This window comes from Callorhinus ursinus, unplaced genomic scaffold (genome assembly GCF_003265705.2).
Source record: "Callorhinus ursinus isolate GAN/ISIS: 27379988/994484 unplaced genomic scaffold, GSC_fseal_2.0 scaffold9, whole genome shotgun sequence".
NCBI classification, from domain to species: Eukaryota; Metazoa; Chordata; class Mammalia; order Carnivora; family Otariidae; genus Callorhinus; species Callorhinus ursinus.
Genome location: NW_027397071.1, coordinates 35,493,087 through 35,565,175, shown reverse-complemented (window position 1 = coordinate 35,565,175; position 72,089 = coordinate 35,493,087). Strand labels below are relative to the sequence as shown.

At 35.7% G+C, this 72,089-nt stretch overlaps 1 long non-coding RNA gene across 1 annotated transcript; it reads right to left on the bottom strand.

The window, feature by feature from the left end:
- Window positions 1-46,019: 46,019 nt before the first annotated feature.
- LOC112824161 (uncharacterized) lies at window positions 46,020-51,610 on the bottom strand. The gene is made up of 3 exons (XR_012379270.1): window positions 51,533-51,610; window positions 46,316-46,438; window positions 46,020-46,177 (listed from the first exon to the last, which is right to left on the bottom strand). It is a non-coding gene; the product is annotated as an uncharacterized lncRNA (long non-coding RNA).
- Between the last annotated feature and the right edge of the window lie 20,479 nt (window positions 51,611-72,089).

Here is a 72,089-nt window from a genome sequence, read left to right as displayed (position 1 = left end):
ATATGATGTCTTGGTGAGAGAGCTTAAAGGTACCGAGCATTCCATCTGGGCTTACAAACTGGCTGTGGCTCATACATTATCATGGGATTCCAATTCCATATTTGAACATGGCTAATGCCATCCCTCACAGTGTGTTTGTCACCCTCCTGGGAGAGACCTCTGTTTAGCTGTTTCCGCTGTGAGCCACTTGACACACAGACTCTCACTGTTGGTATTGCCTTCACCTTTCCAATCCGTCACTGGAGACAGGACTTAGCTCTGCCTGCTGATCCCCACAGCCCACATGTGGTGCGAGGAAAATAAGGACCATCGAAATATTCCACCATGAATCAGAGTTTTAGTTTTGCCGGTCATAGTTCTTTAATGTCTCTCTTGCTTTACTCTTGACCACTCTAGCCTTTTTGGGCTTGAACCAGGCACCAGGTCACAGAGCCCCTCAACCACAGGAAAGGTGTGTGGTTTGGCACTTGTTCCATCTGAGATCTCTTCATTGCTTAAGATAAAGACACTTCCCACTCTCCCTGGTGGCAGGAAAGTGAAGGAGCTCAGAGAATACTTTCTATAACTAGCTACATAAAAATGCACCATTAATGATAGACTGGTGACTTAGTTAAAACTTCAGTTGTTTTAACACTTGCTTTCATATGCATATTACGATTGTTCAGTATCATCAGAGGATGTAATTATTAAAGTCACACTGAAGAGCTGGTTTATGGGCTTGTGGCCTGTGCAACCCACCAAGGCCTCATGCTCAGATGGGGTCTATGCTTAGCTCAGTGCCCTGCTACTTCCTTCTCAAATCCTTAGCAACTTTATCTTTGAACTTGTGTTTTGTTAGTGAAGGCTGATGGGGCAAGAGACTTATGCAAATGGGAGTTGACCATTCCTAGCTTCCCCATTGCTTACAGTATTCGCAGTGCCGCCCAAAACCTAGAATGCTGGTGAACCCGTAGTCCATGGGAGAACAGACAGACTCAAAGCCAGTATAAGATAAGGTTACATAGATGACTTAGAAAGCAGAGACACTGACAACCTTGAGAGGTCACACTTTCCATTCAAACTAAAATACGCTTAGAACACAACAAGGCAATTGTAGCCTAAAAAAAATACAAATGCCAAGACACCCTATCATACCGTTTCTGGCTCACACCATCTCATCTGTTAGCCAACCACTCACACTGAAAATGATGACAAGGAAAGAAAGGGGATAATAGGAAAACTCATAGTTCCTCTTCTTTTCAGCCCCTCCTTACTCAGTCCACAGCAGGTAGAAAGTACTGGTAGGATGTGCCCATAGCTGGAAGTGGGATAAGGTTGGGTTAATGTTATGCAGTGTTTCCACTGTTCTGGTAGTAAAGAGATATACGGGTGTGCACAAACTCTGAAATAGGAATTATGAAATTTTGGCGATCTAATGAAAATCAGCTGCTTTTTTTTTTTTAAGATTTTACTTATTATTTGAGAGAGAGAGAGAAAGAGCAGGGCAAGGAGCAGAGGCAGAGGGAGAAGCAGACTCTCCATTGAGTAGGGAGCCCGATGTGGGACTCGATCCCAGGATTCCAGATCATGACCTGAGCCAAAGGCAGACGCTTAACTCACTGAGCCACCCAGGCGCCCCCAAAATCAACTGCTCTTATACTTTCATTTAAAACTGAAATTGTGTGGTATAATGAAGAATGGTACAGTGTAGGCTAATAATTTAAAATTTTTACTTTCTTTACTTAGAATGACATTAAATAACAAAAAAAATACCCTAGCAAATTGAGAGAAGGAATGTTCAAGAAAAGAGACAGCTTTGTATTTCTGAACTACTAACAACACATTTCCAGCTTTTTGAACAAGGGTTTGACATTTTCATCTAGCAATAGACTCCACATATTATGTAGCTGACACCGCAAGATAAACAAAAACAAAATAAGAAAAAAAATCGTATGGATTCTGAAAAATGATCCTTGTTCACTTTCTCATATATATCCTTTTGGGATTTTTCCTTACACACCTACAGTTTCTCTTCTATTTCTCACTCTCCTTCTTCTTTTAATAGAATTACATATTGCAAAAATAGTATTATTCTCTCCACCTAGAAGATTCTTGTCCCACTGCCTGAGTGGTTTCCTCCCTCACTTCCTCCAGGTATTTATATAAATATCACCTTCAGAAAGACCTTGCCCAACAGCCCTATTTCACCAGCCCCCTGACACCACCAGCAACCATAGCATTTATACAACTTGAATAACCATCTGACACACTACCTCACTTTTCTTAATTATTACTTTACTCTTTGTCACCCTGTCTTTGTCTGTCCAGACTGCCATAGCAGAATACTGTGGACTAAGCAGCTTATAACAGCAGAGTTGACTTCTCACAGTTTTGGAGGCTGGAGTCCAAGATCAAGGCAGATTAGGGGTCTGGTGAGAACCAGCTTATTGCTTTATAGAGAGTTGTCTTCTCTGTGTGTCCTCACAAAGAGAGCTCTTTGGGGTCTTTTTTCCAAGTACAAGAATCCCATTCATGAGGTCTTTGCCCTAAATGACCTAATCACCTCCTAAAGTTTCTATCCCAGACACCATCATCCTGGGGATTAGGTTCCTCAGAGAATTTGGATGTGGGAGGGGACACAAACATTGTCTGCTGCACATCCCTGATTAAAATGGTAGCTCCATGTAAGCTCCATGATGGCAGGATTACCATAATTTGATCCGTTCATTGCTGTAACTGTTTGGCCTAGAACAGAGTACTCAATAAAATTTATTGAACGTATGCATTAATACTCTACATTCATTTTAGTTAATGACAGTGCTTGTCATACAACAGCAAACATAAGAGCCCCAGATAGATTCTTTCGCTTAATCCTTATACCGACCCTCTGATTATTAGTATTTTATAGATGAGTATAATGATGGTAAGTGCTAGATCTCAAAGTGTGCTCTCAGATTACAGTTATTGGTATCCCTTGGAAAATTCAAATTTTTGAGCCAAATCTCAGACATCCTGAATTAGAAACTTTGGGGTTGGAAAGCAGCAACCTGTGTTTTCAGTAGGTCTCTAGGTGATTCTGATGCATAGCGAAGCTTTGAGAACCACCGGGATAGGTTATTGGCCAAGGGATACGGTTAATTATATGTAGAGCTGGGATGTGAATGCTTACGGTCTAACAAGAAGTGCTCTGAACCACAGTGGCACAGCCCTCTGATGAGCTTGTGCTTTTTCACATCACCCACTCCACATCTGAGCACCACTCTGCATTTAATGCAGCAGCCTATGTACTTCTGCACTGTCGTGGGGATGACGCTGAAGACAGCAATGCCCCACTGTCCTCTCTTATGGTCACATCACATCCTTATTAACAAGGGAATCTCCTTTGACCTGGAGTCCATCACTGATCCTTCCTCAGTGCACCTTTCCTTGAATCTTGTTTCTACAGTGGTGAGAAGCATCCTTCAATGTCAATATAATGTATTGATATCTTTATTTAAAAGCAAACTTGTTAGATGTAGCATGGAAGAGAATGTCAGACCTGGGGGTACACTATTAAACACTGCTTTGGAGGATCCTAGCTCTTCTTGCTTTCTTAACATTGTATAAGATGCTCCACATTACACTCAGGAACATTGTTTCATTCCCATTAGTTGCCTCTAAAACCTATGTGATCTTAAAACAAAGTTCATGTGATTATAATATGTAGACATGTCAATTTTGCAAAACAGAGAGAGATTTATCCTTCTAAGATTAGTTGCAACTCTTCACAGGACCAAAAGAAAAACTAAATAAAAGCTAAAATTGTCAAAGTAAGAGTAGCTCAAATTGATTTGTCTTTTGGGATAAATTTGATGTTTCAGTCACTTGACCTCTATTGTGTAATTATACCAGGTATTGAGGATATCCGAATTTAGTGAATTAAAAGCATTCATTCATACTTTAATATGTATTTGGCTATCATTAGTTCAATGTAACCAATACATATAAGGTACTCATATATTGTTTTTTGAATTATTAATTAAATATTTGATAATACAAAATTTAACAATATTGCATAGTATTTGGAAAATATAAAATTTTGAATTTTGGAGTATTTCATTCTTAACTTTTTTGCATACACATGTTAAATATAATAATATAATTATACTATTTCCGTTATTGTATTACAAAATAGAATGCATCCAAATTATTAAATAGTCTTCTTACTAATTATTTTTAATGATAACAAAACATTTCTTTGAATTGGTAATGACTGAGCCACCCATGCGCCCCATGTGTGGAGTATTTTTAGGAGAAAAGTAATCATCTCATTATATTCAATCTCTTTCTACAGCTGTTATAACATTGAATTTTAACACTGGATTTGTGCACTTCAAAAGTCTTGAAATGTAGTAGCACACCCCTTAACTTATTTAGGAAGGAGCTTCTTTATATAATAATAATGTATAATAGTTACTAATGCAATGTTAGTTACATATATCTCTTATTGGTGCTTTTCATAGCAATGTGTAAGTAGCCCTTACCAGTTCCTTTACCAGTGAAGGTAAACATATCTGTGTGTATACTATTTATATTTTCTTTTTCAAATTGCTTGTTCATATAGTTTGCCCATTTCTAGAACCTAAAATATTTATATTTTCATATGACTGTCTAAGAGCCCTCAAAGCGCTTAAAGACAATCTTTGTCAGTTTTATAGCATATAAATACAAATTTCTAACTTGTCTTTTGGTTTTAAATGTTTATTTAACTTATATTTTTAAGGAACTTTTTAAAATCTTATATATTCAAATTTTCCTTTTCTAAAAAAAGATTAAAATTTTCTATAGTAACAAATCACTAACTCATGGAGCCTCTTTTATATATAATAGTTAATAATGGTGATCTCAGTAGTTATTAATATATGTATATCTCTTATTTGTGCTTTTGACAGCAATGTGTAATATACACTCACACACATATATGTGTGTATGTAAATGTGTGTATGCATATAAAATCATATAGAAAGACATCATTGAGAAATATATATATACAAAACCTCATAGATCAGGGGCACCTGGGTGGCTCAGTTTTTAAGCGTCTGCCTTCTGCTCAGGTCATAATCCCAGGGTCCTGGGATCGAGCCCCACATCAGGCTCCCTGCTCAGCAGGAAGCCTGCTTTGCCCTCTCCCACTCCCCCCTGCTTGTGTTCCCTCTCTCACTGTCTCTCTCTGTCACATAAATAAATAAAATCTTTAAAAAAATAAAAAAAACTCATAGATCAAGAATGGCAAAGCTCCTTTAAGAAAAGTTTGAGGGGCACCTGGGTGGCTCAGTGGCTTGAGTGGCTGACTCTTGATTTCAGCTTGGGTCATTATCTCAGGGTCTTGAGATCAAGTCCCACATGGGGCTCCATGTTCAGTGGGGAGTCTGCTTGAGGATTCTCTCTCCCTCTCTCTCTCTCTGTCCCTTCCCCCTCACATGCTCTCTCTTTCTCTCTCTCTCTCTCTAATAAATAAATAAATAAATAAATCCTAAAACAAAGAGAAGAGTTTGAAAAACAACAATTTATATAATCTTTCAGGATGAAAATAAGTTTGCTATATTACAGATAAAATCAGTTCATATACAATAAGTCAGTAAAAACTTAACATTTACCTCTCTTAAACTTACCTCTCTTAAAAACTTAACGTATTACCTCTCTTACCATATAGAAATAATTTGCCTTCTAAGGGACAAAAAGCTACAAATTTACATCAACTTCTCAGACTTCAGGCCTTAACAAATACTAAATTTCAAATCAGACAAAAACATATTCTAGAGCAAATTAGTAGACTTTTTTGTGAAAGGCCTAATAGTAAACATTTAAGTTTTACAAGCTGCATATTCACTTTACTTTGACTTTTATAACACTTTAAAAATGTAAAGATTCTCTTCAACTTGTTGGTCTTAAAAAAAAAAAGTGGTGGGCTGAATTTGACCAATGTACTATAATTTGCCAACCCCTGTTTTGTAGAATTAATGATCCTTGAGTAGGCTAATTAGACAATGCCCAAGGTGACATGGTAAGGGCACTTAACCATCCTATTGCCTTATTTTTATATTTTGGATTTTTTTTCTTAACAATTTTTATTATAAATAATCTCCAAATATTTTTACAAAAAATCTTATTATCATTTTTTGTTGTTGTTGGCCTAAATAATTTACATAGGTATAGAAAAAATCTAATGAGCCATACAAGCTTCCTTGTAGTATGATTAACTAATCTAGACCTATACAACATTGAGCAATTATTAAAGCAGATAATTAATTTTCATTTGGAAATTGTATAAACTAGGATTGTATTTTCAATATTCTCTATTTTTCCGAGCAGTTTCTTTTTACTCACTCTGTTTTTTTTTTTTTTATTTTCCAAAATCGATTGCCAAAATTCATCTCCAAAGATTTATTTGTGGTACCTATAATTAAAGGTAAATTCCCCACTTCTCAAATCCTTGCTCCTAGCCTGCTAGGAAGTAACCTTCTTTATTACCTGTAAGGCCTGGAAACTATGTAAACCATAGAACAATAATTACCAGACCTGTTTCCTGGGAGGGCTTTGTAGGCACTAATTCCATATATGAAGTATAATATTTGTCCTTAATAGTGGCATTATCATAGGTGATCAAATAAAATTTGACACTCCATTTATGCCTCTGGTTACACAATCAGTCTCTGCAATTATATTCTTGTAAACAGCATGACAATTCTTATTAAACCTATGAAAATAATAACATTGACACTGGAAGTAAAGAACTAGTGTCAAATGACAAAAGAGAAGAAAAACAAGAAAATAAAGAACTAGTAAAAGTGTTGCTTCTGAATTATGAGGGGTCAGGAAAAATGTATTATTAAAGAATATTTTATTTCAGTTTACAAAAGCATAGTCTCTTGAATTTAGGGTTAGAAATGGATCAGGAGTAAAAAGTTTTTTTCTCTACAAAATAGAATATGAGCTTGTAGCAGCAACACCATCATACATTCAATAAAGAGTAACCACAATTAGATTTCCTACAGCATCTCATTCACTTCTTCATTAATTCTTCTTCCACTGGATTTTGAGCAGGCAGCCTGCCCTCCTGAGTCATGTGTTTCTTAACTAAAAAGAGAAAGAAAATCCTGATTCAGTTCTCAGTATAGTCTGACAGTTTTCTAAGCAATGACAACTCAGAAACCCACATATATGAATCTTTTTCTTGATGTAACAGTAGTTAATAATACCTAGTACAGTTATCGCTGTTTTCCCAGAAAGGCCTTGAGACTGTCCTTCATTGTTGAAAACTCAACAAAATCTGTAGTTTGTGGCAGAGCCTTCAGGCCAGCATGAGGGGGAAGGTAGAAATGCCCCGTTGATGATAGACTGAATAGAGCTGGTTATGTCATTACCGCAACCAACAGTGCAAGAATGGACAAGATTGTTTTGGAGTGAAATAAATAACGCTTTTTCTAAGAAACTGATCAGTGTTTCCCTTGAGGGTAAGAACATAGCATGGAGGATGAAGGCATTGATACATTTCCAGGGAGACTGATACATCTTGTAAAGGATATCATCTTTAAAACATATTGTATCATGGGACACCTGGGTGGCTCAGTTGTTAAGCATCTGCCTTCGACTCAGGTCATGATCCCAGGGTCCTGGGATCGAGCCCCGCATCGGGCTCCCTGCTCCGTGGGAAGTCTGCTTCTCCCTCTCCCACTCCCCCTGCTTGTGTTCCTTCTCTGACTGTGTCTCTCTCTGTCAAATAAATAAATAAAATCTTTAAAAAAATATTATATCTGTAATCTTTTCTTGTACAGAATTAACCCAAGAAAGGCTAAGCCTCACCTTTTATCAGACACCTCTTACCTTGTAGATCATACACTAGTGTTGAGCTAATTAATGAGAAAGAAGCACCGAAATAAATCTAATTACTTCTAGTATCCTCCTTTTTTGAGATGAAAGAAAAAAAAAATGATTATGATTATTGCAAACAGCCATTTGGGAAATATCAAAGATAATTTTGGATATAAAAGACATCTTGAAAATTATATATTTTTTAAATTTAGGATATGATCTTGAGATGGCAAAATCAAATGAATTATCAAAGACACAAATTTAAAGAAACATAGCTCTTTCTGAAGCAGATAATACTCACTGTTTGCTTTTTTTTTTAAAGATTTTATTTATTTATTTATTTTAGAGAGAGCAAGAGAGTGGGCATGCAGAGAGGGACAGAGAGTGAGAATCTGAAGCAGACTGAGGTGCTGAGCATGGGGCCCAATGCAGGGCTTGATCCCATGACCATGAAATCATGACCTGAGCCAAAACCAGGAATTGGGTGCTTAACTGACTGAGCCACCCAGGCACTTCTCATTGTTTGCTTTTAGAAATAATCAAAGATAAAACCAAGTCGGTATAAGCCACAGGAAATTATCATGGCAAAATACTATCCCTATTATATGGAAGTTTATCCAAAAGGTAAAAATTACTATTTATTATTATTTGTTAAGAACAGACTAAATACTCTTAAGATCAGTTAGTCATTTTATCCATGAGAGAACCAAAATTGTAGTGTTTTTTTTAAAGATTTATTTATTTATCTGAGAGAGAGAGAGAGAGCATAAGCTGGAGGGGCAGAGGGAGAGGGAGAGAAAATGTTAAGCAGACTCTGCACTGAGCGTAGAACCCCACATTGGGCTCAATCTCACAACCCTGAGATCACGACCAGACCTGAAATCAAGAGTTGGGTGCTTAACCAACTGTGCCACCCAAGTGCCCCAGTTTTGCTTTAATATAACTTTTAGCAATAGAGAGTCCACAATGTTTTCCTTTTTAATGAACAAACCCTTAAAAGAGTCAACTTTGATGTTTTGATACACATCACTATTTCTTTCCAGATTCAATATATACACATATTGTATATTAGTTTTCCAGAGCTGACATAACAAATTATTGCATTTGGGTAGCTTAAAATAACAGAAATTTTCTCTCACAATTCTGGAAGCTAGAAGTCTGTAAGCAGGGCCAAGCTCCCTCTGAAGCCTCTAAGGGAGGATTCTTTCTTGCCTTTTCCAACTATTGGTGGCCCCAGTCATTCCTTGGCCTGTGGCAACTTGGCTCCAATGCCTGTCTCCATCTTCACAGGGACTTCTTCCTCCCTTTGGGTCTCTACTTCCTCATGTGGTATTCTCCCCTCTGTATCAATCTCCTTTTCTTCTAAGGGCACCAGTTATACTAAATTAGGGCCCACCCTAAGGATCTCATCTTAACTTGATTATATCTGTTAAGACTATTTCTAAATAAGGTCACATTTACAAGTGACCTAGAGATTAGGACTCTAATATATCTTCTGGGGGATCACAACTCAACTCAAAATAAACTGTAAACCAAGGCAAATAAAATTAACTTCCCTTAAATATTCTACAAATTGTAGTACTACTTAAGTTTTATCTTACACTGTATCTTTTTCCTATTCTGGAACAAGCTGACATTTTGTTTTAGGTTAGGACAAAACTATTTTCCCTTGCAGCGGGGGAAAGAGAGGGATAGAGGAAGGAGAGGGAGACATCCCATTACCTTCACTTGTATTTCTTTGACATTATTGTTCCTAGACTCTTAAGCAAATGAATTAATTTCTATATCGCAGAGAAAATTGGGAGGTAGGCCACTAAGAACTAATATTTTAGCACATGAGCAAAGCCCACAAAATATATAGTAAGAACTATTACAGCTTGAACTATTTCTTTAACATTTTCTGGAATGGAAAAAATAAACATATTTATAAACAAAACCAAAAGGTACAGTTATTCTATGACATTTTTAATTATAAAATTAGATATATATTAATTGAGCAAGAATTCTGAATTTTTTCTTACTTAGAAATTATTCAGGTATCCAAAAATTACCATTAACTCAATCTAATTTTGTCCCAGGATTTTAAATTAACTAATAATCTGAGTTATTATGTTTAAGCTGACATCCCAGAGAGTATAATCACTGCTGAATTTTTTAAAAGTTCACTAAAAGTATAATTTAATGTATTTTAACAATACACATATTCTATAATCTTAAACATTAATGTAGGAGTACTGTTAGTTTATGTGATCTGTAGCAATATAAGAAGTTTAGAAAGTTCATATTAACTAATACTTTTATGAGATGCAAGCCCAAGGCATATTTAAAAATGATGCATATTTGTATCATAATTCAAATAATTAAGACAGAGAAAAGCTAATGTTTTTAACCAAAATATAAAACTAGTCTTTACCAAGGATTCACCCTGATTATATAAACTTGAATTCTTATATAATATGGTTCGGAGTTAGTCGATTTGAGAGAAGTTTGTTTTAGTTTAAGACCAACACATTTAAATTTGGGAGGTCATTTCCTTCCGTCCCCATCCCTAGAAATCTTACGTTACTTTTTATTGTTTGCTTTATTTTCTTTTCTATAAAATGTAAATATAGAAATTATTTTATGTAAAAGAAATTATAATCAAATTTGTGTACACTTAATGAGGAACAAAAATATTTCAAACTCTTACACAAGGGGTAAAGGCTTTCCTCAATTAATGATACTGAGACACAAGAGAACTTGCAGCTTCTGGTCTGCACCTTAACCAAGGTCAGATCTAAACAGAACATAAAAGCTCACTTATCCAGATCTCAAAAGTGTTTATCTTTTCCAGTGAGCATGAAATGTTTTAATGGATTAAAAAGTCATTGTGGATAAAAAGCAAAACAAAGAAAAAGACTAACAAATAAATGTTCTTTCATTTCTAACCTGAGAGAAGTTCCCACTGGAGATCACCAAATGGTTAGACCACAAAATTCTATTCTCAACCATTCCTGTTCCCTATGGGGAATGATTTTTTCTTTCTTTCTTTTTTTAGCATGAACTAACCATCAGAAGAACCAGAACTTTGCCAAGAACCAGAAACAAAAATAAAGCCAGAGAGAGAGAGGGAAATTCAGTAACGGTAAAATAGGGCACCTTGGGAGTTAATCCAAAATCCAATGGGAAATAAAATTGCACTGGATAGTCTTTTTAGAAATTAAGCTTAATCTGTTTCAACATTTTGATGGAAGCTTGAAAATTGTCAAGGTGTCACTTTCCTTGTCAAAATCATGTTTCAAACAAATATATAGAGTGAGCACATATCAAAGATGTATTTGACTCATTAATGGAGGACCCAGGAGGATGGTAAGGTTGATTGAGAACATCTGAGACATATGAATTTTTATAGTTAGTTGGGAAGGGCATAATGAAATAAATTTGCTAAGCTAGAAACAAAATTGTGTAATGTCCTATAGGTCATTAAAACTGTAAATTTTGTGGTTATCTTTTATATTGAACAGAAATCACTTGCTTCTCTACTAGACAACAATATACAAGTTAATACTAACCTTAATAAATTCTGGGCATAAATCAGTAGTAAATGGCAAGTCAAACAAAAAGGTGCATTCCCCTAGAGAATTAATACTGGGTGAGCCTAATATACAGTACTCCAGTATGATATTAAAGACACATAGCCATTTTCTGCCTTGTTTCCATGTTTGGATTATTTTTCTTAATAGATCTTTGGGATTTATTGTACAAACAGATTTGGCAGCTTTTCCTTAATTGAGATGAGATAAATAAATCAAATTTGGGCTCTTTCTGTAAGAATAAGAGAATAAATAAGTCTTAGAGCCTTGGATATTGATAAAGGGATTATGTTGCAGTGTAACCGTTTATTATTTATGATTTTTAGTGTTTTATACTTTTATTTGAGCCCTTCATTTTTCTTTCAGTGTTTTACATATTGCTTCACGGTTGATTATGGATTTAGGTGTTACTCCATGGTGATGAAAATGATATTTAAAATGACAGTCATATTAAGAAAATCTTAATTTAATATATGTCTTCAATTTAGTTTTTGAAAATAAATATGACAACACAGAAGAGAGTATGTTATCAATATTATAACCTAGTTTTTGTATAATATCCACATACGTTCTTGCTCTTTGTGTCTTAATTGTGAATATACAACTTTTCAAGAATAACTTTATCAATATAAGGTGAACAACAATAATAAAATCTTTTAGTTTGTGTTTTCTCTGAACGGAACAGATGCTAGAATTCTGACAAGGTTTAGGCAGAAGGACTCCTCACCTTATGCATTCATTTCTAAAAGCAGGTTTATGAAGAGCACTGAATCTAGAAGAGGAGCTGAAATCAGAACAGAGCATGTGCTCTTGATATGACCAGTTTCTGAGTCTCTCGGAGGTATTTTGTTTCATCTGCAGGTGGTTTTCAGGCATATGTCCAAATTTTAAGTGCTCTGAATCATATATTCCAAGAGGGAATAAATGTCGTATCTGTTATTTATATCTAGTGGGTGTCCTACCATGTGTTTCTAATAATGTACATATATCTTTACATCTGGAGAATTAGTCCATGCAAAAACCATCAGATTTAAGGTTTTCTTAACCTGAAAACATTTGACCATGATCTAATCATCCAATCATCCAAGACTTGAAGTTAAGAAATTTATTAATCCCATTTTTTTGATAAACAAACCAAAGCTTGTAGTGATTAAGAACTTGGCCAATATCACCAAGCTTGTGAGTTAAATAAGGATTTGACTGGGATCTTGCCCCTCTCTCACTATTCCCAATGTTATTACACTGCCTTAACCTAATATTTGCACCACTGTAAAAACTTCTTGGAGGCTCTCTCTGTTTCTACTATTCTTCACTGTATTCCTTTTACCAATATCCTATGTAACAGCTTAAGAGTTGTGGGGTTTTTTGTTTGTTTGCTTGTTTGTTCTCTTTTGTTTTTGTTTTTTAGTTTTAACAGTATCTAATTGTATTCAAAATATAATTCAAATACTTTATGGCCTACAAGGCAATACCTAATTTGGCTGCTGCTTACCTAATGGTTCCATCTTCTCTCCTTTCCCCACCCCCACCAACCACTCCCCTCCTTACAGCCCTTCTCTTACTTCATACCTGCGTTTGGCTTCTGAACTTGCTGTTTCCTTATGACATTGCCTCTCCCCACATCTTTACAGGGCAGACTCTTTCTCATTTCTCATCATCTACTTAAATGGTTCTCTGGACCACACAATCTAACGTAAACTTCAACCCCAAACAATTTCCATCCAATTGGTTTAGTTTTGTTTCTTCAAAACATAACATTACTCATTAAGTCTACAAAATTTATTAAGTACCTGTAGTTCCTAAGACTCTTCTAAACAGTGGGGATATAGCAGTAGATAAACAGACAAAACCCCGTGGCTGCATAAAATGTATATTCTAGTTGGCAGACATAGGTAATAAACAAATAGATAGGTAAACTCAATGACATGTTAGTGGTGAGAAGTATTATATAGAAAAAAAAATAAAGCAAGAAACCAGAGAGTGTTAGGCAACTGTAACAGTGTTGCAATTTTATTTATTTTTATTTTTCTATTTTTATTTTTTGCAATGCTTATCATACTTTAATATGCATAAATTTTACTTGAGGACATTGTCAATATGCATATTTCGAGGCAGTGTGTCTGGGTTGCAACTGAGATTCTGCATTTCTAGTAATCTGTAGGTCTTCCAAACTCCTTACTCTCAAACTCTCATGGATAAAAATTTTTAAAATGATCTGCAATAGTTGCAAGTCAGAATTCTTGGACAAAATGTCATATTTGGGAGAATTATTTTGTGTTTTTTTTGGCATTTTTCCAGTTTTGTTATTTATATGTTGTATCACATTTTCTTTATCCATTCATCTGTCGATGGACACTTACGTTCTTTCCATATCTTGGCTATTGTGAATAATAGCCAAGTTCACTGCAGTGAACATGGGGGTGCAGATATTCCTCCAGGATGATTATTTCATTTCCTTTGGATATGCACCCTGAAGTGAAATTGCTGGATCAGAGGGTAGTTCTATTTTTAAATTTTTTGAGGAACCTCCTTACTATTTTCCATAGTGGTTGAATTAGTTTACATTCTTGCTAACAGAGCACAAGGGTTACCTTTTCTCCACATTCTTGATAGCATTTGTTATCTCTTGTCTTTTTGATGATAGCCATTCTACTAGGAGTGAGGTGATATTGTAGTTCTGACTTGCATGTCCCTAATAAAATTAATGATTTTGAGCACCTTTACATGTACGTAGGCATTTGAATATCTTCTTTGGAAAATTGTCTCTTGGGGTCCTTTGCCCACTTTTAACTGGATTATTTGTAGTTTTGTTAATCAGTTGTATGAATTTCTTAATATTTTGGATATTAATCCCTTATGAGATGTATGGTTTGCAAATATTTTCTTCCATTCCATAGGTTGCCTTTCTATTTTGTTGATTGTTTCCTTTGCTGCACAGAAGCTTTTTAGTTTGATGTAGTCTTGCTTGTTTTTTTATTTTGTTGCCTTTGCTTTTGGTGTCATATCTAAAAGCTTGTTGCTAAGACTCATGTGGAAGAGTTTTAAACATAGGGAACAGTGTTGTAATTTTAAATAGATGTTCAGGAAGAGCCTCCTTCAGAAGATAGGATTTGAGCCCAAACCTGAAGAAGCAGAAGAAGTGAGCTCTGCTTACATCTGCAGGAAGAAAATTCCAGGTGCGTGCTTTGACATTCCTGAAATATACTTACTAGTATTAGTCTTTGCTCTACATTGGACTCTAGTTCCATGAAATTGGACCTTATCTGGTGTTTTACCCTTAGAGCCCAGAGTAGTACTTGCCACGTTAGATACACTGTAATACCTAGCCATTGTCTTCTGTTGGCTTCCAGTGCCTTTTTCAGTGATGATGTATTTTTGGATTGTGTTTTTAACACATAGCATATTGGATTACTGTCATCAGAGACATGATGCCTAACTCCTTTTCCTGGTCTAACTGACATCTTACACATGCATTCTTATTATACTTCAGGATTCATATTATCTTACACTTGAATGTGTTCAAATTTCTTTGCCACTTTTTCAACCACCTGCACAGCCTCATAAAATCTTCTTCGTTTGTAGCCATTAACTTGATATTTTGCTGTCTTCCCAGAAGTTTGGTGTTATTTTCAAAGTTATGAATCTTATTATGTATTTTTTTGCCATTTATTTAAATATTAAATGTGACTAGTCATGATGAAATGTATCCATCCTGAGGCACATACATCCTCACCCATATATTACTGCTCTTTATCTCTAGTTTCCACACTTCAACTGTGAAAAACTAGTACCTCTAGACTCTTGGTTTCTTTTTCTTTTTCTAATATTATTCTTCGTATGAAACTTTGACAAAAGCTCTTTTTGTGACTTCGTCTATTTCTTTTCCTTTCACTCTCTGGCCCTTACTATCCTTATTATTAATATTAAATATTCTTAAAATCAATGGTGTCTCCCATACGCACTTATTTATTCCCCCCCAGTCTTCTCTCTTGCCTCTTAGCCTTCATTTTTATTATCCTTATACCATTAAGTATTATGGATCCAACTATACTGAAATTCCAATTACATAAAAATGAAGAATGTTTCAGTGCAGAAGTATCTCTGCATTTATATGGTAAAACCTTTAATCCTGAATTTGATTATAGAGAAACCTGAACATCGTGAAGAATGCAACGAGTTCTAAATAACTTTGTTTGGATTTTTTCTTCCTCCTCTTTTTTAATCTTTGTAAGGGCATCCAATAATTTCCTTTTTTTGCTTCATAAAGATAGCAATAGCCTAAATTAAGAAGCTATTTGCATTTGCTGGATCTAAATATGTCTTAATTACAAAAAAAAAGTCAGACAATTCAATTCATAATATTTACCTAAACCTGGCAAGAAGACAGATTTCTCATTTTTGCGCCGGGTGAAGGACTCTGCCTTGCCTCCAGAGATCTGGTGGAGATCCAGCAAGGAGCTGGCAGCAAGTGTGTTATGCTGGGTGTCTCTAAGTTACCTGAGGGGCAGGCGTTCTGGATCATTCTCCCAGCCTCGTGCACACATTTTACAGATGCTGCCTCACATGCTTTCTGGAGTCCTCAGGAGCGTTTGAAATTCAGGCTCTTGGCAAAGCATGCTCATCTGATGCTTTCTTATTTAATCTTGCCGAAAGGGGCGATTCTTTGAAAGTGTGAAAATACCTTACCAAGCTACATCAACAGATGTATAGTAACCAAAACTCATTTTAAATACCTAAGGGGATTCATTCTCATGACATACACTTAACTCCCAGTATGATTAATGGAAGCATTACTTGATTTACAACATGCTCTTGCCTTTACACGGCTAATGTCTGCAGAGGGAAGAACCATCAGCAAAATTATGGACTCTATTCATAGTTCTGTTATTATGGAAAATAATTTCTTGTCTTAAGTTAGACCCCATGACTTGATTATAAGAATCACTGTATCCACCCATATTGACAGAATCTCAGGTTTTGCAACAAATTAAAAAAAAATTAAAAAAATTAAAAAAAAATCATAACCTAATTAGGAATTTTCAACACAAGATTATTCACTGTCAAGTGCTAATGACCGTAATAAAGGCAGAAAATTCTAGCTAAAACAAACAAATGATTAGACTCAGCAACACAATTAATGGTTTTACTAATTTGTCTTTCCTTCCTTCTATGTTAACTTTTGTATGAACTCTAGCAGACATATAGCTATCTAATTCCTCATGAATAACATGCACTGTCATCTAGCATGTATTGAAATATATCATATATAAATTATTCAGGCACAAGAAACTGACTTGGTAAATATTAATTTTCACAATGAAAATGTCATGAAACCAATACACTGATGTCTTACAAAGTACATGATTTTAAGTAGTATACATCCATATTTCCATACTTTATAATTTCTATTTCCTCTACAAGTTAGACAATCCAATAAGAACAAGTTTAATTAAAACCTCAAAGTGAGCTTTAGGTTTTATTTAATTTTCAAGCTTTTAATTGAATTATTATTTACCACTGTGTAGACCAGACAAAATACTCTGTGAATCCTCTATCTTATCTTTTTTTGTCATGCAAGCTTTTCCTCTAAGTATTATTGGCCAAAATTTATGAGAGAACATCTATTTGAGAGTTGGATTCAGAGTATAGGATTGGAGTTTTCCCTGTGTACATCCTGAATTTAGTATGCCCATTTAGTCTTGTGACTAGATGTGAATCAACAATGATGGTTCTAACATATTATGTTTCTAATAGTCAATTTTTATGCCCAGTGCTTGATGTGGTTATATAGTAAATCTAGAGTGAAGTCAGAATTCTCTTTTTCCTTAGATAAATAATACAAATGATTTCAGTACTTTTGGTTTTATCATTATCCATGCAATAACATATTATCATATCCTAGACACCAGTCTTGGTGCTGGGGATACACAGTGAACTAAAAGGACAAAAAATCCTGCTTTTGGAACTTATATGTTAGAAACACAAATTTAAAACATCTAATTGTTCTGATAGATGTGGCATAATTGCCAAAAATGGTTGTGCGAATTTTACATTGCACAGCTAGGAAAGAAAATGAACATTCGTGTCGTGGTCTATATAAATAGTACTTTGTGAAGTTGTGCTATACACAGTATACATGGTTGTATTCAGTGAAACTGACTTAGTTTTAGTTTTACATTATGTAAATAGCAGACAAAAAACTCCTGAGTTCTCATCACCTTCTGCTGCTAAATAGATATACCACAGTGACTCCAAAAATGGAAATTAATTTCTATAGGTAAATACATAAATAATTTCTGGTAACTTAACCATAGTTAACTTCTAGATATCTCAGAAGCACTCAAAAGACTTGTTTACCTAGTCTCCCTTTATTTTTTTAAGATTTTATTTATTTATTTATTTATTTATTTGAGAGATTGAGAGAGAGAGAGAACATGAGCAGAGAGAAGGAGAGGCAGACTCTCCACGGAGCAGGGACCCCAATGCAGGGCGTGATACCAGGACCTTGAGATAATGACCTGAGCCCAATGCAAACACTTAACTGACTGAGCCACGCTGGCAACCCCCCTAGTCTCCTTTCTTAATAACTTTATAGTCCAAATGAAACATAAAAAAGCATACAGAATGTAAATACAAACCCTAGATTCTGTGCTAAATACTTAAAAGTGGGTGTTAGTGTTATTTAAAAAAATTTATATCAGTTGATAATCAATAAGCTTTTCTGGCAGGTGTTGATTTACATGCTTATTCAAAATCTGATTCGTGGGGCGCCAATCCCTCTGCCCCTCCCCCCACTCGTACCCTCCCTTACTCTCTCTCTCTCTCAAATAAATAAATAAAATCTTAAAAAAATCAACAAAAACAAAAACAAAATCTGATTGGTAGTCTAGAGAGGGTTTATAGGAATAAATCCCTGGCTAAACTCACGCTTTAAAAACTGTAACTGGGCATTATTCAAGGATACAGCAATTGAGTCAAAACACCATATAATTTAGTAAAGTGTATTCACTTGGAAAATATATTATTTTCAATGTGTATTTTTCTCTGTCTTTTGGAGAAACATACAAACTCCTGTTTGAACATTTACTTTTGGGGGGAGGATTTTTCTTTTTTTTTTTTTTTAATAAATCATTTGTTACCTTTCTTGGAATTATCTTAATCATGCATCATTTGGAAGGAAGAAAAGCCATGCAACTTTCTGAAATTAAAAAGCGTATTTTTTAAAAATAGAAATTCTACAGGAACTAGAACTGAGCTCATTCAGAAGTGGGAAGTTATCAGTTAGCTACTCTATCTGGAGGCTAATGGATTCTGAACTCATTTTTCCTGGGCATTTCTGTTCCCGTCTCCTCTAGCTGAGAGGATGCCTTTACTTAAGACAGCTTGTTCAGACTTCATCTCACCATGTCTCTGGCTCCTGCCCATATTCTACAAGATCTCACTGGTGCAGCGTATAAGTGTCTGGCTCTCTGTGCCCCAAATGCAAATTTCCTGGAAACAGAATATGATCAATTCTTTTTAGACAATGATTATGTTCCAACCCTAACTAGCTGTGGTCATGAGAACAGGAATATATGTTACAACTACAGCTATTTAAATCCATCTTTTCTGCCAGCACTATGAGTTTGGAGCAGTTCCAAAGAAATGGGTATGATATTGGCAAGAATACTTGGGTTGGAAATTTTCATTTGTGCTAGGAGGCCAACTGCATCAACAGATTTGTGTCCTCTGTTTTCTACTGGGTTCAGACAATAGAGTGATTCAACAGGCAAGTGAGGGAAGAAGAAAAGTGAGGATTTTTTTTTTTTTTAATTTGATTGTTTTTTCCTTGTGAAGTCAATGTGGTTTGAGAGTTTGGAGGCAGAAACTAGACTGCAAGAAGGTGAAGAATAATATAAATGAAGTTTGGGCAAGGAAGAATGTGAGGAGGTTAGCTTGAGTGTGTCATAAAGTTGAGGTCAACTCTTTCCCCTTCATCATTAGAAAATAAGCATTATGCATACGTTTATATTTGTAAGAGAATGATCTGGTAAAGAAGAGACAGGATGAAACTGATGAAACAAAATCAATGAAAAAGGAATTGGCAATGTATTTTGCACATGGTTGAAGGGATTAGACTTGGATAGGGAAAGAAGTGATTCTCAAATGAATCTTCAGAGTGGCAGTCAAATTAGGATGTTATTAATTTATCTCTGAATTGAATTGAAATGTTTATTGCATTGAGTGAGGTTTTCAGTTTTTAGCTGAAGATAATTCCAATACATTTGAAAATGTTCACGAATTTACAAACCTACTTTTTATGAGTGAATCAGTTACTGCTACTCAAGTAGACCATAGATGAAAATAGCAGAAATGTGAACTAGCTTAATTTGAGCTACAATTCTAAATTGTACACTGTTAAGTTATAAGTAATTTTGAGCACAGGTGAAGACCTAAAGTGATAGACCAAACAGAATTCCATTTTGTAGAAATCTGAAGATTCACATGGGAAGTCACTTGTTTTAAGACACTGAGCTAAAGAAAATGAATGTGACCTAATAAGAAAGTGTAGGGTGTTAGCTCTTAGTAAAACTAAGAGTACCTTGCAGTAATTGAAACACGCCTAGGAGGGAGGAGCAAGATGGCAGAGGAGTAGGAGACCTAAATTTTTTCTGGTCACAGGAATTCAGCTGAATAGGTATCAAACCATTCTGAACACCTATGAACTCAACAGATTGAAGAAAAGAATAGTAGCAATCCTATGAACAGAAAAGCGACCACTTTCTAGAAGGTAAGACATGCAGAGGAGTGAACCCAAGGCGATATTCGGGAAGATAGATGGCGGGGGAGGGGGCCTCCGTCAGCTGCTACCGGCAAGTGATAGAGCCATGGAGCACAAAATCAGAACTTTGAGAAGTCAAGTCCACTGAGGGACATTGCTCCAGTGGCTAAGCGGGGGGGTGGAACCCTCGCTGGGACAGTGTGGTCTCAGGACCCTCAGGGTTACAGAAAGACTGGGTGTGCCTGACTGCAGCAGAGCTCCCAGGTATTGGAGCAGGGAAGCCAGCTGCAGAGACGGGGCCAAGGAGTGGGCTCTCAGCTCGGGGTTTCCATAAACGGTGATCCACAGCACAGTCGGGCCACTGCTCCTCCAGCAGGGACACAACAAGCGACAGATCTGGGGAGACTCCCCTTCCTCCCCAGGGAGGAGTGGCATGGGAGTGCACCACAGGACTCTGCTGGGTTGGGAGACTCCAGAAAGGGTTGGGTGCCAGAGATAGAAATGCTTGGTCACAGGCCGGGTGAGCACGGAGTGCGGCCAGAGACCAGGGAGACAGGAGTGACTGACTGCTTTTCTCTGGGGGCGCACTGAGGAGTGGAGCCCCGAGTTCTCGGCTCCTCCAGGGTGGCGATTGGCGCAGAGATTGGGAGGCCGCCATTTTCACTCTCGTCCTCCAAAGCCGTATGGAAAGCTTGCAGGGAACAAAAGCTCCTGAGAGCATACCCAAGTGGATTACTTAGCCCGGACCCAGCAAGGGTGGGGCAATTCCACCTCCGGCAAAGACATTTGAGAACGACTGCAAGAGGCCCCTCCCCCAGAAGATCAGCAAGAACAGCCAGCCAAGACCAAGTTACCGATCAATGTGAACGACAGAACTCCAGTGCTAGGGGAATACTGCACATAGAATTCATGGCTTTTTTCCTCTGATTCTTTGGTCTTCCAAAGTTATTTTTTTAATGTTCTTTATTTTTTCTTTTTTCTTTAATTTCTTGCTTTTTTCAACCAACTTCTTATCAATTCCACTTTAAAATGTTTTTTAATTTTTATCTTTACAGTCATATTCCATCCCTTCATTGTATTTAACCTTATTTTTTGTATATATATATAAGATTTTCTTTCTTTAAAATTTTGGGATACAGTTTCTTCTAACAGGCCAAAATATACCTTAAGTCCAGTGTATGGCTTTGTTCTAGTCTCCCACCTGATCACATTCTCTCCTTTTTTTCTTTAATTTTCTTGCTTTTTTCAAACAACTTCTTACCAATTCTTTATTTAAAATCTTTTTAAAATTTTCATCTTTACATTCGTATTCCATCCCTTCATCATATTTACCCTTACTTTTGTATATATGTAAGTTTTTCTTTCTTCAAAATTTTGGGAGGCAGTTTCTTCTAACAGACCAAAATACACCCAAAATCTAGTGTGTGGCTCTGACCTATTCACCAGCCTGATCATATTCTTTTTTTAATCTTTTTTCTCTTTCTATCCCCTCGCAGTTACAGGTCTTTCCTGATTTGTTTAGTGTATGTTTTTCTGGGGTCATTGTTACCCTTTTAGCATTTGTTCTCTCATTCATGTATTCTTCTCTGGACAAAATAACAAGACAGAAAAACTCACCTCAAAAAAAAAGAACCAGAAGCAGTACTGACGGCCAGAGACATAATCAATAAAGACATTAGTAAGATATTGGAACTAGAGTTCAGAATGATGATTATAAAGATACTAGCTGGGCTTGAAAAAAGCATAGAAGATACTAGAGCATCCCTTTCTAGAGAAATAAAAGAACTAAAATCTAAACAAGTCAAAATCAAAAAGCTGCTAATGAGGTGCAATAAAAAATGGAGGCTCTAACTGCTAGGATAAATGACGCAGAAGAGAGAATTAGTGATATAGAAGACCAAATGATGGAGAATAAAGAAGATGAGAGAAAGAGAGATAAACTACTGGATCATGAGGGGAAAATTCAAGAGATAAGTGATACCATAAGACGAAACTAGAATAATTGGGATCCCAGAAGAAGAAGAAAGAGAGAGAGGGGCAGAAGGTATATTGGAGCAAATTATAGTGAAGAACTTACCTAATTTGGGGAAAGAAACAGGCATCAAAATCCAGGAGGCACAGAGAACGGCCCTCAAAATCAATAAAAATAGGTCAACACCCTGACACCTAATAGTAAAACTTACAAGTGTCAGGGACAAAAAGAAAATCCTGAAAGCAGCTTTGGACAAAAGGTCTGTAACTTACAATGGTAGAAATATAAGATTGGCAGCAAACCCATCCACAGAGATCTGGCAAGCCAGAAAGGACTGGCATGGCAGGGTACTAAATGAGAAAAATATGCAGCCAAGAATACTATATCCAGCTAGGCTGTCATTGAAAATAGAAGGAGAGATAAAAAGCTTCCAGGACAAACAAAAACCAAAAGAATTTGGGAACACCAAACCGGCCCTACAAGAAATATTGAAAGGGGTCCTCTAGGCAAAGACAGAGCCTAAAAGTAACATAGACCAGAAAGGAACAGAGACAATATACAGTAACAGTCACCTTACAGGCAATACAATGGCACTAAATTCCTATCTTTCAATAGTTACCCTGAATGTAAATGGGCTAAATGCCACCAATCAAAAAACATGGGTTATCACATTAGATAAAAAAACAAGACCCATCAATATGCTGTCAGCAAGAGACTCATTTTAGACCCAAAGACACCTCCAGATTTAAAGTGAGGGTGTGGAAAACCATTTCCCATGCTAATGGACATCAAAAGAAAGCTGGGGTGGCAATCCCCATATAAGACAAATTATATTTTGAATCAAAGACTGTAATAAGAGACGAGGAAGGATACTATATCCTACTTAAAGGGTCTATCCAACAAGAAGATCTAATAATTGTAAATATCTATGCCCTTAACATGGAAGCCGCCAATTATGTAAGACAATTAATAACAAAATCAAAGAAACACATTGACAGTAATACAATAATAGTAGGGGATTTTAACATCCACCTCCCTGAAATGGACAGATCATTCAAGCAAAAGGTCAACAAGGAAATAAAATGACTTTAAATCATGACTTTAAATCAAATTAAAAAAATGGCTTTAAATGACACATTGGACCAGATGGACTACACGGACATATTCAGAACATTCCATCCCACAGCAATGGAATACACATTCTTCTCTAGTGCCCATGGAACATTCTCCAGAATAGATCACATCCTGGGTGACAAATCAGGTTTCAACTGGTACCAAAAGACTGGGATCATTCCCTACATATTTTCGGATCACAATGCTTTGAAACTAGAACTTAATCACAAGAGGAAAGTCGGAAAGAACTCAAATTCATGGAGGCTAAAGAGCATCCTACTAAAGAATGAATGGGTCAACCAGGAAATTAAAGAATAATTTAAAAAATTCATGGAAACCAATGAAAATGAAAACACAACTGTTTAAATCTTTGGGATGCAGCGAAAACAGTCATAAGAGGAAAGTATATAGCAATACAAGCCTTCCTTAAGAAACAAGAAAGGTCTCAAATACACAACCTAACCCTACACCTAAAGGAGCTGGAGAAAGAACAGCAAATAAAGCCTAAACCCAGCAGGAGAAGAAAAATAATAAAGATCAGAGCAGAAATCAATGAAATAGAAACCAAAAGAACAGTAGAACAGATCAACGAATTTAGGAACTGGTTCTTTGGAAGAATAAGATTGATAAACCCCCGGCCAGACTTATCAAAAAGAAAAGAGAAATGACCCAAATAAATAAAGTCACGAATGAAAGAGGAGAGATCACAACCAACACCAAAGAAATACAAACAATTATAAGAATATATTATGAGCAAATATATGCCAGCAAATTAGACAATCTAGAAGAAATGGATGCATTCTAGAGAGGTACAAACTACCAAAACTGAACCAGGAAGAAATAGAAAACCTGAACAGACCCATAATTAGTAAGGAAATTGAAGCAGTAATGAAAAATCTCCCGACAAACAAGAGCCTAGGGCCAGATGGCTTCCCAGTGGAATTCTACCAAACATTTAAAGAAAAATTAATACCTCTTCTCCTGAAACTGTTCCAAAAAATAGAAATGGAAGGAAAACTTCCAAACTCATTTTATGAGGCCACCTTGATCTCAAAACCAAACACCTCATCAAAAAGAACTACAGACCAATATCCATGATGAACATGGATGCAAAAATTCTTACCAAAATACTAGCCAGTAGGAAGCAACAGTACATCATAAGGATTATTCACCACAACCAAGTGTAATTTATTCCTGGGCTGCAAGGTTGGTTCAACATCCACAAATCAATCAATGAGATACACTACATTAATAAAAGGAAGAACAAGAACCATATGATACTCTCAATAGATGCAGAAAAATCATTTGACAATGTACTGCATCCTTTCTTGATAAAACCCACCGCAAGTATCATTCTCAATAGGGAAAAACTGAAAGCTTTTCCCCCTAAGGTCAGGAACATGGCAGGGATGTCCACCATCACCACTGCTATTCAACATAGTATTAGAAGTCCTAGCCTCAGCAATCAGACAACAAAAAGAAATAAAAGGCATCCAAATTGGCAAAGAAGAAGTCAAACTCTCACTGTTTGCAGATGATATGATACTTTATGTGGAAAACCCAAAAGACTCCACCCCAAAACTGCTAGAACTCATACAGGAATTCAGTAAAGTGGCAGGATATAAAATCAATCCACAGAAATCAGTGGCATTTCTATACACCAACAGCAAGACAGAAGAAAGAGAAAGTAAGGAGTCGACCCTATTTACAATTGCACCCAAAACCATTAGATACCTAGGAATAAATCTAACCAAAGAGGCAAAGAATTTGTACTCAGAAAACTATAGAATATTCACTCATGAGAGAAATTGAGGAAGACACAAAGAAATGGAAGAATGTTCCATGCTCATGGATTGGAAGAACAAATATTTTGAAAATGTCTATGCTACCTAGAGCAATCTACACATTTAATGCAATCCGTATCAAAATACCATCCACTTTTTTCAAAGAAATGGAACAAATAATCCTAAAATTTGTATGGAACCAGAAAAGACCCCGAATAGCCAGAGGAATGTTGAAAAAGAAAAGCAAAGCTGGTGGCATCACAATTCCGGACTTCCAGCTCTATTACAAAGCTGTCATCATCAAGACAGTTTGGTACTGGCACAAAAACAGACACATAGATCAATGGAACAGAATAGAGAGCCCAGAAATGGACCCTCAACTCTATGATCAACTAATTTTCGACAAAGCAGGAAAGAATGTCCAATGGAAAAAAGACAGTCTCTTCAACAAACGGTGTTGGGAAAATTGGACAGCCACATGCAGAAGAATGAAACTAGACCATTTCCTTACAACACATGCAAAAATAGACTCCAAATGGTTGAAAGACCTAAACGTGAGACAGGAGTCCATCAAAATCCTAAAGGAGAACACAGGCAGCAACCTCTTTGACCTCAGCCGCAGCAACTTCTTCCTAGAAACATCACCAAAGGCAAGGGAAGCAAGGGCAAAAGTGAACTATTGGGACTTGATCAAGATTAAAGGTTTGTAGAGCAAAGGAAACAGTCAACAAAACCAAAAGACAACTGACAGAATGGGAGAAGATATTTGCAAATGATATATCAGATAAAGGGCTAGTATCCAAAATCTATAAAGAACTTATCGAACTCAACACCCAAAGAACAAATAATCCAATCAAGAAATGGGCAGAAGACATGAACAGACATTTCTGCAAAGAAGACATCTAAATGGGCAACAGACACATGAAAAAATGCTCCACATCACTTGGCATCAGGGAAATCCAAATCAAAACCACAATGAGATACCACCTCACACCAGTCAGAATGGCTAAAATTAACAAGTCAGAAAGGGACAGATGTTCCCAAGGATGTGGAGAGAGGGGAATCCTCTTACACTGTTGGTGGGAATGCAAGCTGGTGCAACCACTCTGGAAAACTGTATGGAGGTTCCTCAAAAAGTTGAAAACAGAGCTATCCTATGACCCAGCAATTGCACTACTGGGTACTTACCCCAAAGATACAAATGTTGTGATCTGAAGGGGCACGTGCACCCCAATGTTTAGAGCAGCAATGTCCACAATAGCCAAACTATGGAAAGAGTCTAGATGTCCATCAACAGATGAATGGATAAAGAAGATGTGGTGTATACATATACAATGGAGTATTATGCAGCCATCAGAAAATGAAATCTTGCCATTTGCAATTATGTGGATGGAACTAGAGGGTATTATGGTAAGTGAAATAAGTCAATCAGAGAAAGATAAGTATCATATGATCTCACTGATATGAGGAATTTGAGAAACAAAACAGTGGATCATAGGGGAAGGCAGGGAAAAATGAAACAAGATGAAACCAGAGAGGGAGACAAACTGTAAGAGACTCTTAATCTCAGGAAATAAACTGAGGGTTACTGGAGTGGTGGGTGGTGGGAGGGATGGGGTGGCTGGGTGATAGACATTGGGGAGGGTGTGTGCTATGGTGAACACTGTGAATTGTGTAAGACTAATGAACCACAGACCTGTACCCCTGAAACAAATAATGCATTATATGTTAATAAAAAAAAAAAACTAAGGGTACCTTGCATGTATCTTTGTCTACAGTCCTCTAGGTCTATGCCTACATCTTAAGAGAGAAAAAGGACTAGACGTATCATTTCAATGGACCCTGTGACACCTTGACACCCAAGCACCCCTGTGGTGTGTTCTCTAATATCATGTGACTATAATCAGAGATATATGTTCTTTGTGATTTCCTGAAAATAGTGCAAAATTTGCAGTGGTATCTCATTGTGGTTTTGATGTATTTCCCTGCTGCCGAGTGATGTTGAGCACTTTTTCATGTGTCTGTTGGCTATTGGGATGTCTTCTTTGCAGAAATGTCTGTTCATGTCTTCTGCCCATTCTTGATTGGATTATTTGTTCTTTGGGTGTTGAGTGTGATAAATTCTTACAGCTTTGAGTCATCAGGAGAAAATTTTTGAGTACTACAGGGCCTGACATTGAGGTGGAGGGATGACAAAGGAGGTGGAGGCTAGTAAAGCTACAACATCTGCATTCCTGACAGAGATGCCCCGGAATACCAGCTGTTTAGGTGAAGGAGGAGGATGCTCTCAGAGATCTCTGATACCCTGTAGAGCAGAGGCAGAGTCTATGGCCACACAGAGTGAGAGGAGAACATGATAGAGTAGCACAAACACCAGGTTCATTGAGCACATATAAGACATCACCTTAGAATTCTCAGAAATAAATCACAGGGGCTCAATAGTGGACTGAAGGATCAAAAGGTAAAAGTAAAGAGTCAGAAAACAACAACAAAAATGAGATATTCCAGGTAATGCAACTTTTAGGTCTCCAGCATATTACTTAGTCATATTAAAATACTTCATGTGCAGAATGTGATCATCTATTTCACTAAGTGGTTTATTTAATGCAGAGGAGTGAATCAAGCACTGGGGAGTTCTAATTATGACTTACCAAAAGTTCTCAAAGGCATCAAGTATAAGTAGACAAGCTTATGATTTTCATTATACACACGTGGACATTGTCATTTACAACCACACATCTTAGTATTAACAAAGCCATCACCAGCAATGCAAAACTGTGCTTTTTCTTTGTCACCCTTTGAAATACACATTTCATGTGCATATACGTAAATACATGTAGATGTCATCAATTTCCACCTAAATCCTTTCATACCCAATGACACAGAAAATATATAATTAGTATTGAAAAGGCTTTAAATCAATATTGAGAAACTAGAGTTTTAAAGGGGATAATAAAAGCCCTGTTCATTCTGAATTTCCTTCTGTGGGGTTGTTGGGAAAAATTCTTAATTTTCATAATCAATGTAGCTTACTAAAACCCTAACTAAATCCATTGCTATCTCTACACCTCTATGCTTTTTGCTATTTTTAAAATAATACTGTTTCCTGCTTACTCAGGAACTGAGGCATCTTTGTCCTAATATAGTCCTACTCAGTGCACAGACAGAATGAAATAGGGTAAAAGCTGATCAGACCTCCCGGGATTGTTTGAAGCTAATAATAATGGCTTTAATGAGCCATTTCGGGGTTGCTTACACTGCAGTCACAGACTCTACAGAGTGGTGAAAGAAAATGCTGAAAGTGTGGGCTCCCAGAGGGATAAGCTAAGATTAGGTGGTTAGTGTGGAGAGCGAAGGAAAATTCTTTCTAGTGAGGCACCAGATTAAGTTGCTGAGGCTGCTCCTGCAGCATCTGGCTAAGTATGCACATGTGACGAGTGACCATAACAGGGACGAAAGGTTCATATGTGATCAGAAGCCCAAAATATCCAAGCTCTTTGACCTCCTTCATCTCCTTAAAGGTAGTGAAATTGCCAAGCTATAGCATTTCCTAACTCCTCAATGAATAATGCAGCCCCTGATTCTTCAAGGAATAAGACTTTTAAGATCCACAGGAAAATTCCAATATTCTCCATGCTAAGCTCACATGGGAAAAGTCTAGCTAAAAGCAAGGAGCTAAAAATAATGAAAGTGAGGACAAGAAAAGATCATTATCTGACTTCGGAATTTTTAGAATTTGCATAACATCAAACTTTTAAGTAAGTTTTGTGCTTTGAGTTACTTGTGTGTATGTGTGTGTGTATTTGCCTTTCTCTCTCTCTCTTTTCTTTTCTTTTCTTTTCTTCTTCTTTTTTTGGACTAATTGTGGGATTAAATAGGTCTTAGTCCATTTACTCACTTTCCTTTTTTTTACGGGGATGCTTTTTTGCAAATAAAAAAATCCATTTTGATTTAATAAAATATGTTTATTGGCATGGGTAATTGAGTCAATCCTGAAATACTGCAAACTTCAGTATGGTTCAGTCAGGTCATTCTCATTGTCACTGAGATTCTAGGTCTGTTTCTCTATGTTTTACTGTGCCCTGCTTAATGTATCAGACTTACTCATAAACTGGGTTTATTGTCATCTGAAAATAATTACAGCATTTCACTTTTCAAATCAACACATTTGCAAGAAAAAAGCCTTTTTTTGTCCAGGCAAACCATGTGAAAGTTCCAAGGTGACCTCTCTCTGGATCTTAGTAGGCCCCTTACCCACACCTTGAACAAACTAATTCATTTTGTCTGCTTCCTGAGCCTCACTTTTGGTCTTGGGTGAACTCTGACTCCTCGTCATGGTTCCTCAAAGTGGAAGGTGGATGCCAAGGAGCAAACCGAAAATGCCTATTTGTTTTATTTGCTCTTCTTCTAAACTATACATCATTTTTAAAAATCGCTCTGTGAACTTCACCTCCAACATGAAACATTTAAATTAACTGGCCAAATCAGGGATCAATTTCATTGCTCAGGCCTCTTTTTCTCTATGCACTAGGCAATATCACAACCCTTCCATCAATATATTTCATAAATATTTTGCTCTTGAAAAAAATGATCTAAACTATTTAGTCTTTGCAAAGTGACTTCACTATCCAGCTCTCAAATCTGAAATAATATATGCTGACCAGAATCACTATCTTCCATCATTGGAGATTCATTTGCCTTCTAATCTTCTTACATCAATTTGCTATAGTGTTTCTTAAGATATTCCTCAAAATAAAAATTTATACAACAATTAAAAAATAAAATTAGGCAAACGGGAAACAGGAAGTTAATTTGTTTAAACTGTTTTTTTTTGCTTCCTAATTTTTAGTCTTACCAGATATTTTCTTTCACTCTCCATAATTAAAGTTATTTTCTTATTTCTACCCACTTTTTTTTTGTATTTGAAAGTACTTGATGGCAGGATTTCATTCCACTTATTTCAGTGAAATTTTCCACTCTCATGTCCTATACTTTCTACTAGCATTAAGTCTGCTGTTGTGAAGATACTGACCAAATTTTATCACTGACCCAAAACCTGGTAGGTTAAAATTTAAGTAGTGATGATGTGGTGTTAATGGAGCTTGTGAATATTTATTATTGAAAGATCCAAGGTGGCTTGGCCACATGGAACATATTGTTCCTCTGCTCCTCTGCACCATATGGAGGGTTCACATTTGCATTTTAACCTAATCAAATATCAAATATTAATACAATCAGGAGGGGTCTAAATATTTTGAAAGCACTATGACTTTTTAAATTATAAATATGAATAATGGACTTGGCTAAGTTACAAAACTTAAATATAATCATAGCTTTGGGCCTTTTCTGGTTTCTATAAAAACCCTTCCCTTGTGCCTGTCCTGAATATAATTAAAATATGTTTCTTATCACAAATGTGCATAAAATAATGAAAAACAGCCCTAGACTACTAGATTTTATTAACATCATTGTCCCTTTATATTGAAAAGTAGAATAACTGAATTTGATTGAAAATGTTCTTATTAAGTAATATTTTTGAATAAAATATCTAGCAGTTTATAAACAAATAAGACATGGACAGCTATTCTTGATTTGTATCCAATGTATTAATGTGGTTGATATAGATGAGATCTTATTGCTTATCATTTAAAATGTTGATATCAGCTTATATAGGAACATTTATTTCTGACACTGTAAAGGATTTATATTGCATGCAAAGTACCTTACATTCAATCATACTGTTACAGTTTTTGACAGAAAATATATTAAAGAAATTGAACAGTGTATTCTTTTAAGGAGTCCTGAAGTTCTATTGTTGTAAGCTATTCCTTGAAGACTGATATTGATCACCACTTGACAAGGTTTAAAGTTCATCTTTTACTCACCAAGGAGACTTCGAGGAAGCAATGATACATAATACAAAGATCAGGGCCATGATGCATACAGTAAAGAAATAAAGTAAAAGTGTCAGCATATTCTAATGTAGGATATAGAAAATATGTTAGGTTTTTAAATTTCATAGTTTTGCTTTAAGTAAACAAGGTGAACCTATCAAGGAAGAATAGCTCAGAGTATCTAGCTGATATCATTTGAATGGGATATGATGCACTGATTAGATCTTAGGGAATATTTTCATTATGTTTGACATAACAAAATAAGCTTATTCAGAAAACCAAAAACTCACTCTGAATATAATAGTAAAACTCTACTATATACACACTTATTTAACTCTGAATTGGAAACTCTTTCAGGTGACAATTAACTTTCTACCTGATAAATAAGGTTAGAATAATACAATTAAATATAAGGCATTTAATTCCCATTTTGGCCAATGCAGTAAGAAAGCTTTTGGTTCCTGGGATTAACAACAACAAGTGTCAAATAATGCTAATTGAACAAAAAGCAACAAACATTGAAACAGATTTACATGAGTTTAGTAAATATGAGCATGGATTCTGGACTAGATAAACTAGATGACTAAATTCACTTGTCAACATGGGCACCTGGGTGGCTCAGTCGGTTAAACATCTGCCTTGGGGCTCAGGTCATGATCCCAGAGTCCTGGGATCGAGCCCCACATCAGGCTCTCTGCTTAGTGGGAAGTCTGCTTTTCCCTCTCCGTCTATCACCCAGCCACTACCACTACCCCCTGAGCTCATGCTCTCTCTCTAATAAACAAATAAAATCTTTAAAAACACAACAAAAAAACAAAGATAAATAAATTCACTTCTCAACTGAATGAGTATGAGCATTTTACTTAACTTCATAGGACTTCAGTCTCCCCATCCATAAAATGAACTTTATAGCTACTAAGTTGATAGGGCTGTGCTCAATATACAGAACACACTCAACAAGTATTCATTAGTATTTTTGGTCAAAGGAGTAAGAAAGAAATTACCGTTTTTGGTAGTGTGTTCATGGAATAACAATTACACTAGAACTCAATTTTTTATCTTCACATATATTTGGAATTTGAAGAAATCATAGCTCTTATTTTGCTGTGATCTGACAAATCTCATTGATTATAGTGGTAAGGTGCCTTTCTCAATTTTAAAAATACGTAAATAGTTAAATAATGTAATTGAATAAAAACCTAATTTTTCTATATTGGAGGAGGCAACTGACTTAAGCTGGTTATCAGTTCATGTCTCAAATATTATTAAAGGTATATGATGTACACGTGAAATCAAATTACAAAAGAACTAGTTATTTTTTGTACAATTTTCTCCCCATGGGCAATTTTCAACTTCCCTGCTATTATGAAATGTTATCGATAATGACAGAATAACTGCTTGATAGCTTTATTGAACGTTACTTTTGAAATGCCAAGTAATTCCCAAGATGCTTCAGTAAGTCCCAGAATTGTGAAGATAGTAGCCACCTTATTTTGTCAAGATTACCATACATATGGATTGCATGAGGATTTGGAAAACAGGCTCAAAATAAATTTGACACTAAACAAATTCCCGTTTAAGAAATTTAACAGCCGATCCAATTAATTCTTATTTTTTATAAGGATTTCTTACAACGGCTTCCAAATTTAAAATTCTCCAAAACAAAATTTGTTTCAAAACTTCTACCCTTATCCTCTTTTGCTGTTATTAAAGCCAGGCTCTATATGGCTCATTTGAAAGAGTTCAAAGAATGTTGAGAAAGAATGTATAATTTCATATAGAATAAATAACATCAATATTAATTTAATTCATGCATCTATACTAAAAGGATGTACAATAAAAATTGGCTTTATAAATATCTGTGACAAAAAAGGGTAAAGATTCTTATGGAAAAATTCTCACTGGAAGTCATATCATTGTGCATTTTCAAAATCAGAGATGAGGTATATTTTACATTTGATATGTGAGAGTAAGAAAAATCTTTCCAGAGTATGTCATGCTTTACATATTTTTTACTGCATTCTAGGAAATGTATGAATTTTAAGTAAGAAATTGTTTATAGATACAACTTGATTCATTCAAAATTGTAATTTAAAAGTTTACAGTCAGATACAAAATTTATTTTTATTATTGCATTATAATGCCATGAATTTTCTTCCTCCAAATTGGTTTGATTCCGAAATTGCTTTTTATGTACTTGAGTTTGATATTATTCAAAATTAATTTTAAGAAGGACATGAAGAGGACTGAATCAAAATAAAATGTTTCTGTACAATGAAGGAAACAGTCAACAAAACCAAAGACAACCTACAGAATGAGAGAAGATATTTGTAGATGACATATCTGATAAAGAGTTACTGTGGAAAAATATATGAAGAACTCATATAACCCAACACCTAAAAACCAAATAATCCAAATTAAAAATGGGCAGAAGACATGAACAGACCTTTCTTCAAAGGAGACATACAGATGGCCAGCAGACACATGCAAAGATGTGCAACATCACTCATCATCAGAGCAATGCAAATTAAGACTGCAGAGCTATCACCTCACACATGTAAGAGTGGCTAAAATCAAAAACACAAGAAACAAGTGTTGGCCAGGATGTGGAGAAAAAGAAACCTTCTTGCACTGTTTGTGGGAATGCAAACTGGTGCAGCCACTCTGGAACACAGTATGGAGGTTCCTCAAAACATTAGAAATAGAACTAACCTACAATCCAGGCATCTCACTACAGGGTTTTTATCCCCCAAAATACAAAAATCCTAAATAAAAGGGGTACATGCATCACTATGTTTATTGCGGCATTATGTACAACAGCCAAACTACAGAAGCAGCCCAAGTGTCCGTTGAAAGATGAATGGATAAAGAAGATGTGGTATATATGTACAATGGAACATTATTCAGCCATAAAAAGAATGAAACCTTGCCATTTGCAACAACATGGATAGAGCTAGAGAGTATAATCCTAAGCGAAATAGGTCAGTCAGAGAAAGACAAATACTATATGATCTCACTCATATGTGGAATTTAAGAAACAAAACAAATGAGAAAGAAAGAAAAAGAGAGAGGCAAACCAAGAAACAGACTGTTAACTATAGAGAACAAACTGATGATTACCAGAAGGGAAGTGGGTGGAGTATGAGTGAAACAGGTGATGGGGATTAAAAAGTACATTTATCATGAAAAAAAATACACGAAGAAAATAGCAGTGTGTTGCTTCTTTTGCTCTTTTAGCAGATTAGTAGTGTTTATAATGAACTTGAGTGGATATAAATGGATCATTAGGTGTTGGCAAAATATTATAGTCTGATGAAAATAGATTGGGACTCGGAGTAAAGGTGAATGAAGCTACTTTACTCGTAAAACCTTGAACAACTCACATAACTGAAAGGTACACATTTCTTACTTGGAGAATATGGGTAGTTTCTCTGACTTGACTATTTCACAGTGTTGTTAGGAATTGAAGTAGACCAAATACGTGTTTGAATGAGTTGTTTGAAATTACAGATAAGTGACTATATTAAAATGTATTTGGCTGTGACCAACCACAGTCTGCAGAGTGGCACGAAATACAAATTTTGATTGTTGTGACCATGATCATTGGCATCATGAATCTCACTTGTTGAATTTAGGGTTGACCTAATGTGGTTACCACTTCCGAAAATCTGTTATTTGCCCTCTCTACCACTTATGGAACATTCAGCCTGAATCTATTTCAGTTCATGTTAAAATGTGTCCTCAATTCCTTTCAGATGCAAGGCCTCTGAATCTTATCTAGAAGAAAACCTAAGGGCAGTTCAGTACTGTTGCATTCTTGGTAAGTTGCAGGCATATCGAATTTCAAATTTTAGGCATGTATAAGAAAAAAGGGTGTCAGAGGGAGATTCACAGTACTACTCAATTTATCAAAGAGAACAGAGTATGATCATAGCATTTTGATACTTCATTTACTAAACAAGCTGTTTCTTATTGATATATTTGGGAAGTCACTTCAGCTATGATCTCTGAATTTTAAGGCATAAATATAAGTTCAAAATGTGCAATGTGCTATACAATAAAGTTAGAATTACAATGGACTTAGCCCAGAACATCTGCTCTCCCTGCCAATATCCCTATAGGCATACCCTTTGGTCTTTTTGTTTTTAGATGGCAACAGACCATGGATGATAATGACATTTCTGAAATAAACAAAACCACTCTCTTTGGAAATTTGACTCCACTCATTCCTTTAAATAATTCATTTAAATCAATTAAGTTGAATACATTTATCAAGGGTATATTATGAGTTTAGTAGTTCTCTTCTTCAATATATCCAAGGAATTCTTACATCTGCATTCTAAAAATGATGCCTTGATCACATCTTACCAATTTAGAATTCTGAAAGTTTAAACATGGCTAACTTCAAACATTTGGCAAGAGATAATATTTTGTATTTTATAATTTGCATGGTTGTGAAAAATGCCCAACAAAACCCAAACTGACCAGGTTATGACCTCTTTTTTATGTTAATTAAATATAGTTTGTGGTTATAATTTCAATATTTTAAAAACATGTCAGTAAAAAGAAAAAATTAAGCTATCAAGATCAAGATTCATTAATTACCAAATGAGCAATATTCCTATGGCATTCATTTAGGCAAAGCAAGCTGCTTTATACTTTTTCATATGGATGTTTTGGCTGTGTGTAGGCATAGCCTACACCTTTAGTATGCTTTGATCACAGTTTACCATAACATGTCTCAGAATAACAATAATATGTTATATGTTGAATAATATTGAGCCTAGCCCCACGGAGACTTAATTGTAGCTTGAGAGAAAGGAAGGAATTTCTCTAGCACCTGAGGCAAATTAGAACCATAGGCAAATTTAATTTATTCATTAAGTGTACAAGCAAAATACAGTAAAAAACAGATTCATTTACTTGGATAATTGAGGCCTTAAGCTCAAGTATTTCACTAACTATTCAGATAATTTAGGCAAGTATTTTTTTCCTATTCTATCCTTGAATTATCTTGATAATTGCTTCTTTTTCCCTTGATTTCATAAGGAGAGTAGAAAAATCCTTCACATTTTGCTCAAAAAGTTTTTTCCTTTTAAGTGAGAGATTTAATAAATGCTATTTAGAAGCATGATGTTGTAAGAGATTTGTATATCTTATGCACATATGTGTACATGTGTTTTACATATATAGTATTACATATATTTATACACAAGTATATGTGAAAACTTACACATATACATATATGTTTTTGCCATTGGAGCTTATTTTATCTCTATTGGATTTGACAATCCCACTGGTGTCCCTATCCAGGATATTATTAGAAAGTCCTATAACCAGCACTACATGTATTACACTTTACTCTTTATATACCCATTTGGTTGGTGGGGGGAGCTGTTATTTACACAAGCAAATTGTTGAGAAGATGAGGACACCGCTGAAGCAACAGAGAATTAAATATTAGGAGACTATCTAGTCTCCTAGCAAGCCTCCCAGGGAAGCTATTGGTGGACTTAACTGTGTTAACGAACCTGAAATGGTTGTGTGAGTGTGTTAGGCACTCCACTTCTCATTTTTCCAGCCATGTGAAGCTATTCCCATTTTTTTCTCTAAAGGATCCTGCTTTCTCATGGCCTCCATGAGCCTGTATATGGCATCTCCTCTTCCTGGAAGCCTCAGTCTCCCTTCCCTTTCCCCTTGGATTGCTCATCTATACTTACTTAGTGTTTAAAGCTTTTACATCTTTTCACATTTTTGCCATCCCTATGAGAGCTCTCCTTACACGTTCTTGTTGCTGTCACCCACACTAAAGTTTTAGCCCCACAGTGTTCTCTCTTTCCTTCTGTCACCATTTTTTGGAGCTTTGTACCCTTGTAAAGACTCAATGGACATCATAGATCCTTATTTTTCTGTCCTCCTCACTTACACTGATACTCCTTATCTTCATTCTCTACTACCCATTCCAAAGATGGCGATCTGGACTGGCACTGTGTGATAGAACCTTGACAGACTTGTTATAGCTCTGCAGCGTCCAATACCATAATCATTAGCTACATGTGGTTATCGGGCACTTGAGCCATGACTAGTTGAACTGAAGAACTGTATTTATAACTTCGTTTACTTTTAATTAATTAGCACTCAAATTAAAACAGCCACAGTGGCTAATGGCTATTATACTGGCAAGTGCTGCAATGGGGAACTTGCGTTCACCGTCCAATGCACAAGATGCAAAATCACAAGGTAAAGCATTCTACTCTTAGCCCATCATAGCCAGGTCCCGTAATAATACTTAAACATTGTTCACACTCACCAGATGCGCTGGCTCTTTACCCTCATCTGATGCATACTTAATCCCTCTTTCCCCACCTTGCTTTTTATCATACATGACTAGAATGACTCTCTTGGCCCATTTTCTTTCTGTCATACTCCACTGGCAAAATGACGATTGTTAACACAATTTATTGCAAATTTCACATGAGAAGAGGGCTGATTACATGGGCTGGGAAAGAGAAAACACAGATCTGTTGACCGGTCTCACTTTATATTTAGCATCATATGTTCCTTTGCACTGTTGAATAGACAAACAAACCTGACAATGCCTTTCATGCTCCCACTCTTCAAAATGACCAGTTTACACCCTATATTTCCTCAAATATCAACATTTTCTCTTCCACTCTCAATGGCACAATGATATTGCCTAATAGTTCAAGAGTCATCAGAAAATTGGGGCGCCTGAGTTGTTCAGTCGGTTAAACATCTGCCTTCAGCTCAAGTCACGATCCCAGACTCCTGGGATCGAGCCCTGCATCAGGCTCCCCCGCTCAGTGGAGAGCCTGCTTCTCCCTCTCTCTCTGCCTGCCCCTCTGCCTCTTTGTGCTCTCTCTCTCTCTGTCAAATAAATAAATAAAATCTTAAAAAAAAGACAGAAAATATCACTTCATTATCTTACTACAAAATTTTATTTCCTACCTACATCTTGTTAAATATCCCTCCTCTTCTTCAAACCCACCAAATGAATTCCAAATTTAGAGATTTTGCTCTCATTGTTCTCTCTTTTCTACAAAGTGTCCTGTGTTGGCTCTTTCCTGTTGTCCTAGGTTTACGTTCAAAGAGCATCTCCTTGGTGAAGCCCGCCTTGACCAGATTACATATCATGTTCTCACTGACCTTTTCCTCTTTCTTGCCGTGTTCGAGCCCTCTCCTCCAAAACATATTACTACATTGTTCACTTCCAACTATCCTGCCATTCCTCTTGACCAGTTATCATTTCTGCCCTGGACTTTTGAAATAACCAAATAACTAGTCCCTCCGGTTTATAATTGTCCTCCTCCAATCTATTCTCCACATTATTTTTGAATGATCTTTTAAAAATGGACACCTGATTATTTATATTACTCTACTTCTTTAAATATTTCTTATGATTCCTTGAGTAGAAACCTATATTTGACAGTTAACATGAGCTGAAACTTACATACCTCTTCAGAATTGACTCAAGTCATCACTCCCCTGAACCATTATGTATTTTTTAATTCCAGCCTTGGAATTAATTTCCAAATTAAATTCCCTTGTGTTGCCATATTTTCCATATGCTTGTTTATCTACTTGGAGGCCATCTCTATTCCTGATCTTTTACATGGTCACTTCTTATTCATCTTTCAGATCTCAAGATCACATGTCACTTCAAGAAGAAGTGATCCTGATCCTGATCCCAACTTACCTGTGTCCTCACACACCTATATGCCTTTTTTTTTTATTGAAGTAAAATTGCCATATAACATATTAGTTTCAGGTATATAACATAATGATTCAATATTTGTATGCACTAAGGGATGTTCACCACAACAGACCTAGTTGCCATCTGTGACCATACAAAGTTACAAAAACTTTTTTCTTATGATGAGAGCTTTTAAGATTTACTATCTTAGCAACTTTCAAATATACAATATAATATTATTGACATTTTTTCAATGTGGTGTATCACGTTGATTGGTTTGTGGTTGTTGAAGCATCCTTGTATCCCTGAAATAAATCCTATTTGATCATGGTGTATGATCTTTTTTAAAAAAAATTCAGTTTGCTAAAATTTGTTGAGGATTTTTGCATCTATGTTTACCAGGGATATCACCCTGTAATTTTCTTTTTCTGAGACATTCTTGTGGTTTTGGTATCAGAGTAGTGCTGGCCTTGTAAAATGAGTTTGGAAATGATCCCTGATGTTCATTTTTTTGAAAATGTTTGAAAAGGATGGGTATGGAATCTGTGAATGTTTGGTAGACTTCACCCAGTGAAGCAATCTGGTCCTAGACTTATTTTTTTTTTTTTAAAGATTTTATTTATTTATTTGAGAGAGAGAGAGAGAATGAGAGAGAGCACGAGAGGGAAGAGGGTCAGAGGGAGAAGCAGACTCCCCGCTGAGCAGGGAGCCCGATGTGGGACTCGATCCCGGGACCCCAGGATCATGACCTGAGCCGAAGGCGGTCGCTTAACCAACTGAGCCACCCAGGCGCCCTGGTCCTAGACTTATTTGTTGAGAGGTTTTTGATTACTGATTCAATGTCCTTAACTGTAAATTGGTCTATTCAAATTTTCTGTTAACTTCATGATTCAATCTTGGAAGACTGTATGTTTCTAGGAAATTACCCATTTCTTCTATGTTGTCCAATTTGTTGGCCTACAGCAGTTCACAGTAGTCTTTTTTGATTCTTTGTATTTCTTTGGTATCAGTTGTAACTTTTGTTTCATTTCTGATTTTATTTGAGCCTTCTTTCTTTTTTTCTTATTGAGTCTAGCTAGTAGTTTGTCAATTTTGTTTGTCTTTTCAAAGGACCAGCTCTTTCATTGAATTTTTATATTGTCTTTTTAGTCTTTACTTCATTTATCTCTCCTCTGATCTTCATTATTTCCTTCCTTCTATTAACTTTGGACTTCATTTGTTCTTTTATTTCTGGTTCCTTTAGGTGCAAATTAGGTGGTTTTTCTGAGCTTTTTCTTGTTTCCTGAGATAGACCTGTATTGCTATGAACTTCCCTCTCAAAACTGCTTTTGCTGCATTCCATAGATTTTGGTATGTTTGTTGTATTTCCATTTTCATTTGTCTCAAGATTTTGGGTTGCTTTTTTTTTTAATTTTTCCTTTGATTTCGTTGTTAACCCATTGGTTGTTCAGTGGCAGGTTGTTTAATCTCCACATATTTGTGAATTTTTTTTGTCTTCTTCCTGTAGTTGGTTCTAGTTCTATAACCTTGTGGTCACAAAAGGTGCTTGATAGGATTTCAATCTTCCTAAATTTATTGAGACTTGTTTTATGACATAAAATATGATTTATCCTGAAGATTTTCTCATGTGCACTTGAGAAGAATCTGTATTCTGCTGCTTTTGAATGCAACGTTCTATATATATTTATTAAGTCTATCTGGTCTAAGGTGTCATGTAGGGCTGACGTTTCTTATAGATTTTTCTGCCTGGATGATCTATTCATTGATGTAAGTGGGGTTCCTAGATACTCATAACTACATGACTTTATAACTAGTAGACTATTTGGAATGATTATGGTAAACTAAATGTGACAGATTACAATGATAAATTTTTCTGTGCACTAGATTTTTATTTATTTTTTATTAAATATATCCTTATAATTCTAAGAAAATATGCAACCTTTTATTATACCCTCAAAATTACTACATGTGTTAGGCAATCTAACCATCATTATTTTCAATTCATAGGCAAGAAAATACAATTCAAAATGCTAAGCACTGAGCGATAGAAATGGTACTTAAAACTATGTGTTCTGACACTAACCTCATGGTATTTCTTAGGCTAGGACAGCCATGTCTGTTAGTGCAATAATAGTTGATATCTAAGATTTTTTTTTTTTACCAGACCTCAAAGTAACAGATAAAAGTAGCATGTTTGAAATTTATGGTATTATATTGTTTATAGATTTTTTCTGTTTTAGTTAAATGGCCCGATTTTCACTTATTTTGACCCTATATTGTTATGTTCTGATGGTTGTTCACACCTTTTTAGTAGAGAAGGAGGAAATACTTTTTTTTAGGATTCTGGCTTCAAGCTGTTGCAAGAACAAATTAATTCTACGCTTACAAAGTGTAGTAGGATGATAAACATTTTTTAAAAGTAAAAACATACATTTTATATTCAATGAGGTATTGTTTTCTTAGAAAATTATGAGGAACAAGGATTTTAAAACAATTTTGCTGCATATAACTCATGAATAAATTCTCTCTTCATTGTAGAAGACACCATCTTTGCCCCATTATTAGATGAAATAAACCCAAGGACAAAGGAAATCAAGAGGTAATCTTTTTGGCAATCTTGTCATGCAGTTTCTGCAAAACATTCCCTGCAGTGCAGGATTGTTCAAAGCTTCACATGCTGATTCTTGCTTGCTGTGAGAAAAAACTAGCTGCCTCTTGCTAAGAAAGATTTTCTGAAAAGGAAAAGGAACTGAGTGACTTGCTGTATCTGTTTGGCCCAAGGTCTTGACAAGCCACAGTCCATGTCTCAGTGATCAGCTGTATTCATTTTGCATCATGTGCCCCGATTGGTTGAAAGTACTTAGACTTGAGAAAGAAACATCTTATTTAATGTTGCCCTCTTATTTCCAAAGAGCATCCTTTCCTACATCAACTTCTTACATTGCACATTCTTTTCCCCTCTATCTCTATGTTTCCTTAATCCTATTGGTCTTGCTATCAAAAAAAAAAAAAAAAGAAAAGAAAACGTACAGCATTATAAATAATATAAATACATAACTCGCATGATATTTAGAAAACAAATACTGAAGATTGTGCTGAAAGTTTCATCCTACAAGATTTCCAAACTCACTGAGATTGTATCAAAAATCAAAACTTCACATGTTTTTTGAGGAAATACCTGGGATTTGAGAGTGACTCTTTTCCACTGTTGCTCCCTTTAAAAACTATAGGTGTAGACTGACATAGAAAGTTCTTTAGAAGATATTGCCAGAACGAAGACAGAAATTTTGCTGTGTATGAAATTGTGTCTAGTGTATTATAGTAGGTTATCTCTTGGTCAATTGTCATGCGTCCATACACTTGAAATTGTATTAATGTATTAATTACCTGATTAGGCATAGCGATGTAAATAGTCCAAAGCAGATATGCATAAAAAGGTCATAGTTGTTATGATTGCTTGAGTATATGGCTGTGATTTTAATAGCATGTTATCTAGCCAAAAACATTTCACAAAAATATGGTTGAAAATGATTAATTTTTTTTAAAGATTTTATTTACTTATTTGACAGAGAGAGACACAGCGAGAGAGGGAACACAAGCAGGGGGAGGGGGAGAGGGAGAGGCAGGCTTCCCGCCGAGCAGGGAGCCCGATGTGGGACTCGATCCCAGGACCCTGGGATCATGACCTGAGCTGAAGGCAGATGCTTAATGAGTGAGCCACCCAGGCGCCCAATGATTAAAATTATTTTAAGCTATTATTTGCAAAGGATTTCTACCCTCATCGTATTATTAAGATTTATAAAATTTAGAGTTCTAAAGATCACCTCTTTCTTTGTTTTTCAGATAACGAGACAGACCTCAGAGTGGCCAGACTTTCCCAAAAACTGTTAGTGTGAATGGAACATTAACTTATTCCTGGCTAGCAGCCTCTATTGGATGGCATGCTATATCATATTTTATTTGGTTTCCATATTTAGTATGTGAAAATCTCAAAATATTATAAAATCAAGTATAAGGCATGAAAGATAATGCAATAAAGAAAAAGAAAACAGCCCTTAAACAACTTTTTTTTTTTTTTTTTTTTTGGGGGGTTAAAATTATTATCACAAAGATAGGTACTATGCACTATTTTTTTTCCATGGAGTAAAGTGTTACTTGGCTAGTAAGCAATTATCATCTTGACCTTTTCATTTCTTCAAGTTGAGGCTCAAAACATTTATCAATATTATAAATTAATACAAATGTGAAGAGAATTATAGTGAATATACGGTAGATGTAGCTCTATTTAACAACGTTTTAAGAATAGCAGGTGCTTAATAAATTTTGTGGAATTTCAAATATACTCTAGCTTCTAGAAACTTTCCTCTAATATTAACATTTTACATAACCATGGTGCATTACTCAAAACAAAGAAATTAATGGTGAATTACTATTAACTGCAAGGTTTAAGAATTTTTCCATGAACATCATTTTTCTGTTCTAGAATCAAGTCCAGGGTATCATATTGCATTTAGTAATCACATCTCCTTAATCTCCTCTGGTCTGGAACAGATCCTCTGTCTTTATTTTTAGTGACCTTGTCAGTTTTGAAGGGCAGTAGTCCAGTGTGATGTAGAGTGTCCTTCAATTTTGATTTTTCTGATGGGTTTCTTATACCCAAACTGAGGTTAAGAGTTTTGAGGAAGAATGCCACAGAGGTGAAATGGCCTTCTCATTACAACATTTTGCAGGTTATATGATATCAACAACATATCCCTGGTGATGTTAACTTTGATGAAGTTAACGACTGCCAAGTATCTCTACTGTAATGTAGTTTTTCTCTTTTCATACTTAATTATTTGGAAGTGAGTTATCCTCTTAGCCCACCTTCAAGTAGAAGAGAATCAAGCTCTACCTTCTGGAGAGAAGAATGTCTACATAGATTATTTGGAACTCTTCTATAAGGATCATTTGTCCCCATTTTATTTTGTATATTGAGATGCTAGCAATTGCATTATTATATACAATTTAAATGTCTTTTCATAATTCCAATTCTCTAGTTTTAAACCTAGCTGATTCACCCACAATTCTTTCTTTTAGAACCTGAAGTGCACGTTTGAGAGTAAAAGGAAGAGTTTATATTGTTTTTAGAATTTGTTTTTCTATGTGGTCTATTAGCATCCACTTGCCAGAACAACCTATTTATTTCTTCCGTAGGAAATCATGTAGGAGGAAGTTCGATGTCCCTTGGAGCTAGAAAATTATCAATTTTAAGCTTAATAAACTGGATAAAGCATATCAGTAGATTTTATTAAAGATATACATACACTAAGATATGACAGCCAAAAATAATAATCTTAAGCATTTTGAGATGTAACCAAACACAACTGTTTCTTTTTGCATGCAGACAGATGGAATAAAACGAATTGAAATTACAACTACATTCCACAATCATGGAACATATTTTCTAAAAGCTTCAGCTTCAAGGGATTTGAGTTTATGCTTTGGGAAGGACTAAATAGCCTGTTCATTGTGACCTCAATGGGCAACAAGGGATATATAGAAACAATAGATCTAGCACACATATTGGTCTATGGCCATTAAGTGCCTTATAAGTGAGTAAAAAAACTTTAAAATCAATACAGATTTTTTTATGGGAAGCCAATGAAGAGATTTTCAAATAAAGGGTAATATGTTCAAACAGATGAATTCCTGTAAGGATGTGGCTGGCTGCATTCAACAGATAATATGTTTTGGAAAGACCATGGCTCTGCTAACTCATACATAGAAAGTCTGAGTGATCTCAACTTTACGAAATATATTGCTAATATCACATAGAATACAATATATCAGAAAAGTATCTCATGATGAGATAATGGATTGGAAAATATTTTGCAAGTGGTAAAATCCTCACAAATGTTAGTAATAATTATTAGAGTTCTTACATAATAATTCTCAATTTATTGCTTAGAAAAGGTGTCAGTTTAATGACAATTTGGACTTAACGACACTGACAGCACTGAACTATGATTTCATCTGTGAGTGCAATATTTAGTTTTGAGATATTTCACATTTTTTCTCCCACTTCATTAAGTTTTGTGTGGATGAGGCTAACATTTTCCAACAATAAAATCATTCTTGCCTCAACTGATTTTTACCCGCACCATGTAGAGTTAGGCAAGGATATAGCAGTTCACCTGGTGACCTGCGTTTGCGTTTTCAATCACAAGTGACATACGGGTAGCAAAGCCGGGAGTTCTTGCCCTGAAAGCTCCTCCTAACTCCCTGATATGCGCAAGACTGAAACCTGAAATGGAAAAGCAAATGTGACCCAAAACTGACATGAGGAGATCGACTCCAACTTGTATCATTTCCATGTACAAAATTGTTGAACCGTCTACTGTCTGCCATCCTCACCATCACTCTGATTTAGATGCTGTAGATCCCCCTGGTTCCCCGTGTCCACCCACTCCCACTTGAGTCCTTTCCTCTGAGCATGGCTTCTACACTCCCTTCTCTGGTCCTCTGTCAGATTCTTTCTAAAATCTAATCCGGTCACACCATCACCCCTCATTTTAAAACCTTCTAATAGTTTCCTATATCTCTCATGATAAAATCAAAATTGATTAGCATAGCCCATGAAGTCCTTTAGGATTTGGGTTTTGCTCACCTCTCCATGCCCGCCGTGGTCAGCCTGTATGCACTTGTCATAATGAGTTACTCCCACCTTTTGGTTTCCAGACTCCATTCCCCTAATCCTCTGCCTTACTGTCTTTTGTTCATGTTGTTCCTTCAATCAGCAACATTCTTACCCAGTCTTTTGTGGAGGTTCTTCTATGTCTTTTGAGCGCCTTTTATGTGTCCTAGAGACACTCTGTGCATATCTCAGTATTGCACCTTTTGTAGTCTTTTTATATCTGTCCTTTTGTCTCTCCTCTCTGCCAGATGGAAAACTCCTTGGTCAGTGACTTTACATTGTTAATCATCATATTCCCAGTATGTGAGCAATGACCAGTATGTAGTAGATATTTACTGAATATTTGCTAAATACACATGGAAGCTATGTGAATATATTCCCAATTAAATGATATATTTCTGTTATATAAAAATACATTTGAAAAAGAACATTCCCAACTATTTTATGGTGTATAAATTACTTCAATTTAATAACATATTAAGTTTTATAGAATAAAATTCTTTAAAAACTATAGACTAGATTACATAAAAATTTATATCAACACCTCCTTCTCAATTTCTTTATAAAATTTCACAACTTTGTTTTTTCAAAATAATCCTTCAGATCTATAATTTCATGATCTTTTCTATTAAAAACATTCCAATTTGCAGTTTCTTACATATAGATCATTCAAAGTGCATAAAACTAAAAGTAGCATGTCGACTTGAAGCACAGCACACTTTTTAAAATCAACTCATAGACAACATGAAAGCCATTCATATTAAAAAAGCAAATTCAGTAGTGGTATTGGTTTGAGATGAGATGAGACACAAATCACAGCTGGTCTGAACATTGCTCCTAGGCAGTGAAGCAGAAGGGATCCTGTAGAAGGGAAACTGTCATTGAACAATCATTGTGGTAGTGTTGAGAAAACTTCATTTTGTGCAAACTGAGATTACATTAACTGAGGACATTTGGAATGCAGGAACTAAATCAGCGTGTTTTTAACCAAATCCTTACTTTGAGGAGCACTTCCAGGGTCAGAGAGGCTCTTCCCACCTGGGAATCATTGCAGTGGTTCATGTCCCACCAAATAGTCCTGGACAGTAACTTCAAGTGGAAACTCTCTGGCTGTCAATAACACTGCATTTGGATAATGATAGTGTAACAACTAGTAACATCAGTGTAGTATGAAGAGTATGACAGGCACTTTACAAGTATTATCTTACTTAACTAGTAATACTTTCAAAGAGATGTTGGATGTCATCATCTTTTATATAAATATACAAATACAGAGACAAAATCACATGTTCAAGGTAAGACAGCTAAAAAAGTGACAGGGCAAGAATTCAAAATTGTGTCTTTTGGTTCCATTGCCCAAGATCTTACCCAAAGAAAATAACACATTCTAAGCATCCAGGGCGGGGTTGGGGGGGTGGAGAATGTCACGGATTATCTTTATTTTGAAATAATGCTATGCTTGTTATTAATTTGGTTTTGTGAATAGTGATTTCTTTCAAAACAAAGCAACCTATTCCACTTCCAAATAGGGACATAGGTTTGGGGAATTTCATTTTCAAGTTAAGTAATGTTTTGTTCTGATGAGACCTCTGGAGGTGGTTTTGACATGGAAAAATGATGGGAAGATAAAGTGATTAAAGCTGTCAAGTGGTGTTCAAATTGTAAGAATGTAGTCATTTTGTTACTTTTTTTGTAAAAGTTTTATATACCTATAGAGTACTTCTGTTTCGAAGTGTGTGTGTGGGTGTGTGGGTGTTTATGGTGTGAGGGTTTTAAGGCTTTGTGATTGACAAAAATTACTGCAGGCATATGAATAATCCAAATTAGAATTTACCACCCAAAGGAAACAACAGCATGTATAGCTAAAGTAAATGGAGATTCTCGCAACTATTCTCTGTTGACAACCCTAGGGTTCTGCAGTGGATTCGTATTTTCTAATTGCATCATCTTGGTTTCTGTGAAAAATAATACGCATCATCTAGGGCTCTCGTTAGCCTTTGAGGCCATATAAGCATATTTCTCTTATTTTTAGCAATTTTCTTTTTTTTGAATTATATAAGGTCTACTAACTTCAAAAGTTATTTTCACAGACTATTCAAGGAAAGTAGGAAGCTGCCACAGTATCAAGCTAGGTTTTTCTGTATAGCACAAAGAATAAGTGTGAAAAAATATTTCTAGTCTTGTGAAAACCAAAACAAATTATTATAATACAATGTTTTTGATCTTGTGGAAAGAGCAAAACACATTTTTGAAGTTGAATGGTGTTGCTACATTTTAAGGGAGACAGAGCCTTCAGTGTATAAAATTATGTATCATTATGTTGTCAGGAGCCTGTATTTTACATAGTAGTTAAGCTGAATAAATAATCAGGTAAAAGGATAAGCTATGTGCAGGTGAAAAAACACTCAATAAATTGACCATCTGAAAATTCCCTACATTGAAGCATGAGGAAAAAAATAGAAAAACGTGAGAGCTGAGGAGACAGGATAGATAGGAAATCCAACATATGTATTATATATATATATATGTATATATATATATATATAAACACATCTCTCTCTTTATCATCTATAACATATATATATACACATATATATGTATATATATTTCAGAAGAAAAGAATACAAAGAATAGGGGAAAAAGCATGTTTGTGATGATGTATTAACTAAGAATTTTCTAGACCTAATAAAGGAATGATTTTATAGCCTTGGTAAAAACAGCAAACCTCAAGTCTGATAAATTATAAGGAGTTTACTCTGGGGAGCATTGTGCCAATACTTTAAAATACTCAGAGAAAAAGTTTTAAGAAATGAAGCAGATGAACATAGGGGGAATAAGAGAGAGAGAGAGAGAGAGAGAGGCAAACCATAAAACAGACTCTTAACTGTAGAGAACAAACTGAGGGCTGCTGGAGGAGAGATGGATGGGGTTGGGCTAACTGGGTGATGGCTATTACGGAGGACACTTGCTGTGATGGGCACTGGGTAGTATATGTAAGTTATGAATCACTAAATTCTATACCCGAAACTGATATTACACTGTATGTAAACTAACTGGAATTTACAGAAAAACTAGAAACAAAACAACAAGGATAGAGAAAAGAAATATTCCTTACAATAAGATTACAATTAAATAAATACTAGATGTATCAATAGCAAAAATAAAAAGCAAGAGATAATGAGTTAAAAAGGTGTTATGTGTAAGTGAAAAACAAGTTTAAAAATGCATTTTAATACACAAAAAAGATGAGTTTACCAAAGACAGATCATCACTTAAAATTTTATAGAATACAGTTTAGGAAGAATCAATCTGAACTCCAGGGAAGTGCAAAAAAATCAGACAGGATTGGTGTGAAAAAAATTAAGTATGCATGATATAAACAATAATTGACTTTATAAAAGTAAATGAATGAAAACACTTGTCTTATTCTTTTTTTTAAGATTTTACTTATTTATTTGCTGGGCAGGGGGGCACAAGCAGGGGAAGCGGCAGGCAGAGGGAGAAGCAAGCTCCCCATTGAGCAAGAAGCCCAATGTGGGACTGGATCCTAAGACCCTGGGATCGTGACCTGAGCCTAAGGCAGACACTTAACTGATTGAACCACCCAGGTGCCTGTTTGTCTTATTCTTGAAAGGGAAGGAAAAAAAAAAAGACATAAAGATCAAGGTATAGCATCATATCTCATATTACTGATTCGTTAATTATTTAATTTATTAAGAAAAGTCCAATTATAGTGACTGAGGATTTGCCAATTTTTGGGTATCTGTTTCCCATTGCCCTTTCTTCTGTTGAAAATAAATGTCAGTTCATTTTTTGGACATACTTTCATCTCAACCTCCTTTACACTCATTTATATGAGCTATAATTTTATTACCTCTTTGAAAATATTAATAATAAGATATTTACTTCTGTCATTTTCCTTCCCTAAAACAGACCAGACTATTTTAAACAAAATTGCATCTGAAAATCTTTGAGAAGCAACATTTTCTTCTTAAGTTTGGTGTAAGTTTGGTCTTTCCATTATTTCAAAAATAGGTCTAATTAAATAGGAAAATCTTTCTAAAAAAATTCAGTGTCGTCTGTGGTAGACAGCAAGACAACTGAAAAGACATGGTATATGGACTCACCCAGACCTGGATTCAAATCCCTCTGAAACCCTGTACATTTTCTTTCCCAGTGTATTTCTTATCAAGCTACTTGCCTTTTCTATATCCTATTTGTTTCATACCTTTTTGTAAGTTCCAGCCTCCATCCTTAATTTCTTCTTATCTTCTATTGTCAATGCCTTTAGATTTCTAATTTTTTGCCTAATTATTTCAACTATTTTATTGATCATTATTTTTTATTGATTATTAAACTGTTATCTCTCAGCTATAAATTCACCTTTATAAACCACCTTTGTGTTTTGGGGGCTGGGGTAGTGATGATATATTTATCATTTGTCATCTGGTTTCCTTTAGGTTTTGCAAATGGGGACACTGAGGCAGACCAGAGGCAGGGAAAGGAATGGAGGCTTTGTTCCCTTTTGTCTGCTTCTTGTTCTTTTCAGCATCACATCAGTGATGGCCCATACCCCTGCACTAGCCGGTAGATTCAGTTCCCTACTTCTTTTAGCACTCCCAGAATCAGCATTGTTCATAATAGTAAAAAATAGAAACAGCCCAGTGTATATCAACAGTAGAATAGGTAAATATTTCATGGTCAATCATAATAAATGAATTAAAATAATGTATACTAACTTGATTGAATATCAATGATATGATGTTGAAGAGGCAAGATAATGGGATATATACAGGATGGTTCTATGTATATAATGTTCAAGAACATAGGACATGCATAGGTGTTAGAAACTATAAAGAAAAGCAAGAACATGATTACCCCAAAATTTGGTGGTGCTCTATGGAGGAAGGAAAGAGATGTGATTGTGGAGAGAGAACTTCTGGGGTAGCTATGAGTAACTCTTACATTATTGTTCTCTAAATTTGTATATGTTATGTCTCAGACAATTTTTTTGTGCCTAAGCTATTTTTCATAATAAAACTAAAAATAGAATAAGTAAGTAAAACACAAAATTTCAAAGGGAGAATAAATAGGGCCCTGGTAAGATAAATGGTGTCATATAAACAGAGGAAGACTTTTTTCAAAACCATGTTGGTAGAGATAAAACCAAGTTTTGGAATTGTAAATATACTATTGAGATCTTACAAAAAAAAAAAAAAGTGAGGGAAGGCGGGAGGGAGGGAGGGAGTGAGGAAGGAAGGAAGGAAGGAAGGAAGGAAGGAAGGACGGACAAAAGTCTCAGAAGCTATAGCACTTTTATAATAGTTATACCAATGTAATAAAATGGGGCATACTATAGACACCTTTATTAGCAAGCTCCAGTGTTGTGAGTTTTAAAACAAGTGATATAACTGATCGTCTGTAGTTCAAATAAATGGTCAGACGTCCAGCAAATTGGGACATTTTGCTATAGTAATTTTTGTTTCTAAAATGTCTGAAGTCATATTCTAACTATTTTCAGATGCATATATACCTTAAACATAATGCAGCATTTTTCAGAACTATGTACTGCCATCAGGTGTGAGCAGAAGGTATGGGGGAATCTCAGATCAGGCAAATGAAAAGGAGAAGCAAAGAAAGAGAACAGAAATCCAAAATATAGAAGGGCAAGGCTATCAATAAAACAGAAAATCCATGCTGAATCAAAATGAGATTACAAGCACTGAACTCAATAAAAAGTGACCAAAAAGAAGCCTCCATATAAATGTGTTTTCATAACTTCTCCAATTCTCTGGGCTTATTTATGCTAATACCTAAGTCTCCGAATACCAAAGGGAAAATCTAATACAGAAAGTGGTCACTCCCCACCCCTTCTAAGACACAACTTTACTCTTGTGACCTGAATTACACCACTGCTAACTTACTCTATAAACTGCCATCTTTCTTTTGGTCCTTTAAACACTCCTACTCCTTCCAACAGCTATCTGATTATTTCTTTGGCCTTCCACAAGAAAACAACGGTGACAATACCACCTCCCTCTGACTGTATACCCCTCAACTACTGCTTTCTCTCTTCATCCTCATTGCCAATATTTGTGGTGCTATCTTAAGTACATTATTGGTTACTTTCACTTAAAATACTGTTTCGACTTTTTCAAAAACTTGTAGTTTGGTGTGTGTACCCACGAGAACTGTGCTTGCTGTCCCTCAGTTTACCAGTGATTGCTGGGTTGCTAATCCACAAGATGCTTTCAGTCCTTAGCTGTCTTGACTTCAGTACTCTTCTCTTGAAACGCTTTCTCCTTTTGGCTTCTAGAACAGAATTCTCTCGAGCCCCACCCGTACCCCCACCTCCTTGTAAAGTATCCATGGTGAATCATTTAGAACTCTAAAGGAATTATGATTTCATTTGCCTTTAGATAGCTTAAATGCTGCATGACAGTCCATACATGTATTCTGTTCTGTTGGAATTAGATTCCAAGTCTGACTCTCCCAGCTACTTCTGTTCCCTACTTGAGAGCAGAGAAGATATTTGCTACTCTCCAAGCCCTAGTAAGCATGGGAAAATTATGAAAATCTGTAGCAGTTTTTACTGGCTACTCTCCTGGTAGTTTTTTTTTTTTTTTTAACTGTTCTGCCACACTGTGCAGAAAAGACTAAAAGGCTGGATGAGGGCTAGGCTTGTCATTACATTAGAAAGAATTGCACACATTCCCTGTGATTTGAGATCCTTCCAAACCATTTTTGTTATTCTGTCATTTTGAGATCTTGCAACAAGACTCCATCTGGACATAAAGGGCAAGTCATAGGGGTCCTTCTGAATGCCCTCTCACTTAAGTTTCCTTCTTAATGACTATAATTTTCTTCTTCTTCTCCCAGTCCAGGTAATCTTTTCCACAGAATCTTGCAATGTTTTATATCATTCCAATATATAGTTCACGGATTCTGCTGTAGCAGCATTCCTTGAGACATTAGGTGCTAGGGAGATAAAGTTGTTTGGGAGAAGGGACACGGTGGGGTGGGAGGGACTGAGGGGTGGGTTGGGGGTTGGGGGGAAATTACTACGCTGAAAGCAGCAGTTTATACACTAATTTGAAAAATAGGATAGAAAGATTGTGTAGAATAACAATTTTGTATATTAACTTCTGGGGTTCATATATTATTTTAGATTAAATTTCAAACATACTAAAATATATAGTAATAATGTGACTCTTCTGCAGCTGTTCTTCAGTATCTCACCATGTAGGAGGGTCTATATCGAGATACCTTATGATCTTTTCATCTCTATAATTAATTATGTGCTTATTTTCTCCCATCACACATATTTTCATATTTTATTTTACCAGAAAAATGGGTTTATTTTATTCAAGAATAGCAAAGAATTACAATTTGGGACAAGCAAGCTACAGCAAGACCCTAGGTAAGTCCAGAGAGAAAAGGAGAGAAACACTCGTTTTTAAGGAAGTTGAGAGGGCTATTATAAGCAAAAAGTCCACAGGAGTTCAAAATATTCTGGCTTCTCATTGGCTGAGTTTTGACTGTTTGTCATTGGCCAGGCTGTTGCCAGGGGAGGAGGAAAGCCTTTGTTCCTCCTGTGGCAGTAGTAAAGTAGTAGCTAAACTAGCATTGACTTACAAGGTGCTTCTCTTTTTGTTGGGTCTACAGTTGTCAAAGAGTTGGGGGTGTGAGAACTTCCCCTTCTGGCCTCCTCACTCCGTTGTTGTTTTTTTTTTTAAGATTTTTTAATTTATTTATTTGAGAGAGAGAATGAGAGATAGAGAGCAGGAGAGGGAAGAGAGTCAGAGGGAGAAGCAGACTCCCTGCTGAGCCGGGAGCCTGATGTGGGACTCGATCCTGAGACTCCAGGATCATGACCTGAGCCGAGGGCAGTCGCTTAACCAACTGAGCCACCCAGGCCCCCTCCTCACTCCGTTTTAAACAAGTTTTCTCCTAATAATTGTCACAATAACATTGAATTATTTATAACAGGCATCAGAGAACAGCTTGACACTTTTTTTTTTTTTTAATCTGCTGATAGGTGTTTGGACTCTGATTCTCAGACTCGTGTTCTTGTCAACTTTTAAAGGAAAACGTCAATGAAATAATTATTTTTAACTTTTAAATAGTGACATTTTGCCAATTACCAAAAATAAATAAATATTTTAAGTAACTCATAAGGGGGCACCTGGGTAGGGTTAAGTAGTAGCCAACTCTTGGATTCAGCTCAGGTCATGATCTCAGAGTCCTGGGGTTGAAGCCCCGGGGTGGGCTCCATGCTCAGTGGGGTGTCTACTTGAGAAAGAATCCTCTCTCTCCTCTCCCTCTGCCCCTTCCCCCATGCACACACACTCTCTCTCTCTCAAATCAATAAATAAATCTTTAAAAATAAAACAACTCCTAACAAACTTAGTACAAATAAAAGTGTATTATTAAAATGTTAAGAATTTGAAATTCCGTCAGACCTAGTGAGGTGGTGGTTGTCAATATAGCTAGGAAATTATAAAACATGGTGAAATAGTGAAGGGTATTATTAGTTATATTTTAGAACCATGTCCAAGGCTTCACCTACAGGTCAAGTTAAATATATCTCATGTATAACTGTGAAATTCCAATGTTGGGACATCCTTTACCAGGTAATTTTGATTTTTCAAGCTTCCCATATTATCATATACTTTTTAGGATAACCTCCCCCTATTTGTCATTTGGTTGTGGGTCCTATAATATTCATCCAATTCTTTTACCCAAAGATATTAAGATTTCTTACATATAATCAAATCATTTAGTAGCTTTTAAGTGTTCAAAATGTCATGCTAAACATTTATTTTGTTTAATTTTCCTAAATAAAAACCTCTGATCATGGGTGTTTGAACTGGCTGCAACAAACTTTTCTGCTTTTTCAGGTACAGGGTTGCATAAGAAAACAAGAGGTAATTTATTTTCTTAAAATTTTTTAAAGATTTATTTATTTGAGGGGAGGGAAAGGTAGAGGGAGAGGGAGAGAGAGAGAAAAAAACCCAAGCAGACTCTGCTCTGAACCTGGAGCCCTACCAGGGCTCGATCCCATGACCTTGAGATCTCAACCCGAGCCAAAACCAAGAACCCGCCATTTAACTGACTCTGCCACCCAGGCACCCCAAAAACAAGAAGTAACTTAATGCATTAATGAAATAATAATCCTTACAGGTAAGGGAAATCCAGATAAGATGTTTTAGATGGGACAGTGGTGGCCTATTTTCAGTAATGTAAAATAACAAGCATTTTTCTCCTGGTCATTGCTCAACACCTCCTGTCACTGTCTCCTTTTCTTTTCCCATGTTTTGACACTAATGTAGGTTTAATTTAAGTTAAGGAATGGCCAAAAAAGATGCAAAATGTGAATCACATGAGGAATAGTGAAGACAAACTGCTTGTTTTATAAATTTATGTAAAATTTGTTTTATTGGTTTATCATTGTGAATTATGGATGTTATTGTAATATGTCCATAATCTTGCTCTGGAGAAGAGAAAATTACTGCCTGTAGAAAAGAAAGAAGAAAGAAAAGAAAAGAAAAGAAAAGAAGAAAAGAAAAAAAGAAAAGAAAAGAAAAGAAAAGAAAAAAAGTTGTTTATGTGATGAAAATTAAAAGTGGAAAACAAACATATATCAAAACAAACTCTTTACTCTGTTTGGGTGATACGAATGCCAGGAGGTGACTTGGCTCAATAAAATAATAAAATGGATAACAAATATCAGAGAATCTATAGTTTAGAGGACGAAAACTGTGCCAGACACACGGGCAGCCTGGAGATTGGCATGGGCATTTTGCACTTTTCCATGCTTGGGGGAAAGCACTGATTTCCTTCTGCCAAGTCTGCCTCAGTATTAGTACCATGGAGATTCTTCCCATGTTTATGGAGATTGTCCAGGTCTGGCTCATATGCTGAGAGGGATGTACTGGCACTTTTACAAATACAAAAGCCAGAAAGAAACCGGCTGGAAATGTTGAAATGTTGGTGTGAGAATTTAGCCTGCTTAGGAGAAAGGACTGGGAAATTATGCCAACTAGGACAACAAAATATTGTAATACAATGATGCAGTGATTTACAGATCATTTGAAAAAGACCTTTTAATAAAATTGTCTACCTTACTCTAGAGGGTATGGAAGCAAGTTCCTGCCTCCTTTGCTGAATGGACTATGAAGACATTGGACCGGGAATTCTCTTTCCCTTCCTCCCTTCCTCCCTCCCCCTCCTTCTCTCTTCCTCTCTTTCTTTCTCCCAGGCACTTGAGACCTAAGTTAAGGCTTAGATTAGCTACACCAAAAATTCACAGGATTTAACATCCCTCACTTGGAACTAGGTAAATCATGTCTAGTTAGTAAATATGTAGGTGGAAGTCACTTAACAAGGAATTGACACAAATGTGTAGCTTTACTAGAACGCCTATTTCTTTTGTACAGAGGGAAGGGAGGCCCACTGAGAAGAAATCTCCACCCTGGAACTCTTTTTTTTTTTTTCTTTCTGTATTATTTCTAGTTTTAGTAGCAGAGTTTCTGGTAACAAAGTATAAAATTAAAATGCTGTGCAGTGTAGTTTTTGTTTGTTTGTTTCTTAAGTATGTTTTCTTTTAATTTTTATTGTTATGTTAATCACCATATATTACATAATTTGTTTTGGTGTACTGTTCCATGATTCATTGTTTGTTCATAACACCCAGTGCTCCATGCAGAATGTGCCCTCTTTAATACCCATCACCAGGCTAACCCATCCCCCCACCCTCCTCCCCTCCAGAAACCTCAGTTTGTTTTGAGTCACATAGAGCTAAGTCCAATTTCTACCTTTGCCATTTACTAATTGTATGACCATGGGAAAGTTGTGGAACTCTCCAAGTCTAAAATGTCCCATTAGTATAATAAGAGTAATACAAACTTTGTATTTTTAAGGAGATAGAATGGGAGAATGTACGTTAAAGAACAGCAACAGAGTAATTGGCATATTGCATGCATTCTGAAAGGTTAGGTTATCTACCAGAGCATTCAAAATATATTTGTTAAACACTCGTGATTTGCTAGACAATGATTTGTGGGAATACAGTCTTTGTTCTCATGGAAAACAGAGGGCAATAAGCAACAAACCCATAAAGAAAGAAATACAGAATATGTCAGTTGGAGTGTATTTTATCATGGAAAATATATCATGCTAATGGGTAGCAGTTGTTGGGCTGAGGGAATGATTTTTATTTTTAGAAGCGTATTTAAGAAAGATTTCAAAGCAAAGGGGATATTTGACCATGTTTGTAAGATATTTGGGGGAGGGCACCTGGGTGGCTCATTTGGTTAAGTGACTGCCTTCGGCTCAGGTCATGATCCTGGAGTCCTGGAGTCCTGCATCGGGCTCCCTGTTCAGCAGGGAGTCTGCTTCGCCCTCTGACCCTCCTCTGTCTCATTCTCGCTCTCTCAAATAAAAAAATAAAATCTTAAAAAAAAAAGATATTTGGGGGAAAGAAAATTTTGTTGAAGGGAACAGAAAGTATAATTGTCCTGAGGCAGAAGCATTACATTGGTGTCATTTTTGTTTTTGGATTATTACATCGTCTTTATTGATTGACAGATTTAAGCAGCTGTATATATGCTCCTAAACACATGGCATTCTTTGGTCTGGAACAATCTTCCCGGTCACCATTTGGCCTAGTTAACTTCTATTATTTCTTTACTTCAATTCAAATCCTTTCTTCTACCTCCTTGGTTTCACAGGGTAGGTCAGATTTTCCTATAACTATCCCCCGATCCCCACGAACTTTTTCTTTCAAGAATTGCTCACATTTATCATACTTGTTATATTACATTCATTTTTGTGTTCATCTGAATAAATTTGGTCTGTGGCAGTAAAATCTAAGTTCCAGAGGAAAGTTTATATGGCAGTCACAGAGTGTCATCATAAACTCAGTGTCCAAAATATTGCTTGGGACAGAATAAGTTTTCAATAAAAAATTTTGAGTATAGGTATAACAAACAGGTGGGTGTATAAATAAAGAGAGATAAGCATTTGGAAACTGAGACAATTCTATGTGGAATATAAAGTTATAAAGTTATACTTTATTTGGAAAAATTTAATGAAAAGGTAATGGGATATTTACTTCCTCTCTAGAACAATGAGTTTTGCTAACTTGTAAACCTAACTTCAATTAGCTACATCTCTGGTATGGTCTATAGTTCAAAGGAAATGAATAAGCTCTGGAGGGTTTAGAAGAAATCCATCAGCTCCCCCCACAAAGTAGTATAAAGCGATGTTCTTTGGCTGGTGGCTTAAAGAAAATGCTCAAATATTAAAATAGCATATTCATTAGCCTAAACCATGTCTCTGTATGAAAGGACTAATTAATATTAAGTACTTACAATGTGTTTAGTTCTCCATATTAACTGTGGCTGCTTCTGCATCAAAGATTCAACTACTGAGCAAAGGAAATAAATCTCCATATTTAAAAAAACTCAATCTTTTGTGTCAAAGTAGTGCATAAAATATTCATGTCCTGGAGGAATTTAGTAAACATTTAAAAAAGAAGGAGTTATTTATTTATCTATCTATTTATTTATTTATTTAGCTATTTAATGTTGGTGGATAAACTAGGTAGAATCAGGCCCATTGATTTTCAACACATTTCTTTGGCAAAACATGTAACATTGATCCATAAGTAATTTCCTATTAACAGTGTAGACATTTCATGGATCACTAGAAATTTTTTTAAAATTAACTAATTTAATTCTCTTATGTGGTACTCCTAAAGGGAGCTATTTAAATTGCATTTCCCGAACATTAAATAGATACAGTCAAGGAATTTGTAGGTGGCAAGCTACATGGGAGAAAAATCATCTTAGAGTTTAAAAGTCAAAGTATTAAGTCTTTGCTCATTTCCTACCAGTGTGACATTGGTCAAATTAATTAATCTTTATAAATATTAGCTTCCTCTATTTAAAAGAGATTTATTACCTGACATGCCTATCTTACATATTTCTAAGAACCAAAATACAGATTTTTCTAAGTGCACCTTCTATTTTTAACTTGCCGAGTGTTTACCTTGAATGAATACTGACTTTTGTCCAGTATTATATTTGGTTCTTTCTTTCCTCCTCCTCTTCTTCATCTATTATTATTATTATTACCTTAACCTGATAGTATAGGAATTTATATTTATGTAATGTAAGAAATTGTATTAATCAAATTTTCTCTGATAACAAATTGTCTTTGCATTACTGGGGTAAGGCATTCTTGATCATATGTTACTATTTTTTATACATTGTAGAATTTGATTTGCTAATTTTTTAAATTTAGGAATATCACATCTAATTTATAAATGGCATTAAACTATAATTTTTATTTTTAAATAAATAAATTTATCAATTTATAATGACATTAAACTATGATTTTATTATCCTCATTGCATATAACCTTATTGCATGCTATTAAATAGTTTATTTTTTCCCACCTAATGCTATATTACTTTCAGAAAATGAAATGGTTGGGGAGTGCCTGGGTGGCTCAGTCGTTAAGCGCCTGCCTTTGGCTCAGATCATGATCCCAGGGTCCTGGGATCGAGCCCCGCATCAGGCTCCCGGCTCCTCCCTCTCTCACTCCCCCTGCTTGTGTTCCCCCTCTAGCTGTCTCTCTCTCTGTGTCAAATAAATAAATAAAATCTTAAAAAAAATGAAATGGTTGGCTTTCTCTGTCTTCTGAATGTATGAAAAACATTGGATAAAATAAGAATCATTTGTTTCATATTATTTGGTAAACTCTTCTTAGATTACTTTCACATTTGCTCTATAATCTAGGTTTTTTGGGTGCAAATCTCTCATTTCTTCTCCTCACTGACTCCCTCATCCAATGTTTGCTTTTTCCTCTGTATTATAAATTTGCTAGTGAGCTCATCCTACTCGAGGATTTGCATGTGACCTAGGCACTGGTTGCCTCCCTTTGGTTATATTACAATTTTACCTGTGCTGTATTTTGAGATTTTCCTATCACTTTCTCAGCTAAAGTTTCTATCCCTGTAAAGATGGTGGAAACTTCAGTTTCCCCTTCCTAAAGGATGATTCATCTTTCACTCTAGCCCTAAGAGTGTCTGAGTAGTTAGCTTCATGTGGTAACCAACAACAGAGCCGGCTATTTCTAGTCCAGGTTCAGAAACAGGACCAAAGTTGTTATGGCTTAAGTTCCATCTCTGCTCTTACTTCAACACCACCTAACTGACTTCCCTATTTCTACTGGTGCCCTCCCTTTTCTCTGCGGGGCAGACAGATTTAGCTTTTAGGACAACAAATGAATAACGTCACAACTTTATTAAATCCTTTAATGAATTCTTATCTGACTGAGAATAGAATTCAAACTTCTAAACATGAGCAGCGCTCTGTGCAACATACTCTGATGTCCACCATCATTCCCAAGTCACCCTTGTTTGCTGAGCTCCAGGCCCTTAACTTTTCTTTGCTCCTTGAAAAAATAGAGTGAAATACAGCTACGGACATTTAAACTTGCTATTCTCTCTCCTTGGCATGTTTCACCCAGACTTTTCCCATGGGAGTTATTTTTCTACATTTTGATCTCAGATCTGGAGTCATCTTCCCAAGATCTCTTCTTTCATTTCCTTTCTAAGGTAGCTTCCCTCCCATTTTACATTTTCTAACAAACCATTTTCCTTATTTTCTTCCATTCCATTCGGTGGAGATGATCTTGCTCATTATCTTTCTCAAATATAACATATATTTCATAAGCGGAAAGACTTGTTTTGCATAGTTTTGTATCTCTACCAACTTAAAGTAGTGCCTTGCTTTTAGTAGACAGCATATAAATACTTATTAAACAAATTCTACTAAAATTAGAGGCAATCTCAATATTGAGTAAATAGTAAAATTATTTAAAAGAGTTAAACAGGTGGGGGGTTTTCATCTATTTAAGAGTCTTAATAATTTGGGAAAATGGTTCTAGAGTGGAGGTGGGTGGGGGGATGGGTTAGTCTGGTGATGGGTATTAAAGAGGGCACGTACTGAATGGAGCACTGGGTGTTATATGCAAACAATGAATCATGGAACACTACATCAAAAACTAATGATGTAATGTATGGTGATTAACATCACATAATAAAATAAAAAAATGTAGAAAAATGTAGTAGTTAGAATTCGTATTGAGTATCATAAAATACCAAATTCAAAACTCTGGAATATGGTACAATCACATCTATAAAAATCATCTACTTTTTAATCTTAAGAAAAAATTTATTTGATGGGGCACCTGGGTGGCTCAGTCGGTTAAGCATCTGCCTTTGGCTCAGGTCATGATCTCAGGGTCCTGGGATCGAGCCCCATGTCAGGCTCCCTGCTCAGCAGAGAGTCTGCTTCTCCCTCTTTCTCTGACCCTCCACCCTGCTTGTGCTCTCTCTCTCTGTCTCAAATAAAAAAAAAATTAAATTTTAAAAAAGAAAAATTTATTTGATTATAGTTGACATAAAATGTTACATTAGTTTCAGATGTACATCATAGTGATTCAACAAGTTCATACATTATACTATGCTCACCACAAGTGTAGCTACCATATGTCACCTTGCAATGCTATTGCAATATTATTGACTATATTCCTTATGCTGTGCTTTTTATTCTCATGACTTATCATTCTATTTTTTTTTTTTAAAAAGTACATGAGAATGGTAACAGTGGTTTATTATATGTGAAGAGATTCAAGATATAGATGATATTTTGTCTTTTTCAATTTTCATGTTTCCCCAAAGATGTTATTTTTTTTAACTTATTTATTTAGTAATCTATACACCCAATGTGGGGATTGATCTCATGATCCTGAGATCAAGAGTCACATGCTCTTCTTTTTTATTTTTTTAAGATTTTATTTATTTATTTGACAGAGAGAGACACAGCGAGAGCAGGAACACAAGCAGGGGGAGTGGGAGAGGGAGAAGCAGGTTTCCCGCTGAGCAGCAAGCCCGATGCGTGGCTCGATCCCAGGACCCTGGGATCATGACCTGAGCCGAAGGCAGATGCTTAACAACTGAGCCACCCAGGCGCACCAGTCACATACTCTTCTGACTGAGCCAACCAAACACCCTTACCCCACAAAGTAAATAGGGATTTGATAATAAAATTAAGCAATAAATATAAATTGGAAGTGGCTTTTTAATACCTCGTTGATTTCTCTTCAAGCTTTGATTCCATATGCAGGCAATCAGTAGAAAATCATCACAATTGTTTATAAGAGCTGATAGAATGGCAGTCGACTAAAACCTCTTAAGTCTGATAAAACTACATTTATTATTTACAAAAACTTGTTGGATAGCCTCTATACATCAGAGAGAATGTAGATATAGATACAGAACTAAGAGCTTTGATTGAAACCAACATGGTCCATACTTTATGAAACTTACAATATGGGTAAGAGCCAGATATTAAAAAAGAATTATTAAGTAAGTGTTATGGTAAGGAAAATAGACTGACAGTAGGGGGGATAAATATAGTCTAAGAATTAGACTATAGCTAATTAAAAGATTAGAAAATAATTTAGCATAAATATTCAGTGAATTGAATGAAAGTTGTCCAGTTATAGCCAATAGAGGGAGATGCATGTATTTCTATGTCTATTATATAATTTATTACAGCTGGAAATAGACTAAAGTGACATCTTAATTAAAAAAATAATAAAGGAGCGCCTGGGTGGCTCAGTTGGTTAAGCGACTGCCTTCAGCTGAGGTCATGATCCTGGAGCCCCAGGATCGAGTCCCATATCGGGCTCCCTGCTCAGTGGGGAGTCTGCTTCTCCCTCTGACCCTCTTCCCTCTCGTGCTCTCTATCTCTTATTCTCTCTCTCTCTCAAATAAATAAAATCTTTAAAAAAATAATAAAATACATGGTTTGGGAGAATGTGAAGATAATATTATCCACTTTTTTATTTGTTTAGCACAGCTGAAAGTTCTCCAGTCATGTAGATGTTCCTATCATTTAAATAAGCACATTTCATTTCCAATAACTTATAGTGATTAAATTCTTTCTCATATTGAGATGAAGTATTCTTTGCCTACATTCAATTTAATTCAGTCTTCTGAAGTTACACAGGCTAAGCCTAATCTCTCAACTAAATGCTAGTTTATCAAGTATCAGAGACAGCTATCAAAAATAGCTATCAAAGGCCCTTATATTGTGTCTTTTCAAGTCTAAACACATTATTTTAAAATATATCGCTGTTTCCAGACATAACTATCCTAGTGACTCTCCTAGACCTTCTAAATTTGTGATGCCATAATAAAATTCAGTGACACAGGACAACTTTGACAGGAAAAAAAAAAAAACAAAAAAGTGGCATAGACTTACATCAATCTTTTCCTTTAACAATATAACTGTACTAAGTATCTTAAGATTCATTATTTATTTTAGTAGTCATATCACATTGTTGATTCTTATATAACACATTTATCCATTGCTATTGCTATGGTCACCAATAATTTTCATATTACTAAAACCAAGGAGACCAAATAGACCACTTCTTATTTGACCCCTTTTATGGACTGAATTGTTCTCCGCCCACAGAAAAAAAGATATGTTGAAATCCTAACCTTAGTAACTGCGAATGTAACCTTATTTGGAAATAGAGTCATTGCAGAGACAATCAAGTCATGCTGAAGTTATACTGAATTCCTAATCCAAAAGACCTTATAAAATGTTCTTATAAAAATAGAAGAGTCACACACACACACACACACACACACACACACACACGCATGCACATGCACAGAAGACCATGTGATAATCGAGGTAGAGACTGGACTGATGCATCTCCAACTTAAACAAAACAAAACAAAACAAAACAAAACAAAACAAAACAAAACACCAAGGATTGCCATCAACACCAGAAGCAAAGAAAAAGGCATGGAGCAAATCCTCCTCTAAAGACTTTAGAGAGAGCACAGTCCTGCCTATACCTGGGTTTTGCACCTTTATCCTCTAGAAGTTCTAGATAATAAATCACTGTTGTTTTAAGCTGTACAGTCTGTGGCAATTTGTTATGGAAGCCATAGGAAAATAATATAGATTTTGTCACTGGGACATGAGGTACCTCTGTAAAAAATACCTAAAAAGTGTAGAAGTGGCCTGAGAATAGGGTAAATGGGTAGAGTTTGGAAGAATTCCAAGGTACATGATAGAACAATTCTCGATTGCCTTGACTAGATTGCTAGTAGAAACGAATATTAAAGATTCTTCTGGTGAGGTCTTAGATGGAAATGAAGAACGTGATTTTGGAAATGCCTTTGGAGAGGCAACGCTTATTATAAATTGGCAGAAAACTTGGCTGAATTATGTCCTCTTGTTGGGGGAAAGTAGAGCTTGCAGGTGATGAACATGGATATTTAGCTGAGGGAATTTCCAAGCAAAGTGTGGAAGGCACAGCCTGGTGATTCCTTGTTGCTTGTAGTAAAATAAAGAGTTAAGAAAGACATTAAGGAAGAAACTATAAAGCAAATAGGAACTAAAACAGAGATTTGCTATCCTATTGCAAAAAAAAAAAATGATAGTGCGTTCTCTGAAGAGAACACCAACAGTGTGGTTTCACTAACTTTTGTTGGAAAGATTAGACTGTGACTCATGGGTCCAATTGACCATCTGCACAGAAACATTGCCCACTTGAACCAAAAGGGGCAGAGATGGGAAGACATGAAAGAAGGGTGCTGGACTTCTAGGATTCGATAAGCAGGAAGGGTGCTGGACTTCTAGGATTCGATAAGTAGGAAATGGGTGCTGGACCCTAGGATTCGATAAGCAGGAAATGGCCAGCAGGACGTTTTGGTTTTAACACATGCCGTCCTTCCAGAAAAGGGAAGAATGACTCCAATGGTGGCTGAGAGGCCAGGGGGTGTCATTGCAAGACCTGCCTACACCTTGATTTTGGACTTCTAGCACCCAGAACTGTGAGCCCCCAAATTTTGTTGTGTAAAACCACCCAGTTTGCGGTAATTTGTTATGGCATTTCCAAGAAACTAATACAACCTCTCAGCAGCTTTTGATAGTGCTTAATACTATCACAAAAATCTCCTTCACCATAACTTCTGTTCCCCTAAGGCTTTAACTGGTCTTTCTACATCTTTTATTGCCTGCTTCCATCTTGCAGCGAGGGTGTTCCTTCAATTCACCATCTGGCAGTCGTGCTCGTCATTCTCCTGTGTGGCTGTCATTAAAGAGATAATTCAAAGACCCAGGCACCTCGAATCCTGTGGTTCCTCCATTCTCTAGAACCCCACAGGGAAATGCATGGGCAGGGAATAAAGAGTGAGAATGAGGGATTGTGTATTGGAGATTTTTATGGGCTCGACCTAGAAGTGGTGCACACTTCACACGCCTCACACCCCATGGAATAGAATCCAGTGACATCACCACACCTCACTACAATGAAGACTGGAAAATAAAATCTAATCATATGGGCTGGAGGAAGAAGATAAGGATTTTGTGACACGTAAAGGAGTCTCCTCTATAGCACACTCTATTTTTCATTAAATATGCAGTTTATTTATTCTCACACACTGAACACACTCATTGCTACCCCAAGTGAGACAATATAACGTATTTCCAGTCACAATATACAACTCAAAGTTCAGAAAACTCTATCAGATTCAGTTATGGATTCTTCAGATATAGGAACCTGTGCACAAAAAAGACAAATTACTTCCATCCCTAACACATACATTCATTATTATGCACAGAAGCTGGGGCATAATAACATCAATAATAGCTTCCACATGCAATGGAAAGAATGGGAGACATCCTGATGATCAGATCTTATTAAGACCTCTTACCCTAAGTGTAGGGAAAAATTTAATTTGATGATGATTATTATATCCGGGAAGAAACTTTTCCATTTTTTTCTGGGTACCAAGTCTATTTTGGGGAACATTCTTGTGCACTGTTCTTTACAGCTATATCACCAGCATGTGCTGGGGAAACAGCTTTCTGAGGTCTGAAGAGATTTTGCATATTGTCCCCTAATGGTAAAAATGTAGAATTTCAAATAATAACTTAAGAAATGAACAAAGTTTTAAAGTATAGTCTCATGATTTCTTTGGCAATATAATTCTCTTAAAAACTTAGTTGATCTCTAACGTATTTCTTTCCACTCAGATCCACATCCCAATAGCTGTATCTCATTTTCCTAGACATAATTCCCAAGTCTGATTCCCTTGCCTTTCTTTATCAATTGACTCCTTCTCTCAGATTACTGATCGCTATCTTAAGGATGCCCAAGGTAATCACTTTGTTGTGAAAGTAAAACCTTCACTCTGATATTTCCTATTTGGTTTGGCCAATTTGTTTAATGAGAAGTCTAACGGGGCTTTTGTCACTGAAGACTTTTCTAGTCTTTTCCTTCATAACCAGAGTCCTAAAACAACTAGTTTTTGTTTGTTTTGTTTTTGTTGTTGTTGTTGTTTTCAGCAGTTTAAGGCCCATCATTTCTGAATTTTCTACATTCACTTTTTTTTTTAAAGATTTTTATTTATTTATTTGACAAATAGATAGCACCAGTAGGCAGAGTGGCAGGCAGAGGGAGAGGGAGAAGCAGGCTCTCCGCCGAGCAGGGACCCAGACGTGGGGCTCAATCCCAGGCCCCCAGGATCATGATCCGAGCTGAAGGCAGCCATCCAACCAACTGAGCCACCCAGGCGCCCCTCTCCATTCACTTTTATCTATCCCTGAAGTCAGCTAATTCTTGAATGAATTTACCTCTTCTTTGTAACCCCTTTGTCAATGCAGCAAGTAGTATTCAGCATACACTATAATTCTAAAGCCTTCAAACTACTTTCCATAGACTATAGACTTAGTGAACATATTATTATGCCATCACAGTTATGTGCCTCTGTTACCATGTATTTCTTCACAGAATAACAAAATTCTCTATCCCTTCAGTCTGCTATATTTAATTTCTCTTTGTCTTACCTTACATGACTAAGCCAATGTTACACATCATAAATTTTATTTTATTTTTATAGCACTTTACCCACCATTTTTTACACCAAATACTGTATCAATCAGGATTTAGTTAGGAAAACAGAAATGACTTTAATTTAGGGATTTATGTAATTAAATAGCAAGGAAAACTGTACATAAATCAAAAGTGTACTAGATTTTAAGGCATCGGGAAGTTGCTGGAAGCACAGGAAACTGCCAGCAATGATCATACTTACCCTCAACATCAAAGTGGAATGAAGGTCCACAAAGCCACTACGAAACTTGTCTACCAGAAGGAAAAATAATAATAATTTCTGTTTTTCCTCTACCTTTCGAAACTATACAGTTGCTACTCAGTTGTAGATCTGATCCAGGTCCTTATGGTAAAAATCCTGGGAAATATAATGCTCAGATACCCAGCCCCTGAAATAAAGGAAAAGAATAGCAGAAGAAAATGGTGCTAAGCTGCCAACAGTCTGCATTTCAGCAGCCAAGGCATTCTGAAATCTTAAACCTGAGCTCAAGATCCTCTGAGATCGAACTCTGTCAGTTTCTCACACTTACTTTCTCAATTGCTAAACCTCAACCATTCTGGATTTCTGACCTGAAATATGCCATACTGTCCCTCAATAATAGATTTTGCATTTACTTTTCTTTTTGGAATATTCCTTCATTCACTCTCCCATTACTCAGCTAACGTCAACTCATTCTTCAAATCTCACATTAAATATTACTCCTCATCATTTTTGTGAATCCCTAATATAGCTTAAATAACATCATTACATGTTTCTATTGTATGTTTTTTATATTTCTTAATTCTTAATGTGTATCACACCTGATAAATTATTTTTCTTTCCCCCCCACTATATTTTAATCTCCATAAAGTAATGGACTACATTTGTCTTATTTACTACTATTTCTCCAGAAATGTCCTCTTTTATGTTAACTAAATCATTTCAAATTTATTTTGCTGTATCTTACATAAGAATATTGTACTATGGGACTTCATCAAGATAAAAAGGTTTTGCACAGCAAAAGAAACAGTCAACAAAACCAAAAGACAACTGACAGAATAGGAGAAGATATTTGCAAATGACATATCAGATAAAGGGCTAGTACCCAAAATCTATAAAGAACTTATCAAACTCAACACCCAAAGAACAAATGATCCAATCAAGAAATGGACAGAAGACATGAACAGACATTTTTCCAAAGAAGACATCCAAATGGCCAACAGACACATGAAAAAGTGTTCAACATCACTCGGCATCAGGGAAATCCAAATATATGTTAAGAAAAAAAAAAAAGAAGAAGAAGAAGATAGCAGGAGGGGAAGAATGAAGGGGAGTAAGTCGGAGGGGGAGACGAGTGTTATGCACAAACAATGAATCATGGAACACTACATCAAAAACTAATGATGTAATGTATGGTGATTAACATAACAATAAAAATTATTAAAAAAAACCTCAATGAGATACCACCTCACACCAGTCAGAATGGCTAAAATTAACAAGTCAGGAAACGACAGATTTTGGCGGGGATGCTGAGAGAGGGGAACCCTCCTACACTGTTGGTGCGAATGCAAGCTGATGCAGGCACTCTGGAAAACAGTATAGAGGTTCCTCAAAAAGTTGAAAATAGAGCTACCATATGATCCAGCAATTGGACTACTGGGTATTTACCCCAAAGATATAAATGTAAGGATCCGAAGGGGTACGTGCACCTCGATGTTTATAGCAACAATGTCCACAATAGCCAAACTGTGGAAAGAGCCAAGATGTCCATCGACAGATGAATGGATAAAGAAGATGTGGTATACACACACACACACACACACACACACACACACACACACACACACACACAGGAATATTATGCAGCCATCAAAAGTAATGAGATCTTGCCATTTGCAACGACGTGGATGGAACTGGAGGGTGTTATGCTGAGCAAAATAAGTCAATCAGAAAAAAACATGTATCATATGACCTCACTGATAGGAGGAATTCTTAATCTCAGGAAACAAACTGAGTGTTGCTGGAGTGGGGGAGGTGGCTGGGTGATAGACATTGGGGATGGTATGTGCTATGGTGAGCACTGTGAATTGTGCAAGACTGTTGAATCACAGACCTGTACCTCTGAAACAAATAATACATTATATGTTAAGAAAAAAAAGAAGATAGTAGGAAGGGAAAAATGAAGGGGGGGAAATCAGAGGGGGAGATGAACCATGAGAGACTATGGACTCTGAGAAACAAACTGAGGGTTCTAGAGGGGGATGGGTTAGCCCGGTGATGGGTATTAAAGAGGGCACGTACTGAAGGGAGCACTGGATGTTATTCACAAACAGTGAATCATGGAATACTACATCAAAAACTAATGATGTAATATATGGTGAATAACATAACATAATCAAATAAAACAGAAAAAAGAGAATATTGTAAAAAGATTCTTGAATGGTTAGCTTAGATTCATTATTACATTCCTTTCATATTTCAAAAGGAGAAAGTAAAGTTAGTCTAGCATGACTTTTGAGTAATTATTGTTTTTAAAAAAGCAGCTTAGACTCAATTACATGAAAACTAAATGCATTGTATTTTGGTAGATGTTTTAGCAAAGGAATGGATGATATAGTCAGATTAAATGGTACTTATTGAATGTGTACCAAGTAAGGTACCTCTATCCATTGCTGTAGAAAAGGCAACGATGAGCGAAAAAAAAAAATCTTTTTCCTTCAATGGAAGTAGAATACAAATAAGAAAAATACACAAATAACTGCAATATTGAACAATCAAATTGTCATTTTATCCAGCTACCATTTAATGGATTTTATAAGAATTACTTTGTCATTATATTGGGCCTACATGTTTTGTACAGAACTTCTTTTTTGTGGACAAGACAGGTTTTTTGGTTGTTTGGTTTTTTTTTTGAGGGCTTTTTTGGCTGTAAATTAGCTAATCAAAGACAGGGGTCCATCTTTAATTAACAAAACAAATATTAGTAATTCAGGACCTCTAAATTGACAGTGGTGCAGTTCTTGCCAAAAGTTCATTTGAGACCTCTGATATTTGAAAGAGCTGTCTTTTGCACAGGTTAATTATCTCTTCCTCCAGATTTGCGAAGTTCAATCTGTTTTAAGTTAGATTTTCAGGACGCAGTATACGTGGACTTCATTATCTCAGTGTCCCATAGAAAGGTCTTCATTGGATTACTTCTAATGTTAAACTTGCAGCTTTTATAGCTGAACAATGTCCATGTTTTTCATAAAAATGTGTGAAGACATCTTCCATTATGTTCTTCAGTGTCCCTAAACATAGGAAACCACATGTTAAAGTCTTCTTTCAATTTTGAGCCAAGAAAATGTTTGTGTTTGAAGACAACCTTGGGAATACCACATTTTTCCTTTTTGCTTTGGCTGCCAAGATGAACAGACATAAATTCAGTGTTTATCTACAGTGATTGACTCATCACAGGTGCCTGATAATAGCAATTCTTCTCTTTCCTTAAAGTGCTTTTTTTCTTGGCAGGCCCAGGAAGGAATGTTTAACAGAATTGCTTTACACTATATTGAAGCTGATTCAAATTCCTTAAAAAACAACAAAACAAAACAAAAGCACTAGGTATAAATACGAAATAATCAAATAAACATGATAATTATATAATCATGTTATCCAATGCATAATGCATGAATTATCAGTAAAACCGCACCTTAGTTTTTATAACGCAAAGGCAGTTACTTCATTTTATATATTCCTCTTATTATGACAAGAAAAAAATCCATGTGAAATAATGTTCTGAACAACCTTCTCTTTTTTTCCTTTAAGGAAAACATTAATTGAATCATTCATATTTCTTTATATATCCATTCATCTACTGAAACGTAAATTTTGAAGTTATGTACTAGTTAGTATATTTAATATTGCTTATAATATGAATGTTTTAATTCTAGAGAGATAAAAACATAAGAAATGTTTACTCTAATAGAAATTAAGATACCTCACCATTATATTTATCAAAAAGACTAAAATTTGTCAAAACAAAGAATTATGAATCAAATATTATTTGAAGAATAACATTGTTATAGTAATGGCTATGAATTAAATATATAAAATTTGAGAGATTAACATGTAAGATTACATTCTTATAAAACAGTGAATTTACTGTTTCAGGTATAGACCAATCTGTAGAGCAATGCAGGGCTTTGATCGCCCATAATAAACCCATAATAATCCATTTTGATCCTCATAAGAATTTTATTTTTATATTGCAAGAGTCATTAGAATGAATCCTGGTCATTTAAAATGATTTTTAAATAATATGAGGATCTATAGAATCCATCACTTCAAATTAGTAAGTCTAAAAACAGCAAAACATAATTGTTGGAATGTTGTATTGGTATAAAATATCAGATCATATTATTTGAATTACTGGTTATAATTTTGGAAAAAAGTAGTATAGAATATAAGGTAACATTTATGAAACTTTTTATTTGGTGTCTTCTTTGTCATTTTGGGATAACAGCATGGAGTCTGACAAGCCAGAAATCATTTTCTGGTCTTCTTGAAATAATAGAATAAACAAGAGAGAAGTTTTCTTTTTTTTTAAGATTTTATTTATGTATTTGAGAGAGAGAATGAGAGAGAGAGAGAGAGCACATGAGAGCGGATAGGGTCAGAGGGAGAAGCAGACTCCCTGCTGAGCAGGGAGCCCGATGCAGGACTCCATCCTGGGACTCCAGGATCATGACCTGAGCCGAAGGCTGTCGCTTAACCAACTGAGCCACCCAGGCGCCCGAGAGAAGTTTTCTTAACATGTCTATTCATTTGAACACTTACGCAGTTTTAGTCATCTTGTTAATTCACATATCAGTAAGGACTGTTATGTCTTACTTATTGAAGAAAAACAAAAGATTGATGAAGTATAGCCCCAATCATTATAAGAGTGAGAATATCCCTTTAGCCAAATCCAAATACCTAACATTCCTCTCACTTCTGAGTTAGACCTTAGTCATGTAAATTTATTTATATATAGTTTAACATTGGAAAGCCTGGTATTACCAAATGGAATGTAAAATGACCAAAAAAGCACTGGTCATTCAGAAGTTTTATGCAGCTTAGTTTCTAGTATGATCCATAATATATATTTTTCCCAACCAGGGAGGTAGCAATGGGAAAGAGAGAAATCATAAAAACTTCAATTTAAAAATGCAAGAGTAGACAGAAATATTAGATAAATTGAACTTCAGAGCATAGAAAATCACCAGAGACAAAAAAAAAAAGACTACACAATAATAAAAGGGTCAATACACCAAGAAAATATAGCAATCCTAAATATTTATGGACCAAAGACGAAAACTATAAAATATGGGAAACCATAACTGATAAAACTAAAAGGAGAAACAGACAAATTCACAATGATAGTTGAGTACCCAACACCCCTTTCTTGAATGGTAGAATAACTGGAAAGAACTATATCAAGGGTATAGTTCAAGGAGTTCAAAGGAATTCAACATCTTCAACCAACAGGACCTAACTGACATTTATAGAAGACTCCATTCAGCAACAGAGGAAATCCACGTTTTTTTCAAGCATCCATGAAATGTATAACAAAATAGCTATATCCTGGGCCACAAAACAAACCTTGACAAATTGTAATTAATTAAATTCATACATAATGTTCTCTGATCAAAATGGAATTAAAGAAATTAATGCTAGAAAGATAACAAGATAATTCCCAAACACTTGGAAACTAAACAACAGACTTCTAAATAACCCATGTGTCAAACAGGTATTTTCAAGAGAAATTAAAAAAAA